This window comes from Amaranthus tricolor, chromosome 11, assembly GCF_026212465.1.
Source record: "Amaranthus tricolor cultivar Red isolate AtriRed21 chromosome 11, ASM2621246v1, whole genome shotgun sequence".
Lineage (NCBI taxonomy): Eukaryota > Viridiplantae > Streptophyta > Magnoliopsida > Caryophyllales > Amaranthaceae > Amaranthus > Amaranthus tricolor.
Genome location: NC_080057.1, coordinates 26,260,840 through 26,332,928, shown reverse-complemented (window position 1 = coordinate 26,332,928; position 72,089 = coordinate 26,260,840). Strand labels below are relative to the sequence as shown.

Sequence of the window (72,089 nt, the reverse complement as noted above, 5' to 3'; positions counted from 1 at the left end):
TTGATTACTTCTATTTATTAGCGATTATCAATAGAATTATTGGGAAGAAGTTAGACGGGATCGGAGGTTTTTATTACATTACTTTTACTTGTAGATTACTAGTGTAATACACAACGATAATAATGTATTTCTAACATACTTGTAAAAATTAAAAAAATAATATTATTTGCACTATATAGTTTAATGTATTAGTCATCTCTATTTTTAAAATATTCAACATGTATAATAGTGGACTTATTTGAATCAGAAATTATATAATACTATTTGATATAGATGCAAAATAATAATAATAATAATAATAATAATAATAATAATAATTATTATTATTATTATTATTATTATTATTATTATTATTATTATTATTATTATAGTGGTAGTAGAGTATAGTGAGCGGGCGCAGTGGCTTGCTAGGACTTTACCTATGAGCAGAGTGTGGGAACTGTTGTATAGACTGGTAGTGTTACTTAGCTCAATTAGATCAGCTCATTTTGAGGCTAAGTCGGTCTACATGCCTAGAGTTATGGTTCGGTGTTTGAAATATGCTGTGCTGTGTACTTATTTTGCGCATGCCAGCTGGAATACACGGACACTTCTCTGAACTGGCGTGTCCCGTGTCGGACACGTGTCGGACACGGACACGCGACGGACACGCGAAAATCCGTGTCCGACACGCCAAATGAAGTGTCCAATATTTTAATATTTTTTCGGACACGCGGACACGGCAAGGACACGGCAGTGACACGGCAAAAACACGAAAGGGACACGGCAAGCAGTCAAGGACACGTTTTTTTAAAAAAAACTATTTTCCTTTCTTTTCTTCTCCGTTACTTCCCATGCTTCTGATAGATATGGTCTTGATATTGATGAATTATTACCACATTTATTATCATTATTTTCAATTTTATCATCATTTTTTCCTAATTTTTGCAACCCATGAATGATTGAAACCAACCTTGAATCTCTATCTTCTTCAGAAAAAACAAAACCCAAATCCATAAACCCTTTAAGTTTTTCAAATTCAAGGTCAGATAAACTCTTACTTAATCCCTTCTTTTTTCTTCTTAATCTGTTGGTAATTTCTGGGTTTATTTCCTTTAATGGAGAAGAAATCAATTTTAATTTTATTTTTTCTGGGTTTTTTTCCTTTTCTGATTTTGAATAATCTTCAAAATCTTCTGATATTTTCACAGAAAAAAATGGTTTGCAGTTTTGATGTTAGAAGAACAAAATTTAGAGAAGAATAAGAATCACTTAATTTTGTGGGGAATTTGAGGTAATTTTTTCCAGAAAGGGAATTTTAGTATGAATTGTTGGCAAAGCTGGGATTTCTAAATTTGATGTGGGTATTTCTGGAAATTTTTTGAATTTGAATGGTTTTGTCTGGAATAAATTAATAAAGATTGTAAAATTATCTTTAATTTGATATATTTATTATATTACCATTTTTAAGTTGGCGTTTTCCCGTACCCGTGTCGTGTCCGTGTCCGTGTCCGTGTCTGTTTTAGTGCAACCTAGCATGCCAGAACTGTCATTTGCAGGTTTGTGACCCAACCTGGGTGGGGGCACTGGCAGGTAGAGATTTGTTCTCTCTACGATTTTCTTGGATCAGCTGTTGTGTTTCTTATGTACGGGAATGATGTAAAGTGCTTTGTTACATCGATTGAACCTTGGGTTGTGTTCGCTGAGTATGATTGTGTTATGATCTCGGTGATGGTTCTTTGTGATCAAACTTGGTTAGATTTTATGTACTATGATTGTTTGTTCAGCGATCAAGTACTTGATGTTCGGGAAAAGCATAGTATGGTCAGATTTCATTCGCAATGCACGTACATGAAGATAGAGGTAAAGAAGGTAGGATGGTCTGACAGTCCTAGTAGATTCTTTACTATGCTGGATTCATTAGCATAGGCCCTTAGGGGCAGTGTGAGGGAGCTCGCTGGTGGAGGTGTGCACAACCTCAAGGTGGAGCTTGCCTCGTGGACTCGTGATGCATATGGAGCATTATGAGTGAACTTGTGATGCTAGTTGAGCGTTAAGAGTCGTTATACTTGGAAACGAGTATGTGATAGGTCTTAGTTGAAGACTTATCAGGATGGGTCTTGTTTTCAGACTTTTTGGAATGTATGGCTTATGCTTGAGCTTTGCATCGGGTTTTGCTTGAGAATGGTTTTGCTTCACTATGGTATGATGAGGTAGTGGTTGACTACGTGTTCTCGTCAAGGTGGAGGTTGTTGAAATATAGTGACTCGAACAAGTCATTATATGGGATGAAGATTCGGGAAATGGATAACGCAGGTCGCCAGGCAGAAGGCTGTGCGCGGACCGCGGAGTTTTATGCGGGGCGCGGAGCACTGCGATTTTCGCGGGAAGTTAGTTTTGGCACGTTTTTTGCTGGTTAATCTTAGTTTTTGACGGGTTTTTTTGTATTTTCTTAACCCTAATTTTTTTTTATTATGAGGTATACTATATAAAAGCCCCATGTTATTAGAATTAGAGCATAGGATGCAATGCAAAACACAAAGTGAGGAAAACTAAGAGAGAAAAAGCTTGGAGAGCCATTGTTGTGGTTTCTCGTGTTCTTCTTGTAATCTCCCGGTTTATAGTGAAAAGTTTATTCTCGGTGCCGGTAGATGTAGCTATCACGTTGATAGTGAACCAGGTTAATTTCTCGGTGTGATTTTCTTCATTGTTTGTTTGAATCTTTATTGTTTTCATTATTGTTTTCGATCTTTACTTCCGCTGTCGCACAACAAATTCTTCAATGGCGTAATAAAATCGGATTGGGAAACAATCCAAATGAACCCTGATTTTGATACATTACCTCATGAAATCACAATTGATCTGGAAGGCAATCAAAATAATCATCATCAAATCACAATCCCGATCAATAAATTCCTTTTCAGATCAATAAAAAATTTAATTACTGGATGTTGTTCCTAATTTGGTGTTTTGTAGAAAGAACTCTGATTATACGAAAATGGTGGACGAGGAACAGAGAGAAAGAGAGAATTCTTTGAGTTTGAAATCAATAAATATTTACTATCATTTGAATTATGGAGGTTTAAGGTAGTTTAGTAGTAGTTATGCTGCTTCTTCTTTATCTTCTTCTGGTAATGGAAGAAGTATTAGTAGTACTGATGATAATGTTCATAGACCAAAATGTGATATTTGCTTCAAGTTCAACAATGCTATCAATGGATCACGTCAAACGATGTCGTTTCATTTGTGTCCGAACGACGTCGTTGTTAGGGATTTTCGACCCACTGCGGGCCCCATTGCTCCTCCTTCAAAGCTAAGACGCCGTAATTAATTAATGGAGAACGGGTTCGAGTACGGGATTGAGTTCGGGTTTGGGTTTTGGATTGAGATCGGGTTCGAGTTTGGGATTGAGATTGGGTTTGGGTAATTATTAGTAAAGGTATTACTATCACAAGGTTGGAGAAGAAAGTTAATAAACACTTGATCAGTTTTGGTATATCATCTTTTTTCCGGTTCATTCCACGACGGCGACGAGGCCATTGAAGGAGGATTTTCAAAATTTCTTTGCGTTTTACGTGCCCATACAGTTGTTCGGTCGCTTGTTTTACACGACCATACCTTGACCCGGTCGATAGATGTTAAAAATCCATGCAAATTTTAAGTGGTCGTCATTTCTCGCTTGGTTGTCGGAATTGGGCATATAATATGTCGTTGGAAAGCTCTTGAAGTCTAGTTTCTAATGACGCAAACGTTGTATTAATACGATTTTTTATAAAAAGTTATACCCAATAAATTGAACATGTATCAAATTTCAGCACAAACAAACTTTAAACGATCGTTAGGAACGATTGAACGTTGTTAAATTATGTGTGACGATGATTAATATTTGTTTGTTTAATTTTTGCAGTTGTCCATTTCTTGAATTAGGGTTTCTAGATATTGATTTTTTCCCAATTGATCGTCCTAGACGCAATATTATACGTTTTAATTGACGTTGAACACCAAAAAAAAAAAAACAAACTATTTGATTACCGTGTAGGTCGAGAAAAAAGGACGATTTGAAGAGAATCGAACTAAAATCTTAAATAAACAGTGTTTACTCTAACTGAGAGTATGAGACCATACGTAATTCTAAAATCTTATTATTATTATTATTATTATTATTATTATTATTATTATTATTATTATTATTAAGATCAATATGATAATATGATATTTTAGAGGGACACAATTCATGAAAAATTTAGATATAGACATTTTTTTTAAAATGCAGTCATTTATTTATTTTTTATTATTTATTACATTTACATTTAATAGTCCCTAAGTAAAATGTTGACTAATGCTATATTTATTTTGTCATTATGAACTATCTACAACGTGACAAAAAGGCACCTAATAACATTGCTTATTTTAAACCAGTAGTTAACGATCAATTATACAACTTGATTTTATTAATTCATTTTGTTTTTATGATTGATGATGGGTCATACACCACCTTGATTTCACAATATTCGTTGTATTATTATAGGCTTTCAATTCCAATAACCATAAAATTTATTATTGTTCCTCCGTCATTATTCTTCTATTTACAAGCTACTATTTCTAATTTTTGCTTCACTTGGTCATACTTTCCAAATCATACTTGATAAATTTAATTTGGGGTACGCTAATTTTGTGTAAACTAAGTTCATATAAAATCTACTCCAACAGATAATATTATTATCAAATGATAATAATAGATATTATTTTACACCATTAATTTTTACTTTATCCTTCAAAATTACGGGCATTGTCTGCTCATAGTCATGGCCTAACAGAACAAGCCCGCTAAACGTCGCAGTTGGCTTTGGCCTAGCCACACTAGTTCACTCAATTTATAAAATGGTTAGCCTCGGTAGATCCACCATTTTATACCAATGCAACGGCCACTACTAATATGGGACCATCCTTAGTTTAAAGGCTAGCATGATATTGGTTCCTAGTTAGTACGTTCCTTGTTATTACAATGTTCATATTTTTTTCTTAGCAACCATAATTATTATTATAAATTCACACCTAATATAATTGACAAGTAATGCCTACATGTCTAAGAAATTGTAACCGTTATATAATAATGCATAGATAGGATGCAGACTTGCGGTGTTAGCTTCAGCCTCACTCGGTCCTAATCATTGCAGAAACTGCTCTTACTCTTTCTCGAGTCGATGGACTCCTTGACCGTGCTCTTCTTTATGGGTATAAGTTATCGCCTTCCTTCCCTCCCCAGACTCTAACCATATGATGATGATGATGATAACATATATTGCATAGATAATTTTCGTTGTTTTATTGGCAGAAATTTAGATATTTGGGGTCTAATTGACCACATTTTTCTAGTTAAACAAGAGGGTAAGGAGTCCGAATCCTAGCTTTTTTGTAAGCGGAATTTATTGGGTATGATAGTATGAATAATTAAAAGAGTTAAAATGCGTGGATGTGAATAAAATAAATAATATAGATCATTTATATAAAAAAATATAAAAATTTAAACTAAAAAAAATGTAATAATAACCTAAGGATAGTGGGGACTTGGAGTACTATTTAAAAGTCCCCCATTCATCATTACTCATTAATTATAAAAACAAGAGTTTTCCACGAAGTAACACACCTTACACATAGTCTTATGCGTCAGCGTACTCACCTTCCCATAACAACCCAATATTCCCTTCTCTCTATTTATACATTTTATTGATGTTAACTTCACCCAATTTTCTCCTACACAAAATTCCTTAGAAACAAAAATATATTTTCATCCCTTCTACTCCCTTTTACAAACTTACATATATACATTCATAAATTTCATAATTTCAGATTAAATTAAAAAAAATTATTATATAATATTTTCTTTTTATTAAGTCGTCATGTCAATTAAAGATTGTGGTCATCACAAAGACAAGAAGAAGATCCTTTACAAGAGAATTGGCTATGGTATTCTCGCTTTAGTAGTCGTTATTGGCTTGATAATTCTCATCATATGGGCCGTCTTAAGGCCCTCAAAGTCGATTTTCACTTTACAAGATGCAACCCTATACAGCTTTAACTTAACTAGTCCAGTTCAACTCACTTCCATCTTTCAAACTACAATTGTGGCTCGAAACCCGAATAATAAAATAGAGATATATTATGATAATCTCCATGTTTATGCTAATTATCATGATCAACCAATTAGTCTATCAACCTCAATTCCACCTACTTATCAAGATAGTAATGAGGTTACTATTTGGTCACCTTTTCTACAAGGTCAAAATATACCTATTGCTTCCTTTATTGGGACCCAAATTGATGGGGAGATCCAATCAGGGAGTGTTTATATTGTGATCAAAATTGATGGACGGGTGAGATGGAGAGTTGGAAGTATGATCATTAGATGGTATCATATACATGTTAACTGTCCGGCATATATTCCGTTAGGGAATCCTAGTATTGGGATTAAAGTGGGGAATAACGCCGTTAAGTATCAGCTTACTCAGCGTTGCAACATTAATTAAGGTATGATGAAGTATATATGAAAATAGTCCGTAAAATATATAAGCGTAAACTTTTATTTGAGCTGGTTTGTAAATTACTATTATGAAGTATTATATTTTTTCTTTTTGTTCATCTTTTCTTTATTGTTGTCTTATAATTATAAATTATATTGTAGAATTTTTTTTATGAATAAGAAAAGAAGGAAAAAGATTTTTGGGTTTATTGATTTGCAATTAGGAACTTTTTTTAAGATAGCATTATTAGAACTATTGATGTTACTTGGAATATAATATTGTTTTTTAATGTAATCGAATGCGTAATTTTAATCATTTTTATTTTAAGTTATACATAATAAGAAATTACGAAAATTTAATATTATGAAAATAAGTATTTAGAGCAGATGATTCAAATGAGATCTAAGCAACTTAATTATTTTTTTCGTACACATTAATTACAATATAAAAATTAAATTTAAAAAATGTACAGTTTTATTTAAGAATGGAGAAATTACTTACTTTTAGTGTTTCATTTTGTTATAGTGTGCTTCGATTTTATTAATGTTTGGAAGGTTGTGGGCTGTAATTCTTTAGTTTTGTTTCACTTTCGTCGCTCCTTTAATCGTACATTTGTGTTGTTATTCAAAACAAATGCTTATCTATTCTCTCTCTTTTGTGCTTCCACCTTTCTTAATAAAGACTTTAGTAAGTAACGTTTTAATATAGTCCAATTCAATCAAAAGTTCTAATATTTTATTTTCTCTATTTTTCTTTATTTGTTCATTTTAAGAGAGAAAAATTGTAATTAGATTTTTAAAGTATATATTGAAGATAAAATATATTTATATAAAATCTTATTAGATTTGTCTTGATATAAAGTTTTTTAATATACGATTTTTATAATTCTTTATGATACGTACTTATAGATATTAAGGATTAAAATTTGCTAAAAAATACGTGTAAAAGGTAAAGTGGACAAACAAAAAGAAACGGAAGGAGTATATATATTTTACTACTATCTTTCATATGAAAATCCTTTTAACTTGTAAATACATCACATATCTTCCTCATGCATAACGCTAAATATTCTACTCGAAATAATGAGATGAATGAGATTCAAAATCCTTATTTTTTATCACGTTAGCTTTTGATGCACTATCCAAAAATCTTCAACCAAAAGCTCAAGCTAATGGTTGAAATCCCATAATATGTCATATACTTTATCACATAATTCATTATTCATAAACTATATTAAAATGATACATAAATAATTATTTAAAAAAAGTTCGTGAAATCATAAGTACTTTAAATTAATGTAAAGTTGCTAATTATGTTCGCTAATAAGAATCACTTAAAAATAATATTTTAATTATCATTAATAGAAATAAAATTATATATATTTGACCTCCAAATATCCAAATGTGAAAGCCATCACATGAAGTCGAGAAATGAAATCGAAAAGGAATGAACCTTTTCGTGTAAATACACCTAACAAAAAGTCTTGAAATGAAAGAAATCTTATAAAATGACCAACAAATAATGGACCAAAAATTGTTAGAAGAAATGTACTTTTTACATTTTTTTTTTTTTTTTTTGCGTGGAATTTAAACCCCATTCAATCATTCATACACCTTTCCTAGTTTCCGTGACTTGTTGACTTAGGACTTGTTACGAGGTCATAAAGAAGCAAGGGCGTAGTTTTCATGTGCTTTGCCTTCCAATATCATTTACATTCATTCAATTTAATACAATATTCGTATTCAAAAAATTATTAAAGTTTTATATTGCATAAATATTGAAATAGTGAATTTTTTTTTAATTTGTGGATGATATTACAGTTGAGTTAAAATGCGTGGATAAAAATAAAAAGTATTTCTTTATTACTAAAAACTTGTAATTTATCACAATATAATGTTATTTTCGACCTAGGAAAGTTCCATAACGGGCCGACTCACAGTTAACAGCCCATAAAACATCTTTAGTTTCCAACACACTCCTTTGCATTTTTTCTTGAAGCTAATTTATCATCTTGGCCCATATTCTCCATGCCCAACTTCGTGTACTATTGGATCAGCAATTTTTGTACGACCGTTTCACAGTAAGACGGGTCCATATTAATACCCCAAATAATTTATAACAAAAAAATTTAATTCAAAATTGAATCTAAATTGTTTTTTTAATAAATTAGAATTAAGTCACCCATATTAAGTTGTCTCACAGTAAAACGGTCTTTATAAAGAATTTGTCAAATTTATAAGCACTAGTCGTTTAGACTTTCACAAATTCTTTATTGAGATGGTTTTACGGTGAGACCTTTTTATTGGATTTACTCATTCTCCTTCTGACCCAATATATTTAAAGCAAAGAGAAATTGTTTTGATTTAAACAAATGGTAGTATTAAATGAAGAGAAAAAATGAATTGAGAGGATAAAATTAAAAAAAATTTAAAATGCATGGATTAAATTAAAAGAAATTGTAACCATTATCCAAAAATAAAAAAAAATACAAAATAAATAAGACAGACCAAAATAACTGTTAATGTAAAATGAATGGGTTAAGTTAATCGTTTATTATTTTAAAATGATGAATTATAACACTGTTGTATCTTTAATTTTCCTAGTCACTTTTTATTCTATTGTATCTTTAATTTTTTTTTCCTTTAATTAGTTTAATTGGTCATTTGGACCCCAAATTTTAATTTGTCACAATATTATTGTCTTCTTCCTTCACTTAATTTCTTACTCCTGTGTTGATAAAATTATATTCATTTTTTAATTACTAAATTTATAACCCGATTCTTATTTGTCGCCACCATTTTCATTTTATCGCCACCCCTCGAATGAAATTACGACTTTGCCCCTGGAATTGAAAAAATTACGAAAATGCCACTAAGCTTAAAACCTCTATAAAAACACTTCAAATCCACTCAATAACACTTTCATCACTTCCATAAACTCAAATTCTTCACATAAAATTAAGCGGAGCTAAAACTTTGGAATCGAAGTCGTCAACAAAAATTCGAGGTAAGTTTTATTTTAAATCAATCGAAAAAAAAAATTTTAAATGGGTTCGGCACAGTCGCACAAAACGTGCGACTGTGCCGAACCCATTTTAAATTTTTTTTTTTGTTTTTGTTTTTTTTTTAATTTCGAAAGAGTTTCTTGTTAGTTAATGTTATTTAGTAAATGTTGTAATAGAATGTATTATGATAATGTTATTGTAAGAAGTAGTTTTTAATTTACATATTCGAAATAGAAAAAAAAATATATGAGTAACCAGTCGCACATTTTGTGCGACTGGGTTGTGCGACTGAGTTTTCAATTTTTTTATTTTTTTTTATTTTTTATTTGGAATGAATTTGTTTAGTGTAATTAATTTATTAAATTTGATTTGTTTAAATATTTATGAATATAATAATTGTTTAATTGTTTGTAAATGTGAATTATTTTTCGTGTTACTTGTTTTTAATTTATTTGATTCTAAGTGTTTATTAAATTAACTTTAGAATGTCGTCTTAATTTAAAATATGAAAATTGTAGTAAATGGCTGGAAATCAAGGTAAGGGAAAAGGGTTTTTTAGAGGGTTATTAAGCGGCAATAGATCAAGGCCTACTTTACTGAGAGGTGGTCCCCATGAGAGGGGGGTTACGGGATCTGCAAGGCGAGCAAGGCAAGAACAGGCGGCCATACATAGTCAGGCCCAACGTTCAAGTACCCTAGAGCAAGTGCGTAGTCACTTTGAGCGCCAGAGTAGCCTACATAGTCATACGGTCGGCTCAGGTGACGATGATACTGATTACGACGAGTCTCTTAGTCGGGAAGAGTCTCTTGGTCAGGATGAGTCTGCATGTCATTCTATTGATTGGACGATCGTAAGAGGCCATGCTGGTAAGTTCAGGATTAGAGGGCAGGGCTCGGGTGGCACTTCTGATCAGGCAGGAGTAAGCCAGGCTGAGGATGCGGCTCCACGGGGGAGGAGGCGCTCGCAGTGCGTCTACACGGACTGGTTAATCACATCACCCCAGCCCGGGGGCCCTGTTGATACCACTTTAATACCCAGCTACGGTGGGCACGTAGCAAAGGTTATATTTGAGGGATCGGAGCGCACCCCTCCGATTTTGGAATGTCGTGCTCGGAAGAAAACGTTGGATTCAATCATTAGACTTCAGGACATGTCTGATGAATTGTACAGGGTGTTACCTGGTACTCCCCTTGGTCGTCTGCCGTATATAATACACCAGCACATCGACAGTGCTCTCATTACGGCATTTGTGGAAAGGTGGCAGCCTGACACCAACACCTTCCACATGCCGTGGGGGGAGATGACCATAATGTTGCACGACGTGCAACGCATCTTAGGAATTGGCATTGACGGTTCTCTTCCCGTGCAACCGTCTGATAGTGACTGGCAGCTTGGCCTGGCCGGCCTTTTTGGTATGCCATTGTCGGAGCTGCGTGCGAAGGGGCACTTCACAAGTGGCAGCATTAATGTTGGTGCACTGTTGCAGCTATGCCACCGTTCTCAGTCTATGGATACTCAAGGTACCGCCTACTACATGGCTATAGTAGGTTCCACGTTGCTTGTGGATAAGACTAGAGTCGGGATGCGTCCTCACCCTGTTGTTACTGTTATCGCTGATCAGGCTGACATTGCTTGGGGTGCCGAGACGCTTGCTCACTTGTATCGCCAACTGGGTATGGCGACAAGGACTGGGTGCAAAACTATTGCTGGTTGCCTGACACTGTTGCAGACATGAATTTACGAGTACTTCCCAGCCTAGGTCCAGTCGCACGTTTTGTGCGACTGGTTTGTGCGACTTCATTCCTATTTTTTTTTTATTTTTTTTTTTGCAAAAATCGAACCGATTAATTACTTACCGAATCGTTATCATGCTCGTCTTGGTATGCCATTGATGTTCGATCTACAGTTCTAGCTTGTTTAACTTTACGTAGTGTTTTTAGAGAGTTTTTAGAGAGAAGGTATCGTGTTTGAATTCGAATATACTACCATAACGCCTCTGAAAATTCAATATATATATAGTTCCGATAATAATGTTATTAAGCGATAACAATGTTATTAAGTGCCATTTACATTTCTTAAACATTTTCTAAGTTAAGTGGCATTTTTGTAATTTTTTTAAATTCAGGGGTAATATGGTAATTTCATTAGAGGGGTGGCGATAAAATGAAAAAAGTGGCGACAAATAATAATTCCCATTTATAAACCCATGATACGATTTTCACCAATTCAAATGATTTTTATTAGATTCTCCCTTATAACAAATTTTCTATATTTCAATTTACTTGTAATATTTGCTTTTTTACGCAATTTAATGCATAAATTTAATTTTTAATATTTCTAATTATGTAAAATAAAAATTATAAAAATTTAATATTAATAACTTTTGCAATGAGACGACTAAAACAAAATCTCACTTGACTATATTTTAACTTATAGATTAAAAACAAATCACAAATTAAAAATAATGAGTAAATAATGCCAAGTTTAATAATATTACAACTAATATGAAACGAATGAAATATTTGGACGAGTTATTTTTTTTGAAATAATAGGAGTATTCGTTATGTGAGACTTGGTCTAAACATTGTTTAGATTGATAGAGCTAAGTCAAAAATTGAGAATAAGTCAACGATTCGATGAATTTAAACTTTAAGTTGATTAAGTAACCTCTTTAATTCTAATTCACGAAATCAATCATCAATTTTGAGCAACAAACTAGACATACTTCCAAGCATTTCCAAATCATTCAAATACCACAAATAATCCACATTTTAGCCCTTCTCAATTTGACATAAATGTTTTTCTGAAAATAACCCTAAGACCTATAGAACTATATTTCACCGTATCGAACTAAAATTTAAAATATAAAATATTTATTATTTTGATTAACATAATTTTATAGTAGTAATAAAACTCAATCCATTCACAATATTATATTATAGATTTGCAGTTAGTCATAACCTAAACATAAATTCAATTCGAACAATTTATTTAAACAACATTTGATGGAAGTGTAGAAGTGATTAATGCAAAAACCTATAAACTTAAATACTTTATTGTTGTAATTTGAAAAAAATAAATATTAAAATTATATTTTAAAAAAATATTAAACTTTAAAACTTTAATTCGTAAATTACTCTAATTATTATAACAAAACTATTAACATAAAGCAAAAGTTACATGAAAAAGAGGGAAAGACCAAATAATAATCCCACGAATTCCTTTTATTCATATAAACATCACCAAAATACAACTATCCATCTCTAAAAATCACTCTAAATACAAGTAATTAATTAAATAATACTCCTCTCAAAGATCAAATATTACCATCCAATATCCATGACTAAAATACAAGATACATCCAAGAACACAAAAATCCCCAAAACCCAATCAAAATCAAAGATCATAATGACATCTAGTCCTCTCAAAACCCTGATTACTAGAAGATTTTCCCACAATAGGAACTTCTAAATCACACTTAATCTTAGGTTTCCATGTACCAGTTTTGAACAATCCAAGCTTAAATCTAACCCTTAAATACATTTTAATTTGAATTTCAAAAACCCCATTATTATTCTGCTTATTAAAATCATCCTTATCCCCACTACCAAGATTAACAAGATGATTACCTTTAAATACAATAGGTCCGAAATCAGTGGTATTCTTCTTCCCCTGGTAGAACACCGGCCCATCAATGGTACTAAATCTTTGCCCAGCATAAATCGCGTTTGCTTCGATTTTATCGTAGTATACACCGATGTGTTTATTAGGGTTTCTGATTGAGAAATTAACAGCAAGATTGTAGTTGAGATTGTCGTTTTGGGTGAGATTGAAAGTGGTTAGGGATGCATTCGATGCGTAGAATTTAACTTCGTGAGGACGAACAATTAGCCAGAAGATTAGTACAGCTAAACCCAGAATGACTAAGATTGTGCAGAGGATTGTACAGATGCAGCTCATTATACAGTCGCATAAACAGTCGAAGAGACAACAACCGCAACCGGAACGGGAACGGCGGCCGGGTCGGTTGTAGGATCGGGGTTGGGGTGGGATTGATGGGCCGTAGTATGCCCCGTTTAATTCGGGTTGTTTTTGGTATGACATTGAAGTTGACTTGGTTTTGAAGTTTAGTAAGGGTTGGTTATGGTTGGATTTTGAATTTGAAGGGAAGAAAATGGAGGTGGAACTGGAAATGGTGTTAATGGCGGTTATTTATTATAGAATGGTTTGTTAATGGGTTTGGTTGGTTTTGAAATATAAAGAGGGAAGTGAAAGGAAAGAAAGAATAAGCGTATTTTTTTAAGACGGCAAAAAGAAGACTCGCTTTCTTTATGGTCGTACTCGTACGCGTATTTGGATTTGTAGGAGTTTTTGGCAAATCGTTATCTATGGATGACAGTTGGCAGTAAGTTTTTGGTTGTTGATTGTTGATTTTTATTGATTTAATTATTTTCTTCATTTTTAAGTTATTTGTCTGTGAAAATGTTTCATAAAATTAGCTATTAGTTGTATAATTATGTTGCTACTCCTATCATGTTTCATGTAGTTACTAGATTAGATGATAAATATAAGAGTTGGCTCATTATTTAGTTTGTTCGTTTGTTTTGTGTTTCTTGGCTTTGGCTTAGTGTAACTTCTCTTTTGTATGTGAGAAGTGGTCCTTTTATAGCATAGGTTGTAAAAGGTATTCATGAATTAAACAGTGAATTAAATGTCAAAATGGTGAATAAAACATTTGAGAGCATAAAAATGGTTTGAGGCAAATTATAAAGACAACAACAAACACTTTAGAAGGGTAGAAACGTGAGAATTAAATGGAAATTCACAAAAATTAAACGAAAAAAGCTACGGCAGTTAGATTAGGCATAAATTAAATACTATCATGTGAAAAAATCTTACAAAAGTGCTACAACTGGATTTTCATGAAAATTCGATGCTACCATGTGAAATTTCCTAAATTAAAACGACTTTTAATTAGTTAAATAAGTGATGGATGTAAATTGATAGTTTCACTTTTATTTATTTGTGGAAAAGACTTAATTACAACGATACAAAGTTATATACACAATATAGTTAGACTAATTAGTTCAATTAAATACCTACTCATAGTGAGATAGTGTTAAATGAGAATATTCAATGGTTGATATTGCTCATAACTAAAAGATTTTAAATGGGTACTCCTTTTGTCTCATGACTTTTGTTACATTATTCAGTTGGATTCCTTCCATGGGGTATTTTTTGGGCATGATACAAACTATGTTCTTCAATTTCATCTTTATATTTATTTTACTTTCTTGTAAATCATACAAAATACTCACTTTTCTTTTTTTTTTTCTCAGTTTTCACAAAAAAAAATACTTATGAAGAAAGCCAAGAAACAAATGGACTAATTCAATTTGCATATATCTTTAAATCCAATTAATTTATAATGTGAATATTTTAAAACAACCCTTGTGTTTTATATGGTTGATAACTCAAATAACGATAAAAATATAATCTGCCATCAACTAAAATTTTTTTAATTCTAATAATATTTTTTAAAGTGGATACACTCAATGTGATAATGATAACTATAAGAATGATGCTTAGCCTATTGAAATTCCTCAACGTTTTGAGTTCACATGGAATAACTCTACACGGCGAAATCATTAACTATAGTCTATAGACAAGGCCACAAGGTTGCTTGTAAGTTTAAAATTTGGTGATTTTGAAGTATATATTTTTTACATCTCAGTCATTTAGCTTTATTTATTAAATATTAAAAAATTAAATATATTAAATTAAAATATTGAGTATTTAAATTGAAAGGAAATGAATATAGAGATAAAAAAATGACGATATTATATTTAAAGATAAAAATGAGATAAATTAATTAGAAGGAATTAAAATATAAAATAAGGTAAATTGAATTGGGCAAGGAAATACTTTATAATATGGTTTCTTCATGGAAATTTCTATGACTTAGCTATGGCGAATTGTTGAAAATTCAAACCTTACCTTTCGTTTTCAACTTAGATAGCCTAAGCCCCAAAAAGTCATATTTTTTGAACCTTCAACTTTATTTCTAGTTGAGAAAATTAAATTCGGTCCTCAAACTCGTATAATAGTTTTGCATTTAAATTTAGAAAAAATTAATATTAATAATTCAACATTTTATTCATCCGCTATGAATAATTTCATATTTGAATTTTTTTTTAATAATTCAACCTATCTATTTAGTTTACTGATAGCATAACATTTTACTTTATAATAACTTAACATTTGTCTTTAGTTTGCTATCAGCATACCTTATTAGTATGATAATTATAATTGTAATAATATTTGTATTATTCAAGTCATTTGATTATAAATTTACTAATATTGAATTGTGCTAACTAGAATGTAGGACATAAAATTATAATTGAATTATTACATCATACATCTACTAGTGATTTTTCAACCCACCATATACAAAGTATTCTAAATACGTCAGTCACAGTTGAAAACGTATGTATGATAATTGATACTCTTTTTGTCTCATATGATTTGAAACATCTTTTAAAAATACACAAAGGGAATAAAAAGTACAACTCTGTCCTCTTGAATCAACAGCAAAGAAAAATAAAGTGTTTTTTTTAGGAAATGTGAATATTCGATATTAAATAGAGAGATTAAATTATGTGGATAAAATAAAAAATAAGCTAAATGTATGTGAAATAGAAGACTTTGGACCTCTGCAAGATGAAAAGAAAGAAGGGTATCCAAAGAAAAACATAGTACAAAAAACACAAGCAAGAACACAAAATATGTTTTGGTGTGTCTTAAGACACCTCATTCTCAAAGTAGATTAAGTGTTTTATTAAAGACTCATGATCAATACAATAATGTAATATCCCTCTAGAGTTTGAATTTACACACTCAAAGTCAAACTTTCATTTTAACATGAATATTAATCCTATTTTCTCTCTATACAAAAGCCGCCACTTGGATAAAATGTTTTATTTAGCATCTGAAATAGCTCAAGTATCAACATAGGAAAATTTTCCACAAAGACAGTACTTAGTCCAAACCCACATATCAAATGGGTCTGACTGTACGTAGGTGCTTGTTCATGCATCGCACCTGCTTATTTGAGAACTATGCAGCCTAGTCCTTAGCAGCTTGGTGTTTTCTGTTTGTGCCACCCATCGACACTCTTCTTCCTTTCTTCATTCAATGATCCAAACGATATATTCTCAAGCCTTAATACTCTATCGTTACCTTTTAATTTACATGTCATTGTGTGAGCTATAAATTGATCAGAATCCAAAATCACTCTATATATTTGATGATTTGGTACTTGGCAATTGACATAAAAATGCAGATTAAATTAAAAGAAAGTGGAAAACCATTGGTCAAAAATAAAAGTAATACAAAATAAGTGTGACGAACTAATATAGCATATGATGCTAGATAAATGAGACAAAGGGAGTAATGTCTATATCGATATCATAACCTTAAAGCTTTGCGCAAATTCTTGTGTAAGACAGTCTTACCGTGAGACATGCCACATTTTTGGATTACAATAATAGAAACTTTTAGCTTATGGGCTTTATGTTTTGAGATCGTTTCACAGTAGGACGATTTCATACAGGATTGGTTGTTAAGCATGAATTACGAAGTTATTTCATTTTTAAAATGGATCGGTTCATATTGGGCCAAAATAGAATTGGGCTGATATATCTGGTTAGCATACTCCACCAGGCAACCAGCCTTTATAATCAATCAAGAGGAAACGATAAGTGGAGCCACTAATATGATAATCGTGGGCAAGAAAAATAAGGGGAAAAAACGTTCATTTAAAAAGAAAATGAGGCAAAAGGGAACCATGCTATTCTCTTTGAATAGTACTCTTTTCTATTCACCTTAAGAGTCTCATCTGACTTTTCACGAATTTTAAGGAAAATCCCTAAGGGTAGGAAAGAGAGTGGTATTATTGATTTTTAATGTAATGGAGGAAAATTAGTATGGGTAATGGAGGGTATAATTGAAAATAGAATAAAACTACTAAGGGTATAAAAGTCAAAAACCCATACCAGATCAAATTCGATCCAATCAAAACTTAATTAGATCAAGACTCATTTTTCTTTAATTAGTGAACTTTTACATTCTGCGATAATATTTTGAAGTTATAACTTATTAGTATTTTTTTGAATTTTTAGTTATATGAGGCAATGATACAACATTTTAGGGATTGGGATCTTACTTCAATAGCATTAAGTATCATATTTTTAGGTGAGACCTGGATTTACATTGTAATTAAAAATAAAATATTTCACAATTAAAGTTTAAAAATGTCTTGTTGGTCCAATATAATAAGAAAATTAGTTTAAAATTTCATCCAAAATTACATAAGACAAATCTTAACCGATTCGACGGATCAATTTCATTGGTAAATATCACTTGCAAGTAAAAATGCAACTAGTAGGCTAGGTTTGATCAATCTTGCAAGTAACAAGGGCCCATTTCGTCAAAGTTATACTAAACATTTAGTTTATAATTTGACCCACCTAGTGAAAGCCCATTTATGAGAAAAAAAAAAAACAAATTGCTATATGTGTCAATATCAATGTATACAAATTATTGTATGAGATGTTTGCCTAAGAGATACATCTCAAACATCTCATACATGAGTTAAATAGTCAATTTCACATTATATATAATATGAGATTATAGACTTTCTATTTGAGATAGTCTCATCGAGAGATGATCTTTTGTAAGATTAGATCTTCAATATAGAAGATCTTTTTGTGCTCCTCATGTTCTTTTGCTATCATGGCTCATTTATTGTTTTGATGTGTGTTGTACTTTGTAGGTGTCTTTTTAGGCACGTTGTGTGCCACTCTCCTTAATCTTTATAAGAACCTATCTTTTTAGGGATTACTAGCCTCTAGATATTTTTTCTTGCCTTCTCCTTGAAGGGAACAAGGTATAATCTGTTCGCAACCCTCCTCTTTTTGGATCTTAACTTGTACAAGATATTGGGTATAACTCATGACTAACTATGATTATGACTATCTAAAAATACAAATTACCAAAAAAATCATAATATTGACTTTTTATTTTAATGTAGTTTTACATAGAAACAATTTATTGCAAAAGAAAGGAATAAAATAAACAAAAAAATCCCACGCTTTTGCAGATCATAATTGAGTAGAAATCACGCATTGAAACCAAAACAGACACGCCTAGATTACTTTTGTAGTGATGTTCATAATCCAAACATAATAAATTCAGCATTAATATTTTGCCACTGCCCTCAAATCATGTCACTTCCCCCACTCCAACGTCAAAATATTTAATTATTTATTATTTTCATAATAATAAATTTTCTCTCATTTCAATAATAATGACAACTATATAAAATTAAATGTGGTGCAAGAGAAATTAAATATAGGGGACTAATCAATGTATAAAAAAAAAATACTTCTCCCTTCTGGTCATTTAGCTCAATTTTTTTGATACGATAATTATGAAAGCAAATATAATAAAGTAAAATAATGAAATATATAGAAGTAAAAGAAAATATTATAATCAAATGTTAATAAGAACATATCTAATAACATAATTTAGAAAAATTTATTAAAACAAAATAAAATAAAAAAGGCAAGTATGCCATGAGTAGCAATGCAACACCAAAACATCTCAATCAAACTGTTTTTATTTTATTTTTATTAATTCTAACCCGTCCAAAATCAAAGTAATTAATGAATTGTTGATTAGTACTTTTATTTTTTTCACCTCATAATATAGTTGTTTTAACCACGTTCTAATAAATTTGTTCCCAATAATAAAATAATATTAGGAAAAATGTTGTTAATATATATATGAGAATATCAATTGTGAAATAGTACACGTAAGTCTCAAAAAATAGGCATATTCGTCATTATAATGTTCAATATAATTGTCCGCTCATAACAACCATTTAATCAACATTTGAGGTGTGATGAAAAACGAAAAATAATATATTTTTTAAAAAAATTATAATCAGAAAGATTATTAACTCAACAAAATACTGTAATGAAAAAAGAGAAAAAAAAAATACTAGTACAAAACTATCATAAAGACTACAAACAAAGCACCTGAAAATAGAAAACAAACATACATACACAAAAATTAAACTTGACATTTATTTTAAAGTTGATTCGTTATCATCATAATCCTTATTATACATTCATGAAATAAAATTTGGTGTTAATTTCAATAATTATTATGATCCTTTCACTTTTCTTAATCACACGTATAAATGTAGTTGATAACTACGATTCATATTCTAATTATTGCTCAAAGGAAATAATTGCACTATGAAAGCTATAGAACTATAAAATGTTTGTCTATAGATCATAATTTATACATTAAGAATTTATTCACTCATTAAAATTTAAATAACACTTATTTTATAAAGTAAAAAAAAAAGTTTTTGTGGTGTTAAATTTTTGTTGAGAGAAGGAGGGGGAAAGAATTATTTTTACTTGTAAATGACGAAAATCGAAGCCCTATAATAGAGGTGAAAAGAAAAATTTCCGACCATAGAGTTAATATCTTAGATAGTTCTTTACAAGTTACTTTGTGTTATTTGTATATTTGTTACAAAATGTTATACTAGGATGGCTAATATTACAAAATCAACAAATCAGAAAAATACATCCTATTTTACTTATTTTCGGTCGGTAAATAAATAAGAGCTAAATTTTGTCTTAGTAGTAAGTATTAGTAGTAATGTACATCAAGTTCTATTTTTCTACTTCCATAATTGGGTTCATAAATCTTAAATTTCATTAGAAAAGGAATATTAGTCATTTTATATAAGTTGGAGTATTAGTCTTTATTTTTACACCTACAAATGATTAACCAAGGTTTTTCTCCATGTTGATAATTTTGATTGATTGAAGTAAAGAGTTAAGTCAAAATCAAAATTACGATCTTAAATGAAAAAGTGATATACACTCTGACTGTATTAAGACTTGATTTGTGTCCATATTGATATTTTAATACAAGAGTTAGGTAAGAATTTCATTTAAAAACTACGATACTTATTTTAATTGAGATAAATTCGATTTTTGGTACGTATGAATTTATAAGAAGCTATTAGTAAGCTAAGCTTGTTCTGATAGTGAAACCTACTTCATTACCAGCAAGTTGATGACAATCTATCAAAAGTGTACAGTTTATAGACTATAATGACAGATTGGAGTAAATAATACGAACGTTGGAAACTCCCTGGACCCAAATGAATGCACTAAATCAAATTGATCGACAGTAGTAATCATCAACGTTAAAGTTGTATTATTGTATTTGTATATAAATATTAAATATATACATTTTAAAAAAATGTAATCAACTCTTTCATTTAAAGAAAACTCATTCGCATATAATTTAATAAATGTTTAGCTTTATAAATTTTTGAATAATTTATGAATTATAGCATTAAAGTTTAACAATGTTGTGAATTACGGCCTTAAATTTTTGCTTTTGCAAAATACAATTATTAAAGTATCAAAGTCTACAACGTTCAGGACAAATCACATAATTTCGACCATTTTAGTGGTCGGAATCTTTAGTTTAAATGGTCAGAATTCTTGTAATTTTGTCTGAATGCTGTAAACTTCTGTGCTTTGACATTTGTACTTTGTAAAAATAAATATTGTGACTGTAATTCGCAAAAATTCTAAATTTTAAGGCTGTAATTCGCAAATAATTTTTAACAAAAAAATTAAGCAAATCAGTTAAAGTGATGAAACTTAAAAATGGAGATATAAGGTACATATTGTTAAGAGTATATAACATATTCTGGGTCATCAACAATCAGCTTAAGCTTTTGGTTGAATTGATTCCTTGACATGGTATCAGAAATCAACGTGACAAGAGATAGGAATGTTATTTTAATGAGATCTCGTATAAAGGGACGTGTTAGATTATATACTATATTCTAGAACCTCAACCATAAGTTTAAGCTTTTAGTTGAGTTGATTACTTAATACATTCTATATATTTCAGTGGTTTTTTAATTATATATTCAGTGAATAAGGATACTCCCTCCGTTCCTTTTTGATCTTCCACATTACTATAACGGGTAGTTTCAAAAGTTCTTCCATTTTAGAATACTTTCTATTTTTAGAAAGTTTTTATCTCATTTTTACCCCTTAAAATCCCCCTTTTCTTTTAATGTACCCATTTTCTTTTATTTATAATTATTTTCTCTCTCATACTTCCAATACAATCATTACTTCACACTACTATTTAATTAAAATAATACCCACTACAACCTCATACTTCCAATACAATCATTACTTCCCACTATTATATAATTAAAATAATACCCACTACCACCAAAGATTCTCTTTTTCTTAATCTTTGTGAAATACCCAAATAGGAAGAACAAATAGGAACGGAGGGAGTACATATTGTCAATGAATAAGGATAGGAATGTTATTTTAATGACATTTTCAAAGATGCATATAAAGCTGAAACTTAAAAAAATGTGTACTATAAACCCTAATATTCTAACGATCAATTTTCACGATTTTTATCATTTTAATAGTTTTGGTTAGTCCTCTCCTAACTTATAACAACTTACCAATTGTATCACCATTCTATCAAATAATAATAATAATAACAATAATAATTACTAATGAGATAAATATCATCATAAAAAGCTAAAAAATATACACCCTCTTATTCTTTTAATTAGTCTCATTTGACTTTTTATCAATTTTTAGGTGGATCAAATGAGATCACTTAGAAAGAAGAGAGAAAGGGTAATAAGTAAATAGTTAATGTTTTTTGTTGGATTAATTGTAATAATGTAATTTGAGTAATGATAATAAGGTTAAAAATACATATTATAAATAAAAATGGGATTAATAGGGTGATTTAACCTTATTTAGAAATGAGACTAATAGGAATAATGGAAGGAAGTACTAAATAATAGCTATATTATTAATCAACTTTATTGTGAATATTATATTGATCAAACTTTATATCATAAAATTCTATAAAAATTAATTTTGATGGTAAAATAAATTATAAGATTAAATTTTATGTGAAATTGTTAAAATCTTATAAAAGTATAATAATAATAATAATAATAATAATAATAATAATAATAATAATAATAATAATAATAATAGAGAATTATAATTTTTTTTATTTTTACCACCTATTAAAAATTAATTCCTCCGCTCCGTACTCTCTTGGGGATTCTTGACCTTAAATTTAATCAAATATATAAAAAAATAATAAGAACCATATAAAAAAAATGAAAAATTTTCTAGATGGTGCACTTTCATTAATATCTTAAAGTTTAAAGCACTATTAATTAATTATTCAACTACATTTCTATTTTTCCTATACAATCACCAACTACCCATCTAACTATTTATCTAATAATTTCTTACAAAATTCAAATAAAAATTCTTGAACAAAAAAACTACAACACGAATCTCATCGACACCAGTCTAAACATAGTCGGTGATCACTACCCACTTAACCACTCTCCCTCGTCGGAGATGGCGACGGAGTAAAATAAGGAGGAGAATCACAAGGTGTTACGAATGGCGGTTCAACATCAAAATCTGAGTCATTCACCATAATAATAACCTCAACTGAGTCAGCACCATCGAGTTGAGACCTAAAATCATCACCAAAATGTTCATTTAAACAAACCCCATATTTTCTATCATCTGAAGAAACAAGATCATCTTCTTTTTCTTCTTCTTTAATGGTGAAAAGAACCCTTGAAGGAGGACTGTAAGATCCCTCTAATTTATAGAATTCTATGTGGGTAGATGGGAAATTTGTTGGGGTTGAAGGGATTGTGGTGTTTGTGGGTTTGATTTGGTTGATTTTGCGGCGGGATTGTTGGCGGCGACGCCATAAGAGGTAGAAGAGTTGGGATATGAGAGCTAAGAGGAGGAAGGAGAAGATTGAGGTGAGGATTATGCCAAGTTTGCTTAAGTTTTTCATGGTGGGTTTTGGGAGGTTTCGTTGGTGGGTTTTGGAGGTTTTTAGGAGTGTTTTTGGTGAGTGGGTGTTAGTGTAAAGAAGGGAGAGTTGGAGTTTGTGTGGGTCTTTGAGATATGGGAATTACTCTATGATTATGAAGAAAAGGAAATGTTACTTCAAATTAATACAATTATACGTCCTCTGAATAGTTTGTTATTAGCATTATTTATCATTTAAACTTATTTTATATATTACGATTAATATGTAAAAAAAATATAAGTCATGCGACAGATTATTTGAATCGTCTAATTTCATTTTTTCGTAATATTAATTTTTATAATTTTTAAACGTGTATAGTTTAATAAATAAATTATCAAAATAACGCATTGGATTGCGTAAAAAGGTCAAATGAGGCAAATATAGTGGAACGGAAGAAGTAGTTCATATTGTACTCTCTTCTAATCCCTCGGTTTCTTTAAATTTACAACTTAAATTTCAATTATGTGAGCTTTTTAAATTTTAGGGTGCAAATTCACAGGGATAGAAGGTATATAAATCATGCTCAATATGTTCCTTTGAGAATGCATCCAATATTTTTGGATGAATTTTAATGAAAAGAAAATTTGAATTGAAAAATAAGACAAAAAATAGGTGGATTATAAAAATAAGTGATTAATATAGAGAAAAATAATTAATTTGTGGATGAAATTTAAATGAAAAAGAATGAGACAATTACCAAAAAGAAAAGGTTGCAAAACTAAAACTTTAAGGTGCAAATTAAAAGGGACAGATAGTGTTTTAGCCTATGAGTTTTTTAGTTCCTCCTTTCCATTTGACTTGTGAGGCGTTAATTCGAAAATAAATTCTTTCTTATCGGTAATAATATTATATAATAAGGATAAAATTGTGTACATCTAATGCTTTAAACCATACTTAAGTGGGAGATAGTTAATGGCATTAAGTTAATAGAATAATGTTGTTTTTGAGTGATAATTTTGATGTTCGAATACTGTTTTAATATGATATTTTGAGTCAAATTAACTTATTAGAGATTATTATATATTTGGACCTATTATACATAATAATAGTGGGCCTATTAAAGATAAATGAATGGCAGAAAATTGGTTTTTACTGTTATTAAAAAGCTTTTTTCTACTCAAAATTTACATTTTAATTCCCTTTAAAACCAATCATTGACCCAAAATGACAAATAATAGTGATTTTCTAGCTAGGAAAGTATTTTTTCCCAAACCAAATAACAATGTTAGTTGATACTTCATTCGTGAATTAATTCTTCGATTATTTAAAATTTTAGGTTCTTCTTCATTTAGTTTTGATGATAAATTTTTCAATCATTTAATAAAAAAACTAAGGAGAATTTAATAATAAAATTTGATTTCGACAAAAAATAATTAAATTTCACCTCATTGTGATTTTCATATTTATTAATACTAAGGTCGAGTTTTTATTTATGAATAACTAAAAGTGAAGATAGTGCTAATTTTAATATACAGTAATATAGTATTAATTTGCTTATATTTAATAATAAAAAGATTACTTTTTAAATGATGGACTCAAGTATATTTTAAACCTACTCAGTACTCACACATTTTTTTTTCTTATAAATATATTTTATTTCATTGACTTAAAGGACTTTAATAAATTTTTGGTTGGATAACCACTTAGAAACCTAGTTAATATTTCTACCAACTCATATATTCTTTTTAGATTTTGTAATATATACCCCCCTAAATGTCATCTTTAGTTTTTTAACGTTATTCATCAATTACTTGTATTACTTGTATTATTTTTAACATAGTCAAGTGAGTTCTTGTTTGATTCGTTTTATTATACTTTTGTCGTTCTTTTTTGTTTGTCCAGAGAGAAATTTAAATTTGAATTTTAAAGTATATATTCAATACGAAATATATTCATGCGAGATTTTGTTAGATTCGTCTTAATGTAAAGAATTTTGATCTATAATTTTTATAATTTTTTATTAAGCATACTATGAAATATCGAGGCTTAAAATTTGCTTTAAAATACGTGAAAAGTAAAGTGTACAAAGAAAAAAGTAAAATGTACAATAAAAAATATTTAAGATTGAAAACGTACATTGACAAATACGCCTAAATCAAATGAAATATATAAAAAAATATATATATATAATTCAAAATTTTTTTTATATATTTAAATCATATAATACAAGCTCCAAGAACAAAATTAATAAAACATCAATAGACTGAAGGTGACGTTAAGCCAATGCCTGCTTTTGACTCCGAAAGTGTTCGTCGTTTGAGACGGACTTTCATTGTTAGGCATATATCAATGCTTTTTGGGTAGCGCTATCAAGGCAAGGCGTCTTTGATACTATTCCAATGCTATATAAAGACTTGATTTTTGTAAATTGTACTCCATCTAAAGACTTGATTTTTGTCAATGGTATGAACTATTATTGTGACAGATTATTTTAATGGTATATGATATGTGAAGTAGGTGATTAGGATATGTTAAATAGTTATTTATGGCTAGGATGATCATGGGGCGGGTCTAGCAAGACTCTGACCCGGACCGGTCCAAAATTTTCAGATCTGGACCCAGACCCTTCGAATCTGATGGGTCTAGGGTCTTTAATAGGTCTAAAAAATCTATTTGATTTGTCACATTTGAACTTTTTGTATGTCATTAGCGTGTTTTACAAATATTAAATACTAGTTATATGAATTTATATAAATAGAAAAGTCACAAAATAGTAAGAATGTAAGACAATATAATACTAATTTTGTACTAATTAGCATATATTTATATATTATAGATATAAATGGAAAATAAATGGGATATTAGGGTCGGGTAGAAGTCAGATTAATAGACAAAAGTCACAAAATAGTGTAAAACAATTTAATATTTACAAGGGTGTGGGTCTGGGTTTGGGGGTGGGTCTAGAGTCTGAGTCTAGAGGTAGGGTCTGGGTCCGGCTCCGGGTCCTGATCCTTAGACCCGGACCCGGACACCCCCAATTATTTTTTAGATCCAGATCCGACCTAGATCCGGTGGGTCTCAAAAAATAATACCCAGACCCTTAAAAAGGGGCGGATTTGGGGCGGGTCCAACAAGGTCCTAAACCCATGACCATCTCTATTTACGGTATGTCAAGTAGATATTTAGGATGCGTCAAGTAGGTATTTTAGGTACGTTAAGTAGGGATTTATGGTATATCAAGTATGTATTCAAGATATGTCAAATAATTATTTGTGGTATGCCAAATTTGTATTGAGAATATGTTAGGTATGTGTTTAAGATATGTCAAGTAGGAGTTTATAATATGTAAAGTAAGTGTTCTAATATTGTATAGATTGATTTTAATATTTATAATCACTAATTAATAAACGAAAACAGGCTAAGGATTAACGATTTAAGGTTATAGAGGGAAGATGCACAAACAAAGCAGTTCGCCTTGTATGAGACCGTTTCATAGTGGACGACCTCAAAATAAGAAGCCCATAAGCTAAAAGTATCTATTATTAAGCTATTTAACGCAAATATAAAATATGTCTCATAGTAAAACCTATTTTGAGCTGTTCGCAGTTAGTAACTGTGAACAACATGCTGCACAATAACAGGTCAAAATAGCTGTTCGCAGTTAGTAACTGCGAACAACTAACTGCGAACAACTATTTTGTCTTTTTTGACCTGTTCGCAGTTAATACAGCCCCAAACCTTAAATTTGGAAATTTCACGTTTACTTTTAAAATAAATTTGAAACTTAAATTATTTTGTTAATTTTTTTTTATTTTTTCACTTATTGATTTCAAAATTTCTATCTTTGTGGCTGTATGAAGCCCAATAAATAGAGTACAAAAACCCAAACTTGCATGTTTCTTGGATATCTAAAAATGCCCTGTCAAAAAAATAGGTTGGGTTATGATCCCAACTCCGGCCATTATAAGTTCAAGCCGACACATCATTTATGTTATGAAATGAGTTTAAAATAAAAAGCTAATAATTAAATATTTTTTTAGTTTATATTAGTTAGGTTATTATAAACACATATATGCAATGTGTCTCACAATATATTTGCGACTATTTTTACTTAAAAATTCTCCGTTACTCTGTATAGATATGTAACTTTATTAATTTGTGATTGTATTTTTGATAATTTTTCTATATTATCCTCGTGTAATATTAAGTTTTCTAAAGCCATCGTTGTACATTATTTTATATTTGAATTGAATATAAAAAACGAAAAATTGTTAGAAAGTACCTAATAAAAATAGAAAAAATTACCGTGAATAATATAACTTTTTGTTAATTTTCCTATAATAATACCAATTATTGATTAACCGTGAATAATACCAACTTAAAGGGGTGTTTTCCTTGAAAATCCCTAACATGTTAAAAATCAAACTATAGGTGATTATAAGACAAAAAAATTTGGTATATTAGTTGATAAAATAAAGTTGATATTATTCTAGGAAAATACCCCTCTAAGTTGCTATTATTCATGATTAATCAATAATTGGTATGATTGTAGGAAAATTAACAAAAGGTTGTATTATTCACCGTAATTTTTCCATAATAAAGAATTTTTTTTCAAAAAGTATCTAATAAAAAAAGTTTACCAAAAAATACCTAATAAAATTTTTTCTTTTTCAAAGAGTGCCAAGTAGCGTTTTTCTTCAGTTAACCATCAAATATAATGGTTGACTAGTCAAAATAAAAAATTCTTTTTCATAGGAATTCAATTTCTTTTTCAATTTAATTTCTATTTTAAGTAAAAAATAGAGGAAGAAGATAGTTAGAAAATTAAATTGGAAAAGAAATTAAAGATGAGAAGAAGAATTTTCGATTTGGACGATCAACTTAAAAAAAACATTAATTAATACTACTTGGAAATGAAAAATTTTACTAAGGTATTTTTTTACAAAAGTTCATATCTGTTATCAACTCTAGCTCTCATATTCCGCTTCTTCTTATCTTCTACTCTAAAACACCACGGTTGCCGCCCAACATTCCTAACCGCCGCCAAATTTAATTGTTATATTATTGTTATTACTCTCTCTGTTTTTATTTATATCTCTCATTCATTTTTTACACAAATTTTATTGTAAATTTAAAATTCAAATTATTGTAATTGTGAGTTTTTAAAAATTTTAAAAATTAATATTTAAAAAATATATATTAAGACGAATCTATTAAGATTCCACGTGAATATGTGTTTTAATATACATCAATGAGAAATCATAGTCAAAATATCACACTATAATAAGATAACTTAGTGCTTAATTCATGCTTTTGAGAGGAGAGGAAAATATAATCTCATAGTTTTGATATACTATTAGAAATCAACGTAATAAAAGATCATAAATTTGAATTTTGTCTACCTATTATTTCTAGTGGAATATTTAGCGTCAAATATGATGAAATTTGTGTTGCATCTATACTTCTAATCTAAATTACACTAATGTGAAAAATTGTAACAATATAACATATCTTGAAACTTCAACGGTATGATATTAAGCTTCAACCGTATGATATTAAACATATCAACAGAAGTGATGCTCATTTTTGGGAATGATATTTAAACAACTTAAAACATTACACAGATCATGAATTAATATAATAGTCGTATAGATTTGATTCTACAATAAGTATATAGAGGACCAAAATAAAAATAACTTAAAAACTTAATTTTTTGTTTGCAACTTATGGCCCACAAGAGCATATTTACATGCATAATGCATTAATCATGAAGCTTCCATAATCTTTTCCTAATATAAAAGCAACAAATACTCTAGTTATGTGTTAAGTTTGTTCCAATCTATTAATTGAAAGTTGGGTGGATGATTATCTTTATGATGGATTCTAGCTAATCAAACCCCTTCACTTTATTAAGATAATTAAAAAGGAAATAAAGGAGAAAGCTTGATTATCTTCTCCTAAATCACTTTAAGGTTATATTTTTGTCCTTCTTTTATATAATAAGAGAATAATGTATTAATTAAATATGAATGAATATAACTAAAGGTGGATGAAAGAAATACATAAATAAGATGAATAAGGACAATAAGTTTATGTATGAAAATGTAGGAAAATCAAATATAGAAATCCTGAAAATAAAAATTATAGCAAAAGGACAGAAAATAACTATTAACTTATAAATCCTATTAAATCGAAATAATTAACAGATTAAAAAAACTTATAAAACAAAGTTAATTCTCAGGTTAATCTAACATTAATTAGACAACTTGAAAAAAAAGGAAGTTTATGTGTTCATGTTGAACAATATATTATAAATAATATGTTAATAATCAAGCTCTCTTAATTGAGGTTTTAATCAAGACAATTAATTTTAAAGGGTGTTTGGTATGCTAACTTTTTAATATATATTGTTTAAAAATCTTCTTATTGTTGAAATTAACTTTAATTGTTAATATAATTGATTGTCTTTCATGCCAACTTTTGATTATTGATGAAGAATTCACTCATTTTGATGATTAAGTTAAAGAAGTTAAAAGACAAAAGACAAAAGACAAAAAGGAAAGATGAACCAATGTACAAGAATAGGAAAACATTTATTTAAACAACTTTACAATTATTCCCTAATTTTATTTAAACTCCAATTTCTTAACTTAGAATAAAATGATTCTTTGTTACTTGTTACGGTGTACCGCCACACATATATTAGTTTGAACCCCATGCATGAACATCAACAATTCATGAAAGGGCGTAGCAAAAAAATTAACCATGTTTATTTCACATTTTTTTAAATTAAATTAAAGCAAAAGTAATAGGAAAATTTAATTTTAAAAATCCTATCTTTCATTCAATTTTTTTTAAAATCCCACCTTTTGATTATTTTTTGAAAATCCGACCTTTATACTGCGTTTTCTTTTTAAAATATGACCTTTTGGTTCTTAATTTGTTATTTTACAAGTAATTTAATAAGGTCAGTACTTTAAAAGAAAATGCAATATAAATGTCGGATTCTTAAAAAATAATCAAAAGGTGGGATTTTAAAAAGACAACAATCAAAAGGTGAGATTTTTAAAATTAAATTTTCCAAGTGATATATAAACTTGTGTTTCTTATTTCGATGGAGTCAAAAAATTTTAGTTCTTTAATTTTAAATTACAAAAATAAACTAAAATAAAATAACTTATTAAATTGCGTATAACTCTCATAATACTGAAGTTATTAAGATTGAGTACACTCAATCCTCAATCCCCACTGTGGAAACCAATTATTGATCTTCACCACTAAAAAAGATAAAAGAAAATGTTAAGGAACATTGTATATCAACATCTCCTTGAATAATCATCATGATGCTTAGTTGCTTACCATAATCATATAATCATATAACCTTAATTTATTATACATTATCTCCTTTACTCCTTATAGTCATACTTTTCTATATTTAGGTATAATGTTATTATGTAATTAATCTTTCGCTTCTTTTATTTACATAATATTTTTAGACAAGTAATATATTTATTTTTTTGAGTTTGCAATTAAAAATGATTTTTCTATTCATAATATGTCACTTTTAAAGACAAATTCAAAGGAATCAGAGAATATATTACTTGTTATTCTAGGCTATCTTTAGTTATTTTTTTGTATAAATCTCGATATACATTGATTATTAATTGTAATTACTTTAAACACGAAGCAATGCAAAAAAAAGTTAGTGTCAAAAAGGAGTAGTGAGTAGACAAAAAAAATTAAAGCATAATATATATAGAGAGAAAGCAAGAAATAAGTGGATTGATTCACACACTCGGCACAAAGTAATCGAATTAGTCTTAAAAAAACATAATTGAAAAAAAGAGATAAAAAAAAGGTGTCCTAAAGGCATAAAGAAAAGGCAACACTAATTTTTAGGTAACTTTGACCATATTCGATCCAACTCATGGTTTCGTCCATAAGAAAACGTGTATACATTGTTAAAATTGCGATTTTAATTTACGATTTTACGATTCAAAAATAAGTGAGCGATTTGAATCGTAGGTATAATTTTAAATTTGTAGAATCTTATGTAGTTGTAATAAAATTTGTAGAGGTGAAATCATAACATGATTCTACAATCCTACGATTTAACGATCCGATTCTACTAATTTTGTATTCAATTATTATTAATTTTTCTTATGTACCATCTTTCAATAATTTCTTTCACATATATAAATAAATTTCAAATGTTACATCATGAAAACTTTTAGAAAATAAATTACTTAATCGGTATAAAGATTTATACTAATTATTGAAAATTTTCTTTACATTCTTAAAAAAAAGTCAAAGAAACTTTAATTCATAAATTTAGACTTTTGAAATGGATAATAATGATAAGATACCAGATATTTTTATATATTTAAGTTTATTTGTAGAATCGTACGACTCTAGGATTTGATACTACCGATTTGATTCTATCTATGTAAACGATTCTGAGTAGAATTCCGATTTTAACAACTTTGCGTGTATAGCAACAACTGTAATTCTAATTTTTTTAATTTACCATTCAAGAAAGCATGAAAGTGAATTAATTAAAAGAGAGAATGAAAGACATACAACAGTAAAAGAGTGCGATCATGTGGGGCAAATCTATGATATTAGTATAAAATTATATATAATGAATCAACTTAATTCTTAGTTTTTTATATTATATGTTACATAATTAAAAGAAAGAATGAAAGACATACAACAGTAAAAGAGTACTAAATTTTTAATCAAATGACTTAATTCTTGACCTATTTATAAGCAGGCTGGGGCCAAGATTGCTTATGGGGTGTTTGACAAATAATAACCGAGATCTTGCTGGAGTAATTAATTTGACAAGATGGTTGTAACACCCCGGCCCCTCGGACCGCTGGTGGTACTCATGGAGACTGTAGACTGACCCCACAAACCAACACAAGTCTTTCCAGCGCACTTTGGCCTCACTCGTGCGCACCTGGGAACACCTCCCAGGAGGTCACCCATCCTAAGATTGCTCCCCACTAAGCACGCTTAACTGTGGAGTTCTTAACAAATGGGCTCCCTAGAAAAGAAGATGCACCTTCTTAATATGAGTAGTCTATCAATCCTTTTTCAAGCTAAATATGGGGTATTACACTCACCCCCACTTAAGAATACAACGTCCTCGTTGGACCGTAACTTCAGGATCTTTTCCCCCGCTAGGTGCACTGAACACTATCAGCCACGGTCGCAGGGTTGCTCTGATACCATTTGTAACACCCCGGCCCCTCGGACCGTTGGTGGTACTCATGGAGACTGTAGACTGGCCCCACAAACCAACACAAGTCTTTCCAGCGCACTTTGGCCTCACTCGTGCGCACCTAGGAACACTTCCCAGGAGGTAACCCATCCTAAGATTGCTCCCCACTAAGTACGCTTAACTGTGGAGTTCTTAGCAAATGGGCTCCCTAGAAAAGAAGATGCACCTTCTTGATATGAGTAGTTTATCAATCCTTTTTCAAGCTAAATATGGGGTATTACACTCACCCCCACTTAAGAATACAACGTCCTCGTTGGACCGTAACTTCAGAATCTTTTCCCCCGCTAGGTGCACTGAACACTATCAGCCACGGTCGCAGGGTTTCTCTGATACCATTTGTAACACCCTGGCCCCTCGGTTCGCTGGTGGTACTCATGGAGACTGTAGACTGGCCCCACAAACCAACACAAGTCTTTCCAGCGCACTTTGGCCTCACTCATGCGCACCTGGGAACACTTCACAGGAGGTCACCTATCCTAAGATTGCTCCCCACTAAGCACGCTTAACTGTGGAGTTCTTAGCAAATGGGCTCCCTAAAAAAGAAGATGCACCTTCTTGATATGAGTAGTCTATCAATCCTTTTTCAAGCTAAATCTAGGGTATTACAATGGTAACATTGACTTATTTGACCAACTAATTTTATGATTTCATCAATTAATTTGACTAGCTAATATTGAGCGCACTAATGTGACTATCTTTTTTGTAAATTAGTTGATTTATAACAATAAATTGTTATTTTAACCAACTAATTAAACTGATTAACCAAATACTATATAGCATATTTTAAACACTTAACCATCTATTTATATCTAAATAAGCTCAAATATTTTAATAAATATTTTAAAACACTCAAGTAGATAAGTGTAAATTTACTTTTTTTTTCAACATTTCTTTACATGAAAGTTACTATCATCAGCTGTAAATTTTGATGTTAAAAGACCTAATATTAAAGGAAAATACACCCCAAAAACATTTAACAAGCTAAGATTAGCTAGTTTTTGATAAAAAAAATTTCTACCATTCATTTGCATGCCTAAAAATGATCATAAAAACTCATGCTTGTTTTCGAAGATAATACATTTATCTACTGATGCAAGAAGTCCATTTTCATCTATGGAATGAATTGTAACAATCCCATTAATTTCATCATCATCATCATTTATTGATAAATTAAGATCCAAAGATATACTTGGACTAGTACTTATAAGTACATCACCACTAATATCTTCCTTGTTCATCGTCTCTTGTTTATCTTCTTGAGGTGTTATATTTTCAACTATGTGCTTAGTTGAAGGAGAACATGCCCTTGATCTTGACCTAAAATTTTTCACAACTTAAAATGATACTGGCATCACCAAAACCAACTTCTACTCCACTTGAATGCTAGAGATTTTACCTCTTTCAATGGCTTTCTTAATTCCCATTTGAGAACAATAGTCCACTTGTTCAATGTCCTCAACAAAGAAAACCCTATGACAATCTTTTGATACTTCCTTAGCAAATCTTTCTATATAGCTACAACTTTTTTCATCTCTTAGTCTTTTGTTTCTAGAATCTTCTAAGGAATTATCCGTTACTCCTCTTGTCGAAGAGAAGCTACTAAGGCCTAAGGAAATGAACTTGTCTTGTGAGCCAAATATAAGTCTTTCTAGTTCTCTACCGATCTTCTCTTTTGATTCAATATCAACTCCTTGGAAGAAAAGCCATTGTTTCTTGTTTATTTCCTTGTTCATTCCTTTTTCTTGTGGACATATACCTTCCTTACATTGCAATATTGTGCTTGCTATATGAAAGATTATGTCCTTTTGGTGAGGAACTTCTTTCTCTAGTGCATCACAAAGAGCTTTTAGCTTGAGATTCTTAGTGGCGCAATCTTGAATCTATTGCATTGTGATTCTAATGGATCCATATATCACTTGTGGAGGTTGATGGGGTATGTCTTCTTTGATGATCATTGTTGCCTAGATCTTGGAATGATGACACTGACATTGTGAATCTTGTTTGTTCATCATGGGGTTTGATGGATGTTTCATGGGTAACCCAAAAGTTTTTGGATTCAAAACTTTGGTGGGTTGGTTGTAGCATTGAGTGATTAGGGTCATATGAGAAGTTTGAGGTTGAAAAAGAAGGTGATATGGAAGAAAAGCTTAAGGTTCTTTCTAATGATGGTGATGATGATGTGCTAATTGAATCCCATCTTTTGCAAAGGTCTTTGATTGGTAAAGACTCCTAGTAAAAAGATAAGTATTAGCCACTTTTTATAGGATATTTAATACATTTTTTAAATCTCTTATTATTGACATGATATTAAAAATTATCCATATCATAGATTTGATTTATATTTATTTATCATTATAAGTAAATTTTTTAGTTGTGATTATTAGAGATACGTGTTCATGTGTTGCATCTAAACTTCTAACGTAGATGATGGTTCAAGGGTTCCAAATTTTACTTGGAATATATATTGATAATGATGCTTAAAGTTGTCTCTTAATTAGAAATAAGTTCAATTAAGATAACATACTAACCTTATCATTGTTGCTAATATTGCTTGCTCTCTTGTTATTTTCATCTTTGTATTGTTGGAGCCATGAAGGAAGACTTGAATTATTGGAATCACTATTGCAACCGCTACTATGGTGGCTTTGAACCTCCATATTAACGGCGCCGCTTGTCCGGTAGTCATCGCCTCCACCACTAACACTACCGCTTTAATTTCTAGCATCAACCAACTATTCATATCCATCTTTTTGCTTGTCAATGCACTTTATAAATGAATAAACAAACAAGAAAAAAAATATTATCATCAACTACCCTTAAATTTACCCAATAAAAAAAAATCCTTTTTTTTTCTTGCTATTAATTCTTACAAGCTACTCCTACATGAAAGTACCCATTTTCAATTTTACACTTCTCTAAAGGTATGGTTGAGATGTTTGAACATTCAACTAGCTACTTTTCTCTTTGTCCTTTTAACTCTGCTATAACTCATCATCATCATCCTACCCAATATCTCCTACTCATAGAAAACTAAGGACATGGTCTGGGGAGGAAAAGACGGCGGCAACTCATATCCATAAAGGAGAGCGAGGTCAAAGGAGTCTCCCGACTCAAGGAAGATAAAGAGACATAGATACACATGAAAGATAACTTAAAAGGCCTATAAATAAATAAAGGGGAACCACTACAAAAAGAAAACAAAGAACTAATAGAACGGAAACGAAAAAAGCAAGAGGTTAAGGACACTAAAAGGTAAACTAAGAGGACATCAGTAATCTAAGACATGGATATGGCGTCTCCAACTATTCCTATCCCTAGTCAGGTCCACAGAGAGGTTTAACTTTGCTATAAATGATAAATTAAATTGAGTGCTTTTGTACATGATATAGCAAATTCTTAGAGACAGAAGAAGTATTAATTTGATATTGCTAATTTGAGTTCAAATCTTCATTTCAAATCATGAATAGTGATTTCCATAGAAAAAGAAGACTTTGTCGGTCTTATGAATTTTTTATCGTTAGTGATATGTTGTAATTTATAAAGTAAAATGAAATTATCAGTAGTAAACTCAAAATAAGAGAAGATAGTAAATCTACCTATCCGGCACAAGACTTAAGCCTAAACTACCGGCCGAAATAATGATGGCATGAAGACCCCAAAGTGTCTCAAGTAAGGATGCTTGCCCACTTTTACATCTCATGTATGTTTGAAATGTTGCAATTCCAAGAAGCCAAACTTTTCCGCAAAACTCACCATTATATAACCCAATGCTAATTTCCTAATATCCATAATCATATGCTCAATAGGGCAATTATAAGAATTTCTCCTAGCTTGATGTTGATCAACTAAGATATTAATATTATTATCATTTTTATGATTAATTACCCTAAACTCATTAACCCATTTAAGATCATCCAAATATAAAATTATCCCTTTATTTTCCCCTATACAACAAGTCTTAACAAGACCCTTAAGTTCATCAACTTTTTGGTCTACTTCATCCCTTGAAAAATGCCCAAAAGAAGAAAAAGAAAGATGTATAAATTTTACTTCTTTTAAAACATCATCAACTTCCCCTTTCTCTATTCTATCCATAACTCCTCTAACTATACTTTCTTAGATTGTAACAAACTCTCCAACTACAACACTATTTCTTTTTCTTTTGTTTACTAAACTTTCAATTACACTTATAACATCCTCATTTCTTTTTTCTCCTTGATCATCACACAATCTTGGTTTTTCCACTTTTAGTAACCCTATAGTCTGAGACCTAGATACAAAATTGTTATCGGTTATAGTCATGCTCATCAGTCCAGTGTTCTGTACAAAATTGTTATTATTTCTATTAATAGTAATAGTATTGCCATATTTTGGCTTGATGTTGTTGTTATTGTTGTTGTTACCATTTGTTGTTTCCATGGAAATAGCTTGTTCAACCTTCTCTTTCACCAAGGTGCTTGAAAACCCGGCTTCTTTCATAACCCTACTAACACTAAGATCATCTAGTATAGATATGATAAGTTGCCCTAACTCAATCTTCACAGCTAAAAGAGGTTATTATTGTTGGTTTTCGATCGAGCCTCACCTTTGATGGGCCTGAGCCCGTTTAAAGCCCGCAACTAAGGCGTTCGCGATAGTTCGTTGTTGATCTTGGGTAGTAACGGGCCAATCATCGGGCCTGAAGTGGAAGTGGGAAGGCGGTTTAAGGCTACGTTAAAGCAAAGCTCTAAAGCCCGGCATTGAAGAGGGTGAGGGTGAGACTGAAGACAAGCAGCCCAAAATAGGCCTGATGAAATTGATAACATAGTATGGGCCACATGAAGCAGGGTGACTTGCGCGTGGCCCCGCTTTTTGGCTAGGGCCACGGCTTGTTTCACCACCACGGTCGCCTCTTGAGTTAGGGCTTGTTGGATTGTACAACCGTTTTCAAGGTCGAAGAGCACGGCAAGATCTATTATTGATCTCTCTTTTTACCTTACATATAAATTGTCTTGTTAAAGCATTATAATCAAACTATGATTATGATACTATAATAATGCATATGTCGCAATATTTAGAATTGTCTCATACATAAACATTTTAGAGGTCGTAGACGAAAAACAAAACACAAACCTTTAAAAACAAACATATGTCCAATTATATATATGAATATAATTATTGTTTATCTATACGTTTATAAAAATATTACTAAATTTTAAATTTAATTATTGATTAATCACCCACAACAATAAATATTCAATCAAAAGTTTTAAAAACGAGCAACAAAATGCAATTTGATTTAGAGCCATATTCCCTAAGTTTTTGACAATGGACGGTTTAATCTTTCATAAAAATAAAAAATTATATAAAAATGTCAATAGTATTATTTTCTAACAGCCGAATTATTAGTTTTACGATAATAAAAATATTTAATTTTCTAACCATCACATTTCTACTTTATTCAATATTTGTACTCATAACTTAACTCTATAAAATGGAATTATTAAAAAAAATGAAAGAAGGTAGATTTATTTTTTCAGATTTTCAAAGTAAATTTTCAATCATATTATCCTAAAAAATTATCAAAAGTATATGTTATATATATATATATATATATATATATATATATATATATATATATATATATATATATATATATATATATATATATATATATATATATGTTTAGCCTTTGTATCAGCTTTTGGCTTATTACAAACTCATTCATAACATTTAGGTTAAATAGCTTTCTTATCAGCTAATACTTTCAGTTATTTAAAGTAGTCAACAATTATTTCCTAAATTATATCATCTTGTATAAGATTCTCTTTCTATGAGACGGGCTCATATAATTATTTTATTTCTTTAATTGATAACTTTAAAATTGTAAATATCACTTTAAGATTATAAGTAATTATTTTAATGTTATAGGTAATCATTTAAAAACAATAAATATACAAAAAAATTGGTCAACCTAATAGATATAAATCTCATCGGTAGACGAACTCTTTTGAGAATTCGTGTTGCTAAACAGGCCCAATGTCATCCTCTATAGTAATGTGAAAGGATAGGGCCATTGGTCAATAGGGCCATAAGGGAATACAAACTCACTCAATAGATCCTTCTACATTTAATTAAATTTGACCCAGGTCGTAAGCTCGCTTCGGCTCAAGTTCTGATCCAAATGAACTGGCTCTAACAAACTCGTACGTCATAGAGGTCTTCTAACCAAGCTGCAGGGATTTAAATGTCCAAACCCATAATCTTAAGTAGCTAACTAATAAAAAAAAGTTTATAAGCGGTGGCCTCATTATGAGGCCGGCACTAATAAATTGGTCCAAACTCAATTTTTAAAAAATAATAGTATTTTTACAAATTCTTAAGTAGCTAATGTCCAAATCCATTTAGTCTGTCATATTTGAAAATTAAAATAATATTTTCTACTATTCATATTAGGTGTTTTATTTAACTTTTTATTATTTTTTAGATAGTTAAATGTGGCCACATATAAAAAAAATAGCATAGTGCTTTTAAATTTTAACAGGGGTAAAGAGGGATCAGTAAATGTAAAAGTGTAAAAATGTTAAATTTATTAAAGGTAAATGGATAAAGTTACATATCCAAATTAGAAATGAGACATTTAAAATGACTTAATCCAATAAAAAAATGGAGCACTTGGGTTCATAGGGAGTAGTATTTTCACAAATTCTTAAACGATACGGTTTTATGGTGAAACTATCTCTATTGAGTTGATCAATATAATAAATAATAAAAATTTATTTTACAGTGAGACAATCTCATAGAAGACTAAGAATATACATGCATCAAATCTAAAGATTACAATGATTCCCCCCATTCACGTAGCTTATTTTCATCATTTATGGACCTAATTTTATTAGCAGTATTTCATTTGGGCCATATATTTCTCCCTAAGATTATTGCGAACAATAATATTCATTACAGCTATTATCAACTCAAACAACAAAAAAAATACAATCAAATCATTGTATTAGGGACCAAACGTTTCCAACCCTTTTAACGGTTCCGTTGACTCTTATCGAATTCGAGTAGGCTTGAGAATAATGCCTATATGTAATAAATAAGAAAAAAAAAAAAAAAAGGTAAAAGGAAAAGTTCACAACCATTAACACATGACATGATTTTGAGGCTCTTCGCTTTACCGTCCCTTTTAATAAGGATTATTTGTAGATTGTGAGATTTACAATATTTTGCACTAACAATACAAATTTAATTTTTTATTTATGTGTGTATTTCTTATTTTTAAGCCTATCTTTATCTTTAAATAAAAAAAGAAAAGAAAAATTAGATTTTGTCTAAATTGCAGTTGCAAAGGAAAAAATTGAATTCAGTTCTTTCTACTTATTTTCATTCCCTTAGTCTAAATCAAATATATATATATATATATATATATATATATATATATATATATATATATATATATATATATATATATATATATATATATAGGAAGGGGTTTGAAAATAAGAAGGATAGGAAGGAATTTTATCCGTTAGATCTTAGATCAATGGTGCATGCTGCATGCGGTTCAGAACAAAAATAAATTGTGATGTTTTCTTAATTAATATGTGATACTTTCTGTATAAACATGTGTCACTTGAAATTGTGATGTTTTCTAAATTAATATGTGATGCTTTCTTCATAAACATGTGTTACTAGATCTTCTGCTGAGACAACTTTTTTTAAACCGTTAGATCTTAATCAATCAACGGTAGCTACTCCTTCATATTCTTCCTATTTTCACACCCTTTCCCCTCTCTCTCTCTCTATATATATATATATATGTGTGTGTGTGTGAATCCAACCTTAAATTTTAAATTTTTGCATTCTAAACTAACCAACTTTGAAATTATGTGATGAAAGTCAGCTACTCTTGTGAGAGAATGTATCTCGGTAAGACGACCTCTAAATCGAAATTCTCGATCATAATACATATTAGATAGACTATTTAACCTAAATATAAAACACGTCTTTCGATATATGAGATCGTCTCATACACCAATTTTGTGCATATTAAAACGTTTTATACTAACTAAAAAGTTCATCTCTAATAACCCAAGAAGCTTTATCCATATTCTATATTGATTTATTGAATGTTCGATTATTGATTATTAATTATTGATTGTTAGCTTTGATTAGCCGGTAGCCTGATAGCATTTATTTTTTAATAGATGCATACCATTTGTAAGAAGATGCTTGATAAATGTTTAGTTATTTAACTTGATGTGACCTCTAATAATAGAAAAATTGGCAAATTAAAAAGGCAAAAATCAATGAATAAAAATACAATGAGTAGCTTTGAATATGTATGAACTTTGAAAGTAAATACATTTTTTGATCGTTTATTGAAAAAATCAAAAGTTAAAAAGTAAATTAATAAAAATTGCAAAAACTCATTTACCATATACATCCTCTAATCAACATAAGAAAATTTGATCATAGAGTTAGAAAATAAGAAACATTGACAAATCATATATCTTGAAATATGTGAATAATATAAAAAATAAGATAGAAGTATGAATGAAAATTAAAGAAAAAATATAAATTATAAAAAAATTAAAATAAATTTAATAGGACATATAAAGTGGAACAAATAAGTGAATAAGTTGTAATTTATTTGATGTACTACTAATTAAAAAGTATATAATATTGCCTTAAATAATTAATTGTAGTTGAACACTAAAATCTTCTAACTTACTAACTCTCATGCAATCATGTTCCACCGAAAAGAGATTTGATTTTTAGGTCTAGGGCCCTCCAACGCAAACCAAACCAAACGTACACAAACAAACAAATCTCACTCATCATCCTCGAACAAAAATAATTAGATCAAAAACGTTTTAATTCTATTATACAAAAATCATATATCTACCTATAGAGATAAAGTCAAAATTCAATTTGAAAAGATTTAAAAAGATTTATATTTAAAGAGAAGTCGAGTGAAATATATAATTTTTAGATATTTAATTATTCATTCTTTTATACTTCCTCCGAATCAATTTAGATGTTTCATTTGCTTGAGCATGGTTATTAAGGATGGTGTAGGTCCATTAAAAAGGGTAAGTAGTAAAGGGTAAGTAGTGAAGGGTAAATAATGAAGGGTAATTGGGTAAGTAAGGTATATGAAGGTATATTCGTAATTACTTGTGTGAACTAAGGATATTTAGGTAAAAAAAGATTGACAAAAATAGAAACGGGACAACTAAAAAGACTTTGCCAAATAAGAAAATGAGAAAACTAAATTGATTCGGAGGGAGTATTATTTTTGAAATTAAAAATAATTTATAAGTAGAGCTAAAAGAAGTTATTTTCATGGAGTTATATAGCCTTCATTTTAAAATGAATCTGTCCATGAGTGTTTTCTCTAAAGTCATGTTTTACTTTTTAAAAACTTATTTACACTATAATTATTTTAAATAAAAAAATCAATTGCATTTATAATATAGTCAATATTTATCGCATAATTATAGCGGAAAAGTGATTCTTCGTTCCACGAAGAAAACACTTCTTCCATGTTATTTTGTTATATTTAACATAGTTGCAATTATGTGGAAGAAGTATTTACTTTCGTGAAAAAATCACTTCTAATTACAGTGGTAGACTTTTATAGTGACGAAGTTAAATTCCCTTATAATAATACAAGTACAAATCCTCACAAACTAATCAAAATCCAACCATGGCAATTATTTTCCTCTCTTTAATCCTTTGCCTCTCTTCCCTAATAATAATCTCTCCATCATCTTCAACCACAATAACTCTAACTCTCTCACCACTTTCTAAACCACACTCTTCATCAAATCCATGGCAAATTAGATCAAACATTGTAAAAACCTCCATTCAAAGAGCATATCATCTCAAAAAACCCAAGAAAAATCACACTTCCTCTACAATTTTACATGGAAGTACAAGTACTTCTCTATATGCTCGTAGCTATGGAGGTTATACCGTCTCGCTCGTCTTTGGAACGCCAGCTCAGACGATCCCCCTCGTGTTTGACACCGGAAGTAGTCTTCTTTGGGTTCCTTGTACTTCATCGTATGGTTGCGTGAATTGTACGTTTTCTAACGTAGACCCTTTTAATATCACTACCTTCAAGCCTAAGTTATCTTCTTCTACACGTGTGATTGGGTGTAAGAACCCGAAATGTGGGTGGGTTTTGGGGTCAGATAATGTTGAGTCTAGGTGTGGGTCGGATTGTGGGTCGAAATGTAGACGGGCTTGCCCGAGCTATATGATTCAATATGGGTTAGGATCCACTTCTGGATTGGCTATATCTGAGTCACTTGACTTGCCTGGTGCTGTTGTTAAGGACTTCCTATTAGGGTGTTCTCTTTTGTCGATTCGACAACCTGAGGGGATTGCGGGGTTTGGGCGGGCCCCTACGTCACTCCCGAGCCAACTCAGGCTTAGAAAGTTTTCGTATTGTTTATTGCCTCATAAATTCGATGAGAGTCCTAGAAGTAGTAAACTAATTCTTTCGGGCAGTGGAGACAAGATCTCTACCGCCTACATAGGGTCAAGAAGTAAAGTGGAATACACTCCGCTTTATAAGAACCCGACTACACCACCTTATAATGAGTATTATTATGTTAGTCTAAGAAAAATTACAGTAGGTAAAAAGCATATAAAATTACCCTATAAATTTCTTACCCCAAACCTAAATGGAGATGGGGGCACAATTGTAGACTCGGGGACTTCGTTGACTTTTATGGAAAGGCCATTGTTCGAACCAGTTGTAAAAGAGTTAGTAGCACAAATCATTCATTATAAACGGGCCAACGACATTGAGGCCCAATCGGGTTTTGGCCTTTGTTTTGATATTAAAAATGTAACTAACGTTTCATTCCCTAAATTGGTTTTTCATTTTAAGGGTGGGGGAAAGATGTTAATGCCATTAGCTAATTATTTTTCATTTATGAGTGATTTGGGTGCTTGGTGCTTAACTATTGTCACTGACACAAGCCCGGCAGCACCAAGTAGTGGGCCCATAGGGCCGGCTATCATATTGGGTAATTTTCAGCAACAAAATTTCTACATGGAGTATGATTTGGAGAATCAAAGGTTGGGTTTTAAGAAGCACAAATGTGGATAACAAAAATCGCTGCTTTTTGGGTGTATTTGATCGTTTTTTACTTTTTCATTTTTCATTAATCTATCTTTTACTTTAATTTAACTCTGTAATTAGTTGTGTGAGGAAATACCGTTTAATAATAATAGCGGTTATGATACCTCTTGGAATATAATTTGTTGAAACGCTTAAACTATTATCCCGAACACGATTAGCGATCCCGAAAAAAACAAGTGATGTCAATTTAAGTAAAATGTGCCTATTGAGTTTTGATCCCTGTTCACATATGTCGAAAACAATACACTAACCAACTCATTTAGGGTACATTTACATGTAATATTTAATTTTATTTCGGATTCAAATGATGTCAATTAACCTCAGTGACATCACGCTGGATCCACCACTACCGAACATGCACTAATCTACAAACTGGAAGCATGCTAGAATATTTTATAAAACTTATAAATTAGTTGTAAACTCGTTAGCTTTAACTCCAGAAGAAACCAAAGGAAACTAGGACTGAAGCACACAGTCTTGAAAAAAAGAAGAGACAATGCTATCCACGGTAACTGAAGTGATGGGGTGTTTGTATTGTCAAATATCCACCAAAATCATGATATATCCCATAAACCGGCGTACAGTGCTGTTTTACCTTGACAGTTTGATTAATTTATAAATAATTACAACACGGCCGATGCAATATTGCATCTAGTAGCCACCTAAATTTACACAACCTCTTGCGAGATTGCAAGTAACCGATAAAGTCAATGTGTAATATTGTTTTAGAAAAACGTTAATAATAAGACTTGAATTTGGGACAATGTTATTACGCACTAATATTTTAACCAACTTAACTAGTACACTTATATATATATATATATATATATATATATATATATATATATATTGTTAATTGCTATTAGTTGAGCGCATTAAATAAGGCTGTATCTGTCCCTAGTAGAAAGTTACCAGATTGAGAAGTGGGGGGTGCCAAAATTCTAATTGTTTCTTTTTAAAGAAAAGAAGAGACAAGGGTAAATAGGAATAGGGGACATAGCGCACATGTATAGTTTAATAACATGATATATTTTAGGATCATTACTGTTATTTAATAATACCAACAATCAAGAGAGCCGTTAGTTGCATTCGAGTCATGAAATGTTTTCTGTACTACTAAGATTGAACAGGAAATCAGAACCCAATAGACAACACAGACAATGTTGAGCACATAAAGAAACCTTCTCACTTTTGAACTAGCACACCCAACTCTTTGAATCAATTTCATGAAATCTTATCTTGAGAATTAGGAACAAAAACAAAAGAAATTTACTGTTCAAACATAGTGTAATAGCACCTTCTATTCTACTAGTATACCAAACAAAAGTTTAAAGGTAAACGTCAAATTCAACTACGGGCCAATGACACTCAAAAACACGAGCCAAAGACCGAAAGGATCTTTAATCATAACACGCCTTTAGGTATGACTTGCTACTCGCTAGCATAACTCACCGCTCAACCACAACTCTAGCTCCCGGAAGTGTTCAAAACATGGATCTTTCCGATGTTATGTACAACAAAATCAAAATCCAATCCGCCTAAAATATCAAGTGATATAGGGATGATGGAATGTATTTGTATGAAGATTGAATATGAAATCAGAATCCAATATGCTTAAAAATACCTTCTTAGTCTAGAACTAGCACACCCAACTCTCTAAATCAACTTCATAAATTTTTTATCTTCAGTTAGGAACAAATGTGAAAGGTACTTGCAGTACAAACTCTTATGGCACATTTCATTCCAGTATTCCAACCAAGAGACTACATAGGTTAACATGAGTTTTCAACTACTGCGAATAACACACAAAAATCTGCACCAAAGGCAGCAAGGTATGACGTGTTGGCATTCATATTACCCTGATTTGTGCGGGATATTGGATTGCTAACTCTTGACTCTAACTCTGACTCCAGCCTTCAGGTATGAATGACTCGCTAGCATAACTCACTACTCAGCCACAGTTTCGCTCCCTAAATAGTATAAAATTCTCAAACCAGTCATAGACATACATTTATCATCTCAATGTTAGGTACATGATAACTGAAACTATGTTTGGATACCAATTTAGGAGGGGAAGGAAAGGGAAAGGAAGGCGGGGAAAGGGAGAAAAGATTTAGAGTGTGTTTCCTCTCAAATCTTTCCAGTATGGGAATTATTTATTTTGTACAAAATATGAAGGAATTTTTCCCTCCTATTTCCTTCCCTTCCGGCCCTCATCTTTTATTATCCAAATGAAGAAAATACAATCTCTTCGTTTTCCTCCCCTCCCGTTATTTTCCATCAATTTCCATCTATCCAAACATAGTATAAGTGTCTCAAAAATGCCTTGATGTCCTCCTAATCCTATAAACAAATACGGCCTTACACACAATAAAGCTATAATGTTTAAGTTAGTGTGGATCAGTATTACATAATTCGTTGGCTAAATCACTTTTTCAAATTCGCAATTCGCTCGAAATGACCAAAAAAAACCTAAAACACAACCATAATTCACTTTTTCCGATTTGTGACGACACTTATTAGACTGCCATTCCAAGCCCATCCCAATAAACATCATACAACATCAAGGCAATAGATTGATCAACAAACCAAAAAAAGATCTCAAACATCATGTATTATTGATTGATATTATTGATTGATAATCTATTAACATTCATATATATTCACTTGATCATATTCATATATGTTATAAATTATAATAGCTAAAACAATGAAAATTCTCTACAATGTATTGGCAATTACAATTCACAAATCTTAGAAACCCACAAAGGGGAATTGCTCTTAGGCATAGAAGAATTACAACAAACATCCAATCTCTTTCTAAATTCATATTCCTTCATCTTCAACATTAAAGGAAGAGGAAAACAAACCCCACTTTCTACACAAATTTGATGCCTAGGTTTTATCCTCTTTTCTAAACTAAAAGAAAAATATTGAGGAAATTCCTTCAATTCCTTCAAATCTCTCCCCATTTCCACCACAAAGTAAGTATATTTAGGCTCAAAATTATCCTTCACACTATAACAAAACAAAGGAGGAAACCTCCTAAACATAGAAATAGAATCATGGTATGCAAAACCCACTTTCTCAAAGTAATCAATTTTAGGCATGAATTTGTCCTCAACTGAAGCTGAAAGAAGATTAGTATGCTTATTTACCTCATGAATTCCAATGCTTTGAAGGAAATATAAGGTGGGTCTAAGCCGAGTGTCGACGTCGGAAACAAGGATATGTGGGCGATTGCAGATGACTTTAGGGAGATTTGGGGCGGGTACTTTAACTTCCCTTAAAAGGAAAGCAAAAACTGAGGCAGCTTGATGGAAATGTAGAGAAAGGATTGAAGGGCACATTGAGAGAATACGGCGGAGTTGAGGAGGTGTAAAGCCAAGGGAAATGAGGTAATCAAAGAAGCATTTGAGGTCTGAAAGAGGAGGAGATGCAACAATGGAGGAATGGGGGAATGTAGAGAGAGAATCCAATCCAAGAGAGTCTAAAAAGAGGGTTTTTTCTTGGAATTCAGGGTGAGGTGAAGAAGGGATGAGTTTTTTGGGGTGGGTTTTGGGTAAAGGTTGGATCTTGGAAGGTTTTAGAGGGTGAATAATGGTGGTTTTGGAGGAAAAGGTTGGGAATTTGAAGGTTTTGAGGGGTGGAAATTTGTGGGGTTTTGGTGGGAAATTGAATTTTGAGGGAGGATTAAGTGGTTTTGTGGTGGTGGTGGAGGTGGAGGTGGAGGTTGTGGTGAGATTAAGGGTGTCTTGCATTGTTTGGAGGGGAAAATAAATTACATGGCTAGGAAAGGGAGAGAGTAAAGGAGTGTAGAAATGGAAATGCTTGTTTTTTCTTCTAGATGGAGATTGAGAGAGAGTGGAGGATAAGAGGTTTGGAAGATTACAAGGGATATCTTTGTAATCTAGAGCTATGGGGTTTGCTAGAACCATGTATACTCCTACATTACTTGCTTTTTCTTATTATTGTCCTTATTACTGGCTACTTTTTACCATTCATAGAAGTAAATATCAACCATTTAACATCAATGATTTTAAATTTTTGTCATATAAAGATACTATAATGAAAGTTTAATATTTTATTATCGATGGGCAATCAAATTTACTCGTTCTATCATTATAATAATGATTTCTTAATATTTGACTTTTAAATTATGCCTTCAAATTTATGTTAGAGTCACTTGATGATATTTATGTGTTAAAATATTTAAAGAAGGCAAATGAGTAAATTTCGATGGCTTTATTTTTATCTATCGCATTAACATTCGCTTCATACCCGCTCGATCGATATCTACATGTTTTGTAGACATACCTTATACACGTCATGCTAGTGGTTCGTAGTTATGGTCCATCAAATCCTTCATTCATAACCAATTTTAAGGTGGAAACGTTTTGTTATGGCTCCCATCACGATTTGGTACGACAATTATTAGAAGAAATACACATACTAAAACATACCTCATTACTATATATAGTCACACAAATTAATCGCCACAAAACTTTACCAGATAAGTGACATACTTCGACACATCACATATTTTATGTCTAATACAAAATGTTGTTTGGGCAAAGGACATAACCATAATTACCCACTCAATTCACATTTCACTCGCTCAAATCTCAACACTCTACTTATCCATTCCCATCCCACTCACTTAGCTCATCCTCGCCATAAATTCTCAACTCCAAAACGCGAAGAACAGAGACGATCAACAATGGCTTCCATTGCATCTTCATCTGCAATTCTCTCTCCAAACCCTAGAGCTTTCTCCTCCAAATCTTCTGCTCCAATGGCAGTTGCATCTCTTAAACCCTTTCCTCAAACCCTAAATGTTTCCTCCAATTTTACCAAATCTTTCCAATCTCCTCGTTCTCTCTCTTCTTGCCGCTCTCCCTCTTCCAAACGCAGCTTTACCGTTTGCGCTTCTGTATGTATCTTCTCTGTCCTTCATTTTTCAATTGGAATTACGCTGATATGATTTTTTTTTTGTTCTTTCGTAAATTCTTAATATTTTAAACTTGAATTTCAACTGGCTGATAGAAATGTGAATTGGACACAACTATACAAGTAAAAGGCTAAAATTGTATGCTGTGGTTCGTGATTTCTGTATATTTGCGATTTTATCTTGCTTATATATCGATTTATTGGTGATTTAAATGGAAGCTTTTGTGTGTACTTTTTCCAATATTTGATCTTATTGGTAAACTTTGATCATTAATTGGTACTCCACACTTCACTTCCTCCATCTCAACATGTGTTTCCTTTACTTTTTGCACAAATTCGAAGACAATTTAAGTTGATGGATGTAATTAGAAGTAGGGGAATATTGTGATGGTCGACAAATGTGAACCATAGATAGCTTTCTTAACACTTGTGGTGAACCGAAACGACATAGAGGAAGTATTTATATTATTGAGAATGGAAATCAAAAAATGCTGATTTTTTTTACCATCTTCATAAAATTATTTAAATTTATGGATGACTATAGTCCAATGTGAAGTATTTTGCGTTGGAAGCAGTTACTAGTGTTAAATCCTTTTTCTAAATCTTTAATAACTGATGGTCTGTTGCTGGTTGGTGTTGGTAATTATGATTACACAATTAGTTATGGCTGTACCATTGTCATAATGTGAACTAATCATTTTGAGCTAAATGTGGTATCTTTTCTAAATAAATTTGTTGTTTTATCTTTGCAGAGTGATGTTCCTTTAGTTGGAAATGTTGCACCAGACTTTGAAGCGGAGGCTGTTTTTGACCAAGAGTTTATTAATGTAATCTCTTAATCTTCTCTTCTGTTGTTTTTTCTAGCTTAAATGATAAGAGTGTCGCTCGATTCTCTTTTATCATAAAAAAATATTGCTTAACTTAAGAAACTTGCAATCAGTATTGATAAGAATTGGATTGCTTTGTTTTAGACATGATTGCTCCTGTTGCATTTAGGAATTAACCTACTTTAATTCATGTGGCGCCACCAGTCCTTAGTATTTGCTCCAGATGACCGTGAAAGCTCCACATTGTTGGTCAAATGGGGCAAACTTAAAGGAATAGAGGGAATAATGAATAGATGTATCAAGCTAATGATGAGCATTTTTCTTGCCTTGACCATGTAGCCCTTTTTCTTTATGGGATGTTCAGGGTTGATGCGGAACAGGGGAAGTGTAGAGCTAATTGCTTTTTTGTCTTGTGCAGGTCAAACTTTCTGATTACAGGGGAAAGAAATATGTAATATTGTTTTTCTATCCTTTGGACTTCACATTTGTTTGCCCTACTGGTTAGTATACTGAGTTTTTAATTGGAACGTTCAGATTTATTATTACATAATCATTTACTAAATTCTGTGTCTTCCTTGGTGTAGAAATCACTGCTTTCAGTGACCGTTATGCAGAGTTTGAGAAGTTGAACACTGAAATCCTTGGTGTTTCCACTGACAGTGTTGTAAGTATTTTTTTTATCTTTCATTTCTCAAATTGCTTCCATCTTAGTTTGTGTCTTGTATTACGTTGCTTCCATTTGTATTTATGTTGTTTGCTTAGCTGGATGTTAGACTCTAGTAGGAGCGAGGTGAGCTCTTGTCATTTTTCCTCACTGTTTCCTATTCTTATCTTTAGTTGTTACTTCTAGCTTAACATTTTCATATCTATTACCTAATGACATGATGTAAATCTGACAATCTATGGCTTGTTTTACGAGTGATGTCCTGAAAAAAGGTTGAATGGAGACCTTGGGTTGAACATTGCTAATCTTGTAGAAACTTACATTTGAGATCAGCATGACCGTGGTAGAGTAGCAAAAACATAACCATTCATACTCCAATAGAAGTGTTTGCAAATTTGCTTAGCTTCTGTTGAGTGTGTTAGTGAAGTACTTGGTTTCTTCACCCTATGATTTTGGCTAATAATGCTGGAACATAACAGACTCGTGATGATGTTTGTGCCTTATTGAAGTCGGCTAGTATGATGTTGCAAAATCACTATATTTTTGTCGAATTGTATAGTGAAGCATTTTACAATATTTCTGAACAAGAGCAATTATGATGGATTTTGTGCTTAACTAGGAAGTTGGGTACTATTAAAAGGTTTTGTTAGATGCAGTACTTGTAACAGAACAATAGATGTTAGTTAAAAAGAATATTTGAATTGGCGAAAGATGTTCTTAGTTGATACAACTTGATAGGAATCTACGCAAAAACCCAAATTTGAGGTACACTCCTCATCGAAGTGAGGCTCAATACCTGATACTAAAGATTGTGGTCATTAATCATAGCCATTGCTCAATGTCTTTCCAAGGCCTTTTGAAGCTGTACTTTTGAATATATATTTATCTTGTTGAGCTACATGTGCTACTGATGTAAGCAAGTTCTATCCTAGGATTTGCAGTTGATTCATCTTCTGCGCTCCTCTCCATGTGATATGCTAAATTTTACTGATAAAGATCTGGAGTCGATAGTATGGTTTGAATCTCACAACTTACTTTGTGTTGCTAGTACTAGAAAGGTGTTGATAGTTAAGGGAGGGTAATGTTCTTGCTTTTATGATGCACGGGTTTGGTTAAGAAATTGCTTTTAAGTTGCACTCTCTGAGCTTATTCCACTTTTGCACTTCATCCTTTTTGTGCTTCATCATTTTGTGCCGCATATGTTAATTAGGAGGAAAAGAGAAAATTTACAAAAGAAAGAAGACCTTTCCTATGGTATATATTATGTCTTTGTTTAAGCTAGTTGAAGTACTTTTTGTGATTTGTTGGATGATCTCATCGTTGCATGGTTTAGTTAGTTTATCAACTTGAGGTGAAGGTTAAGTGCCTCGAAGCCTGAAGGAGTGTACCCCTAGGGCTTTCTTTTATTTGGCTGAGCATGTTAACCAAATACATCACATGGGATCAGTAATTTGTGTTAACCCTTTTCCTAGCTATGCAATTATGTTACATTTAATATCAAACTTCGAACTCCTTTCATTTGGCAAAAGGCAACATTATGTACAATCTTTGCAAGTTTAGAATGGCTGTATACCAACTTAAACGAAACCTGTGTGATTATGTTGCTCTGTAATGACTTATAATGAGGTTGATATTGTTGTTTTTTATCTTGCGGATAGCAAGAGTATTGGAGCTAAAAGTTTCAAAATTTTTATTCCACTTGTTTTGTATACAAACCTTGATTCGGTTTTTATATGAATGTCACTTTAATGGTTCAAATTTTTGTTTTGCTTTTGCTTTATGTTTGCATGTATAGTAGATGTTCGTTAGAGTACTAACTTGATTCAAGTGCAATATTTTCTGGTGCTTAATGTAAATTTCTGCTGTACTTCTGTCGTACAATGTTCTGTTTTAAGGTTCTTGTATCAAAACAGTGCCTTGATTAATGCTATATGTCTTGCACATAAAAAGCTGCTAAAAATAAATTTTTCAAAAAACTTTATCGTCAGGGTTTATGTGGATTGTGGATACATTTCCTTTTCACTTTTCAGAGTCTTTTATTTGATGGACGCGTTTTGATATCACATTCCTGGTGTTGTAGTTTGTTTTAAGCAATCATTAATGTACTTTATTGTGCAGTTCTCGCACCTTGCTTGGGTCCAAACCGATAGGAAGTCTGGCGGTTTGGGTGATCTCAGCTACCCCTTGGTTTCTGATGTAACTAAGTCTATTTCAAAGGCTTACAATGTTCTGATCCCAGACCAGGTATGCATGTTTCACTTGTTGAATCTCGTCTGAGCATAAACCTGCTTCTTAACATTCACTTAATTTCATGTTTCACTTTCTCATTGGATCATAACCACCATTTTGACATTCATTCTGGGTGCATTTTTTGTATGAATTTTCATCAATATACAGTATATGTGAACTAGTATAAGCAGCCCCATGGACTGTTGAAGTTCTTTTTTTGGAAAAACAAACTGATTCCTTAAATGCATGCGAGACAATGCAAATGGTGTTGATGTTGTAATATACTTGTGTTTGCCCTCAATTCTCAATCATTAATGATTCTGGACAACATTTAAGTTTCGCCCTTCATTTTCCGGTTCATTTTTACCAGGGAATTGCATTGAGAGGATTATTCATTATTGACAAGGAGGGAGTCATTCAACATTCAACCATAAACAACCTTGCTATCGGTCGTAGCGTTGATGAGACTTTGAGAACACTTCAGGTATGAAGAAATTCTTGCGTTTTCATTCACGTGTTTGTACTGAAAATTTAAGCAGTGGGTGATTCGTTTTTCTCTTGGCTTTGCTTTGCAGGCATTGCAGTACGTGCAGGAGAACCCCGATGAAGTGTGCCCTGCTGGGTGGAAGCCAGGGGAGAAATCCATGAAACCCGACCCCAAACTTAGCAAGGAGTACTTTTCTGCTATTTAAGGGAGGATTTGGGTAGTATCCCATAGAAGTTCCTGATTTATATTCCTGTATCGTGATCTGTTTTTTGAATTTTGAGCTGATTCTGAGGAATAAATGCAAAGAGCTTATCTCTATTTATTGCTTAAGGCAGATGCAATTTCGATGGTGTATACTAATCTGATTGAGCTACTCGGATTATGTTCTATGGCAAAGCTAGTTCTATAATATCAAACCAAGAACTTCATCATGTATCATGTAAATGGTGTTTCGGGTCAGGTTTGTTTTGAACACCTCTAGTAGCATAATTGAGTTGTTCATAGGCATGTTGGATGGAAAATGGTTTGGGCCTAACAAGAATAGATTCCAGGCTTTAAATTGCGTAGTTTGCCTGTTTTTATGGTCCTAATAAAAATAGATTCTACAGGACTATAGTAGATATTTATATTGATAAAAAGGCTTACATAGATAAGTTGGCCCATCAGGCATTGGTATTTGGTGATTTTTATTTGAGATGACCCAAAATCTCCAAATTTAAATTTTAAAAAAATTATTTAAAATTTATTATTAGGACGGAAGAGTTTGCTTGTGAATATTTTTTGTATTGCCTCTCGCTCGCTTATCTTAATTGATGAGTTTAGCCTATCTAAAACTTGTTTAGAGACACAAATTGTTGTGAGAGACTCACTTTTAAAGAGAAGGTCTCAATTAGGCCGGTCTATTAGATTTTTTAAAAATACAAGATAATAGGGGGTTAGACTTGATGGAAAACTTGTCCATAAACAACTTTATTCTACTGAGCATTGAAAACAATAGAATGACTTATAACGCAAGAGAAAATGTACTACTATAGGAGAAAGAATGAAGTTGAAATGGAGAAATTTTAAGTTATTTGGATAGTAAATGGAAAAGGGGAGGAAATGAAATTAATATAATTAAAAGGATGAAATTTACGATATATTAAATTCTCTCGCAAATAATTAGAAACGAAACTTGCTTCTCTTGTGTCTCTTTTCCTCCCTTCACTTGCCTTCATCTTTTATTGTATTCTGGTTTCTTTCTTAAGTATTTTCAAACACGTCATAAATGAAAGATGTATAGTAAAATGTGAGAGTAAAGGTCAAATTTGATATCATTAACCCCCACTATAAAAAGTCAATCTGAGTTCACTCTAAAACAATTTGATTTGACCAAATCTTAAAACTAAGTCAAATTAAAATCATATTCAGTTGAACCGATTCATAACCCATTCAAAGCGGCCCTTTGTAGCCACCTCTAACCATAGCATATACTCACAATTAGCAAACTAATGTGCTATATTCCACTAGTTCTTGCCAAACACTTATTCCTATCAACCAAATACCCCACAAGGTAAGAAATTGAATCATAGTGATAAGGAAAAGTATAGAATTCTATCATGAACACCTATCACAATCCTGCTAAAAGTAACATTGTTTTCATTTATAGATAGTCATGTGAAGGAACAAAATAGCTTGATAAGACAAGCATACTTGAAGTATCCCTTAAAAATGGTCATCCACGCTGCCCCTTCCCCAATCGTCCCAATTTTAGAAGACATCATACATTATTTCCCTTAATATTGTCTCCTAGTCTTGTCATGTGACTTATGAGACTACACCAAGTTTGGAATATCAACCTTCTTTTTCTTCCAAATCTATCATTCATTATCAAAATTGTCAATTGGAAACTAGCATGTTCACACACCCTCTTCTTCTAATAGTAATTTAAGAACGATCCGAAGGTCTTATTGGCTGCAATGTCAAATTAAAAGGATTGATCAGTTGTCTTTTATTCCTCTCTACACCATGATTATAGATTTTATGAGTGAGATAGACTTAATACGATGATCATGACGAACTAGTCTGATTTAGATTGTATCAGCTCAAGTATGAAAATAAATACGAATATAGAAACATTAAATGAAAATCTAACAACAGTAACTTATTAAAAGATAAATTTATAAATTGTGAATTTTCTTAAAGTTTCTACGCAATCATTTTAAAGCCTCACTTGGTTCATTGAAATCCTTTATCATAATTACTATATAGTATATAGTTGTAAATTGGTAATTAGTAACTGATAAGTGTAATTATTTGCACTTATTTGTGTTAATTTCATGCTCCTTATGTGATGTTTTGGTGGATTTTAGGTAGTGTTGTTAGAGATATTTGATAATTTTTATCTCATGTGCTTGATAATGTATTTTATGTAATTTTTGAGGCAAAATCGGAGTTTTGTTAGGTCCCGGGGGTGATAAGAGGGTGAAGACCTGGAGAAATAGCCTAAGATCCCTAAAAAAAGTGAAGAGATCAAGCTAAACAAGCCTCAAGGGGAAGAAACGAGTCGTAACTAAGCCATGCCAAAAAAGCCACGTCTCGTCGCTCAGCATTACCGTTCAGAACAAAAGCGACGAGTTGTCCCACAAAATGCCACAACTCGTCGCACATCTGTTGATCTCAGCATCATAGTCCAGTGCCAAAGCAACGACTCGTCACTTCTGATGCCACGGCTCGTCACATAGTTTTTGATCTGAGCATTGCAATCCAGAAGCTGAGCGACGACTCGTCCTCAATATTGTCACAACTCATCGCCAACTCACTGAAGTCACATACTCCATGCAGTAGCAAAGCGACGACTCATCGCTCCTGATGTCACGACTCGTCGCCAGTACTTCAGATGCTCTGTTCGTGCGTTCAACGGTTATTTTTTTTAAGCCACTTAAATAGTGGTAGTTATTTTATTTATTTATTTATTTTTAGTCATACAACAGTTTTAGTTTTCAGTTTTTAATCTTGTGAATTTTTTTTGTTCCTTAAGCTTTTTGTTGCTGAACTTCGTTGTTACATTAAATGCTCTTGCAATTTACATTTTCGTTCTTCTCAATTTGTAAGTTTTCTTTGTTTATCACTTTATTATTTATCTTTGTGCATTGAAATCACTCATCATTTTATGTCACTATTTCTACTAAGTGATCATTCATCATGATTTGCGTTTTTATTACCATGTCTAGTTAGTAGTTTTCATCTCTAGGGTTGGGGTATAAACCCTAATTCGAAGCATGGGATAATATTTTATCTATTAATTGTGTGAAAATTGAGTCTATGATTAAACTTATGCTTAATGAATCTCAGTTAAATATCTTTATTAACCTTTTCAATAAAACGGAAGTTTGAGATTAGGATTAATTTAAGATTGAGATATATTTAAGTTAAATTCCTATTAGTTTAGCCAATAAAACGAAAGTTTGAGGATTAACACTAGTAAGGCCTTAAACCGATATTGATCAATAGAGCGGAAGCTTGAGGTTAAGTAGATCACGTTTAATCATGCTAATAACTCAAATTCATACAATTATGAGAGTAATTGACTCCCGTGTTAGAATTAGGTGATTTCCGATGCCTTGGATTTGTCATATTAGCGTTATTTTCGTATTAATCATTATTTCAACTTTAATTATTAGTTTATTTGCATTGTAGTATTAGTTTTTCAACCCAATTACTTGTTGATCTGTGTCTTGTAGTCATAAAGCAAACAAATTGATTAACTTGCCTCCTTATGTTCGACCTGTAGCTACATGTACACCGTGCGCTTGCGGTAATTAAAATTTCCACTTATCAGTAACTCTAATAGAATTGTATGAATAGATTGCATCGCATCGATCGTAATATAACGATTTAAAAATATCAAAACAATATTTTTTGCGTTGTAAAAAAATTATATTTAAACCATTTCAAAGGATATTTCATGCTTTTAACTAATATTTAACGTTAAGGTAACACCGTCGTTCTCATCGCAATCGTTGTCGCATTACCTAATTGTTACAACTAGGGATGCAAACAGGGCGGGTCTAATAGGAGACCCGCCCCATCGGAAAGGGGATGGGTCCCGGTTTGATGGGTCATGGAGCGGGTACGGGTATAAAATTCATACCCACCGCGGGGATGGGGATGGGGATGGGTTTTAGGTGATACCCGCCCCATCCCCGCCCCACCCCGCCCCGCCTCAAGATACTCGCCTAAAATATGTACAAATTTTGGGAAAAAAGACAAAGAGAGTGTGGTCTTTTGGAGCCTAATTGGAGATATGATAAGGATTATGAAAATCGTAAGATGCATAATCTAAACAAACAATAAAGAATTAGAAATGGGTGGATCCTGGAAGATAGATAGCTGATCAATTTTTTTCATGAAGTATGCTTCATACAATATCAAATTTTAAATTTTGTTTTTGTTTTTTTTCATGTTTACTTTTTGTTTTACTTATTTGTTAACTAGTGTTTTATTTTTTTGTTTAACGATAATTTAATTTAATTTAGTTTTAGCATGTTTTAATATTGTTTTGATTAGTGTATCTTTTTATTTTGTTGGTTATTTTATATTTAATTGTTATCTTAGTGTTGTCTAAAAAAATGTATTTTGACATGAAAAAGAAATACAAACTGCATCAAAAAAACACATTTCATTAGTAAAATTTGTATCATAATTTTTTATATCATTGCGAATTTTACTTGTTAGATAAATATGGCGGGGAAAATGGGGCGGGAAAAATGGGTATTACACGGGGATGGATATCCAGATGGGTGGTGGGGCGAAGATGGTTTTAGATACAAACCCATCGGGGCGGGGACGAGGAAAAAAATTATACCCGCCGCGAGGATGTGAATGGGAATAGGGATTGCATTAACAAATGGGAATAGAAATGGTAATTCTAATACCTGCCCCCGCCCCATTTACATCCCCAGTTACAACGATTACAATTGTTGCCGCATTTTGCACTAATAAGTTGAAGAATGGCTAAGAACAAAACCCTTTTGGCACAAAAGCAAATTAAATATGTACAGCTTGCCATTCTACTCATTTTGTTACATTCTCACATTCTCATTCAAAAGTAGTCACATCAAAAAGGAAAAATATAAGTAAAATAAATAAAACAGAAAATTAAATCTGTTAAATATACGAGTTGGGCTAAATTTTTTCTTCTTTCATTGAGCTTGATGTTAAAAACCATTCATTTTTTTTCCAAGTCATGTATACAACCAAAATGGGGTGGTCAATAAAATTTGTCAATAAGTACCCAAAAAAACCAAGGCCCCCTCCCAACATCCTTCCTATACTACTAAACATTATCACATATACCAGCATCACATATTACTGTACTTTTGTGTATGCCAAAAACTTTTCATTATCATTTTCACCATCAGTACTAGCACCACGAGTCTGGTTATGTCGTAACGCCTGATTCTTGGACATAATTAGGCCTCTCCACTTCTTCCCAGATCAACTTCGACGACAATTCATCGATCTCCGGGACATACTCCTGTTCATCCGAAACATCGATCGAGTAATTAGCAAGATTAATAACTTTCGTAATTTAATCATTTTATTAATTAATAGTGCATCCTCTCTCTGAAGGGGTACAAGTATGGATTGTTCGTTACCTTACCTTCACGAACCCTGTTTTCAAGCAGGATATTGGGTTAATAATGATGTTGATTAATTAATAGTGCTAATTATGTACACAACTCTAGACCTAGTCATGAATAATGCATCAATCCCTATATCTTCCATACATTCTTCCTGCATATTTTATGTACATGATGCATACTTTCATGTAGCCCTGCTACCAGACAGCTTCGAGTTTATAAGTATCTAAATATGTTTTTTAATAAGCCATGTTTTTTGTCTTATAAAACTGTCTTAAGACCGCCTGGAATTTGTCTTATAAAACTGTTTTTTAATAGGCCCTTAGTTACAAAATATACTATTATAGGCCTCTAATTATCAAATATTAAAGCGTTGTTTGACCCCTTATAGGACCGACCCTCACTCTTAACTCTTAACCTTACTATAATATTCAATTCTTAACATTTTAGAGACGCGGTAAAATAGTAGGTAAAGAACTCGTTAATTTCAATGATAAGACCACATATATTATAAGCTATGTTACTTTGACTCTTCATTTTACTTCACGTACCCGTGTCCGATCCTTGATGCTCGGACATTGATATGGCACTTAGACACTCCATTTTCGGCGTAAAATTGAATAAACGTGTTTGACACTTGGACACGTACCAGTATCCGACATCAGTATCCGAGTCCCAATAACAAATTCTAAGTTAGAGTTTCATATCATATGTGAACGGATTTTTCCTCCTAGTTCATCGCAGTTCTTGTTGTCTTTCAAGACCCTACCTCACTTACGGCTATTGCCTATTAGTACTTTTCCGCCAGTTTGAATTTGCTGCATTGCGATTTTCAGCGAGAAAACATTTAGCTACAATGCAGCAAATTCAAAAGAAATTCAAAGAAACAGAGGAATAAGTGACGTTGTTGGGTATTGATTAATTTACCTCAAGCTTTCTAAACAATTCTTTGGCTGTTGGAGCTGACACAATGATCCCACGAGCAGTTGGAGAGACAAAGCCTTCATCAACGGCCTTATCGATAAAAGACAATAAGCAATTGTAGTACCCATCCACATTCAAAAGACCCACCTGCAAATTTTTTATTAAAAGTTTAACACAACTTCAATGAGAAGATACTAATAACCATGCCTTTGAATAAAAGCGAATCTAGGTCCGGGTTTTGCCTAGACTATATGGCTCGAGACTCATAGTGAAAAAACAAAGTCGCATCATCGTATCGGTTCAAATTTACCATACGGGTATTATTCAAATTAAAATAAAATATTATGTTCAAAAAATCTGACTCAAAAGGTATATTAAGATACCCTGATGTTGAGGAGAAAGTTATACAATTATTAGAATACACCATGAATCTTCTTGCATGTTTCCATGTGATATCAAACAAGGAATCACATGCGTTTTCAACCATCTTTCCTCATCAAATCTCACTAAGCTACAAATTATCTTGATCAAATCTACTATTTTTTTAATTATGTTTTAGAAAATCATAAAAATTATATATTAATATTCAATAGATATGAATGAAAGAATATGAAAATAGACATTAATGATCATTAAATTGATTTTCTTAGTTGTAGCGATGAATCAAAATATAACATATAACGAGTCAACTATCAGCTTAAGTTTTTGATTTTTTTGGCATAGTGCAAAAACAATGCTGCATCACTGTATCGCGACTGTATTGTAAAAGTTTTTGAGTGTAATGTGAGCAGACCGCATTGATCGTGAAATTATCCATATTTACTGCGATATCCATTTGGCAACTTTTACCACGGCCTTGACCGATACCATATTTTCACACTATGGTCACAGGTTTGAATTTCACTTATTATTCCTTCTTTGAACATATGGTGGGGTTTAAATTATTCGCTCAAAGCTTAGCGGCTTTTTGATATGTATATTATCTTTCACGTTAATTTGTTTTGGTTTATATAACCGACTTCATATTAAAGCGCATAGTCGGCAAGGGAAAGGAAGATGTTGACTACCATAGTCTAGCACAAAAATTTCTGACGACAGTCTACAACAATGATTCAAAAACAATAAGAGAAAAAAAGCAAAGTCAAAAGAAGAGAAAGGAATCATTCTTTTAACAGAAAGCCAACAATCCAACCTTCTTAATCCATTACACACTTGTTGGTTGTTTCAAACTCTTGGGACAATTTTCACATAAAAAGTTTGATTGGTAGTTGGTCTTTCCATAATCCATGCATATAATTATAATTATACCATCTTTAATTAAATTATTAAACTTTGGCCTACCTCTTTTGGGTGTTTTTCTTATTGGTTTTACTTGCCAAAAGATTGGATAAATCAACACTCCATGTTTTTGTATAGTAAGATTATCATCATTGTCGTCATCATCATTATAACCAGTATATTTCACTCATTAAAACTATGATCATGGTCTAAGTAGGGATGGAAAACGACACACCATACCCTTATCTAAGGAGATAAGGAGGTTGCGGCCTGTGAGACCCTCGGCTCGAGAAAGAACATGTAAGGAAATACGATATATTATTCTTACAGGCTTTCGGTGGATTCCGAGTTGAGCATATGTGATCACTTCTAGTAGCTCTTCAAGAGTCCCATATCCACCTAAGATTGTAAGGAAACGAATATGAGAATAATTATGCATGCGATTTTTCCTTATTGATCGATGTTAGTATGAATTACATACCAGGTAACGCAATGAATACATCAGCTTGTTTCGCCATTTCAGCCTTCCTTTGGTGCATGTTCGATACAGTTTTCACTTCCCCAACAGTTACACCGGTTATCTGCTCCATCAAAATGTTTGTTAGGGAATCGCTTATAGCCTTATATGTAACGATAGTCAATACTCAATGACTTATATCCAATATGTTCCAAGAGGGAGTAATTTTCACCCTTCCAAATCGCATGTCATTTACAAAGTCATACATTAATTTTGGTAATACCGAAGTTAATACAACATTTGATCGACTCTCTTTACAGTGAAAATCATCTACGATTTCACATGACAAGAAACACAAATGATTTAATGAGTCGATTCATATCATTATCTAGGCGACTATGACAAACTTACGTCTGCAAGCTAATCAGTGAGAATCGGATTTTACCTCTTTAGAAACGAGGCTCTTTGGAATGACCCTGCAAGTGAAAACAACCACCAAAAGCAAAAGGCATGTTAACTAAATTGAAGCTTGTCAAACTTCTAAATAAAATCATAATGATGTAATTAGCTTTAATAGAAATTTCAACAAAGCCATTCAAACATTCAAATAGCCTATATGTCAAAGCAATTGATTGCACCTTATAAAGGTAGTAGAGAAGTACATCAACTTAGACCACAAAGTGGGAACAATAAGCAAAAAAGCACTTTTGTTTTTATACTTCTATGTTTCATTTATAGATAAAGTTTTAGAAGTCTTTCTTTTAGGGGTTCAAATATTTTTTTGGTTTCAGATTAGTCAAATGGTTTGTTAAATCATGTGCAATGCCTATTTGTATAAACTTAAAAATGTTGTTTTCTATCAAAGGTGAAATAAAAACAGCTTCTGTGTCATCCCAATGGGTAAGATTACGTAAATTTTTACACTGCAAAGTGCAAATCTCACCTAAGTGGAAATCACATTTAAATTCTAGTTTTTGGAAATTGATACATATCAACATGGTGATGTATCTCGTAATATGGTTTAACAAGAGAGCGAAGGGTACACACATCTCATAAAGTAGCTAGAATTAACAACACGCTTCAACCTAAATCCTAATCAATGTTACTCGAACTCTTCATTTCGCTTCACGTCCCCGTGTCCAATCCTCGATCCTTAGACATTAGTATGGCACTTAGACACTTCATTTTAGGCATAAAATTGAATATTTAGACGTATCCGACATTTGAACACGTACCAGTATCCAACATCAGTACCAATAAAAATGGAACTTTTTGGTTAGTAATTACCAATATGAGACCTGAACAAGGATTTACTTCCGATAAAAAAAAGTGGTATTGTGAAAAACACTCGAAAATGGAATAAAAAATTCACTATCGAAGATTCCAAGATGGTTTAAATTTAATCATCATCTCTAAGCTAGTGTTAATAATTAATTAAGATGATTAAGATAAAAGTACATATAAGTAGGTTGGCAAAATGAATGGTGTAGAGGCATGTAGGAATAGTAGTTTGTCCTTTCAAGAAATGTAGAGAGTAGAATGAGAAACAGTGGTAATGACATACTCCAAGAAATCTAGGGCCCAAAAAAGATGGTAGGAGTCTACATAGAATAGAATGACATGTAGTTTTGCAGAGTGAAAAGTTAATCCTTCTACCAAACCTTTTCATGTCTACAAAATGTATGGCAATAAGGATGTTCCTCTAAAATTGCCTGACAAAACAGCCCACTTAGAAAAACCTTTTCATTTGCAAATTAATCTATTCTTTTACTATTATTTTTTTATTTTCATGATAGGCCGGAGAATCCCTAGTGGCCAAGAGGGTGAGAGAATTAATCCTTTTTTAGGAAATCAGAATGAAATTGTGTCATAATAGTGAAAGAAAAGTCTTCAACTACTAGATTAATTTATAATTCTCAAATTTTATGATTTGTAAATTATAGTCAAACGAGAGTCTGTTTAAGCGAGAGATAGTATATAGTATATACTATACGAATTACCTAATGGAACATGACAAAGAGAGTACAACTTCACCACCTAGGAGCTACATAAATTTGTTTTTCATGGTCTAGGGTTAAGAGAAATTTTAGGGACATTCCCATTTCATAGAAGCCTAAATAAAAAGGGGTCATTATTATGATGGACAAGCCAAAGTAATGATGTTGCTACACTTAGGAAACTTAATTAGCATCATAACTTTAACATAATTAGTTGTCATATCCATTTAAACATAGTAAAAACATTAAATATAGGTCATATAGGAGCATAGTCCTACACTCCTAAGGGTATAAGGATAGTCATAGATATAATTAAGTATAGAACATACCCTAGAACATGGCGCCCACCATCATGAACTGCCTGAGAAACAATACCCATTAAACCCACGCTGCCACCTCCATAAACCAAATCAATCCTTCTATCCACCTTCCAACACATATCCAGAGGAAAAAATTATTATTAATGTTATTAATTCATAAATAAAAATAGAGCAAAACTTCATGGACACGTGTCAAAAACCCACATCATCAATGATCAAACACCAAAAAACTAGAACAAGAAACAATGACAATATTTTTATTAAAATATTGATGATTGTGAACCATATGCTTATGCTTGTATTCTAACAAGTCTAGTGAGTGAAGTTTCATTAAATTATTCATATATTATTCAATGTTAAATAGAAGTATATAAATATTATCTGTATGATATTTGATAATAATATTTCTCATCACAATAAATCATTATTAGTAGCGATTTCAAGGGGCCCTCGGCCTATATGTATCAACTCAATCAAAAGATAAATTGATGGTCAATACTTTCTCTGCTCCATTATAATTGATACTACTCCATTATATTTGTGATACCGATGATGGTGTCATTTTCCAACATAATATATTGTAATTCGATGCCATGGAAGAAGTATTTGATTTCAAACCATACATCAAAATAATGGAGTTTTTCATTATTTATTATTCATCTTTTTAAAATATTAAATTTATTTCTTCCATTGTTGGTGGAAATGGAATTAATTGAAGCCCCATATGTTTCCACCCCACGCTTTTATGGGTCATGATATCCAACAAGCACGTTTGTTTCCCTTGAGAGCACCATAGGAGAAATTTTATAAAAATTTAATCTTTTTTTATTTCAATTAGAATTTTATTTTTTTTGTTTTCTCACTTAATTAACTCTGTATTAATGAATATAATTATAATAATAATATCAAAAACCCAAGAAAATGAAGAGGGAAAGAAATGGTGGAAAGAAGCATCATGCAAGAAGGATGCTATACTGACAGACAGATTACAGCTAGCAATGAATTTCTCTCTCATACCCAAATTAATTTTTACCAAATTTTTACAATAAATCAATGAAAAATTACTAATTTGTTTCATTATAATGAAAAAGATCACATTTTGAAATAACCCAACAAAAAATAGAGGGTTTTGAAGTAGGTAACCCAGGAAAGTTTTGATTTTTAACTCATTTTCATCATCTATTTATGGAAATTTCATTATATTTTTAGATAATAAGTGAATAAACACTCTTAAAACATAAAACCCATAAAAAAATCAATTATTAAAATGTCATTTTATTGCTTTTTAACAAATTTTAAAGCAAATGTAGTAAAATACAGAGCACAAATGAAAAACCCATAAAAACTATTCATTTTCAACTACATTGCAAAAAAAAATCTGGGTAAAAGGAGCAATCTTTTATTATGATATAGCTCAAATTTAGTATGTATTTTTAATAATTATTAAATATTTCTAATAATTATGATAATGCATGAAAAAAATAAAATTTGGTGATAAAATTTACCAATTCATTGGCCAATTCAAGAGCAGCTTCTTGGTAGCTAGATTTCTTGCCAGAACTGCTTCCACAAAATACACAAACTTTTTTGAATTTTGACGGCTTTATCTCTTCCATTATTATTATTTTTATTATTATTATTTTCTTGTATAAAAATGAATATTAATTTCAGAGAAATTGGGAGAAAAAGGTTGGAGAATTAAGAAATTCGGATGAGAACAAAAGTGAGGATATGTTGGCATATGAAAATGTTGTATAAATATAAACCCACCGGCCCATCTGGGTAACGCCTCTATCAAGTAACCATTTTTTTTTGTTCATAATACAAATATTATAATATCTTATGTTATGGGGTAATTCTTTTGGAAAAATTGTTGCGACTAATTTTATCTATTTTTTATCACCAGTTAATAATTTTACCTTTTGAAAATTTTTTAGTAATTGAATCTTCGGTTTTAGTTTATTGTCAATGGACCCTTTAAAAAGTGACCTGCTATATCAGGTTACTTCTCATCTTTTTCTTTTTTTATAATAATTCTACCTATTTTCCATCACCTGCCAATAATTCCATTTTTTGAATTTTTTTAATAATTCAATCTTTGTTTTCATTTTGTTGCCAATAAACCTTTCAAGAAGCTAAATACTCAATTTCTCTTTGCCACTAGTTTATAATTATCCAACATATCTCATACATACATATTAAGTATCTTTTAATTTCTTTAACGTATTTTCTCTTCAATTGTTATCAAATAATCCATAATTTTTAAAATACTCAAATTTTCTTTGCCACTGATTTAAAAGAGTAGTATACATTGAAGGGTAGTGAAAAACATACAACTATTATTGATTTTTTATAATTATATTGATTATAAAATTTTAACGTGTAAATTTCAACTTGATAAAGATAATACATAACGGGTCGACAGGTACCCGACTCAATGTATTTTGTGGCCTGTGACCCAACCCTGTTAAGGTGGGTCGGGTACCTGACCCCAATTATATTAATTTTTTAAAAATTGACCCGCCATTTAAGATGTGGGTAAACGGTCGAGTCAAGCGGGTCGAATATTTTAAACACCCCTAATTGATGGGATATGTATGTAAAAACAATTACTATTTATGCAATCATCAACTTCATAAGTCGTGGAAATAATAGCAATTTCATTTAGTTTCTTGAAATGTCTATTGGCAACAAACAAAAAGGAAAGGTTGGATTATTACAAAAAAATTTAAAGGTGGAATTATTGACAGATAATGAAAAATAGATTGGATTATTATAAAGAAGGAAGAAGATGAGGGTAATCTGATATAGCAAGTCATTTTTTGAAGGGTCTATTGGCAACAAACTGAAAGCAAAGATTGAATTATTAAAAAATTTCAAAAGATAGGATTATTAACAGGTAATGAAAATTGGTTGGATTAATCACAATAAATTTTCCAATTCTTTTTTTGACTTAATAATGTTGATTTTGAATATTAATTTGTGGGTTTAGGTCTTTAGATGATTAGTTTTATTTTGATTGGGGCCTTTTTTTAGTAGGGTTAGAAAAAAAAAAAGCTATATAAGAATCGAACACAAAAACTTATAGAATAAGTGTTACTTGCTCTAACTGAGTTAAAATTGAATTTTCGATTGAGATATAAATTCACTGGGCATATATGTCTAATATTATTGAGAATTGATATTAATTTACACTTTTATCTCTTGAGTTTGCTCTTCACAAAAACCAAGATAAAAGGCAGAATATCGATACTCTTATTTCTCACTCATTTTGCATCACTTAATTAAAAATGCTCTCACATTGCAATAAATAATGATGCAAAATAATGGGACAACGGAATATAGTGTGTATGTTGATGGGTTCATTCCTTTAACGGAGCAAGTACAAATTTTAATATTTAAATAAATTATAGGTTTTAGTGAATATCAAAGAAGTTAGGGCTAAAAAGGATGATAAGGTAAACTGTATGAGATATACGAAAATAGTAAGTATGAAGCAAAATCAGAAAAATGGAAGAAATATATATATATATATATATATATATATATATATATATATATATATATATATATATATATATATATATATATATATATATATATGTATGTATGTATGTATGTATGTATGTATGTATATATATATATATATATATATATATATATATATATATATATATGTATATATGTATATATATATATATATATATATATATATATATATATATATGTATATATATATATATATATATGTATATATGTATATATATATATATATATATATATATATATATATATATATATATATATATATATATATATGTATATATATATATATATGTATATATATATATATATATGTATATATATATATATATATGTATATATATATATATATATGTATATATATATATATATATATATATATATATATATATATATATATATGTATATATATATATATATATGTATATATATATATATATATATATATATATATATATATATATATATATATATATATATATATATATATATATATATGTATATATATATATGTATATATATATATATATATATGTATATATATATATATGTATATATATATATATATATATATATGTATATATATATATATATGTATATATATATATATATATATATATATATATGTATGTATATATATATATAGGGTCGCGTTCAGGTGAAAACCAAGGTTCTGTGCGAACCGTGAGAACCAAAAAATGTGTTACCTTTTTACAGAAAATGTGCTACTTTCACGTAAAAACTGTGTTACTTTTTTTTTAAAAAAAAATCTGGCAGTTTTTAACAAAAAACTGTAACTGTCTGGAAAAATAATACAAATCCAAAGTAACACGTTTTTCTGAAAAAAGTAACACCTTTTTATATAAAAAGTAACAAATTTTTATGGTTTTCACGGTTTTCATATATGGATGGTTTTCACCTGAACTTCTCCCTATATATATATATATATATGTATATATATATGTATATCAACATTCTTTGAAATTTAGGCACCAAATAAATATTCAATTTGTACAAGCTTTTGAGACTCCGCAAACCTAGACTAACAATTGTAAAACTTAATTGGCTTCTCTCAATTGTCTTTTCAAGAACAATAACAAAATAAGAACAAAGTAGGAATTTTCCAACCATTGAAACTCCACTTGATGGTCAAGCTACAAGTCACAAGTAGAACTATGAAATTGTGGAAGCCTCTAAAGTACAACTTAGGGATGATAATTCATAATTGGATGTGCCTAGTAGGTTTGACAAGGCACAACAACACTAAGTTAGGATCCAATTACTAACACACATGGCCCAATGACCAATACTACTACAAAGTGTAAGCAACTTGTGCATTCTTATACAACCTCAACTTTGGTGGGAAACAAGTCATCCCATACATCTTTCAAATCAATTTTCACCTTTGCTTGTTGTTCCTATATTGTCTAATGTCTACTCTTAACACTTTTCTCATTAATTCTTGGCTTACCACATCTTTGGAATAGAATGTTTTGCTTTGTTGGCTTTCTATAATGAGATCAAATACATATAATAAGACTTTAATTCCGTCGTTTTATTCAAATTGTTATATTTATAAATTATTTATATTGATTTGTTCTATTGAGTTTGCATCATATGACTCAAAAAACTCTTACGTATTGTAATAAAATAATCTCAATAAGAAAGATAATATCTAAAAGTAGCAAACACCGTACTTTTTAAAATCATAATAGATACTTCATGCATTTATGAAACAATTAATTAGATACGCGTCTATTCTTTTTAACTTATATTTAATTGATTTTATTTTTATTCGATTAAGATTAATTGACCACAACATTAGCAATATTATTGTTATAATTCAATATACTCCTAATACATTAGTTTTAATTAACTATAATCTTGTCCTTAACTATAATATTAGTACAAGACCTTATTGTCACGTTATGGGTATCTCTCATGGATTATAATAATGTGTAGAAAAATTGCAATTACTCTCTATATTTCTGCGTTTTGCTATATTTTTTTTGCAATATTTTTATTTTTAGACACGATATAAACTTTTTTAATAATTCTTATTCACATATTTAATTTATCTTTTCACTTTATCTATACGTTTCTCTCACTTTTTTTATAAAATATCATTTTTTTTTCGTTTTTCTTAATATTACAACATGTACTTGTACCAAATGTTGTGGGACAGAGGGAATATTAATAGGAGAGCTTATAACATTTAAGGTGAGAGAGATTGTTAGATTATATTAAAATTAGGCAAGATTTATGAATCACAAAAATAAGATTTATTAAGATCTTGGTTTTGATTTTGCAGTTAGTGCATAGTTGCATCATGATATATTTGTATAGTTTTTGGTCGTTGAAATTTATGAACAACAATCTAATCCTTTTTGTACCAATTATTTAAAATTTATGTACAGTTGTCATATTGCTAACAACAAATAATCTATCCAAGAATAAAAGAAAAACTAGATAAAAAAAAAATTAGGGATTAATTAATTTAGTTATTAGCTACCCACTTTGAGTAGCTAGTTTGTAGAAGATTTGATATTATTAGTAGTAAATACATGGCAAATCCAATATATTCGAGAATCTAGGCTATAATTTTGGATAAAGGACAATGTATTCATCAAACAAGTTTAAGAAGACTTTTGGAATTGGATTGGATGGTTCTTGGTAAAGACTAGAAAGGAAGTATAATATTATTGGGTGTTTGATAACTTACTATTTTAGTCGATTTTGATTTTTTGATTGACTTTTAATTCAAGTTAAAAGACTAATAATTACAGGGATGTTTGGTAAGTGAATTTTAGATTGACGTTTGATTTTTAATTTATTGGTTGGTCAAAAAGCCTAAAAAATTATTTTTAAAATGGCTTTTCAATTATCTCAAAACTGAGTCTTAAAGCCAAAAAGAAATTTTTTGTATTGTTAGATTTTTGATTTTTCAATGATTTTTTGCTTGTTGGCCATTTTTTCCTCTAATAAACGGTCAATAAATGATGCCTAATTTTATGAAACATCTCCCTAATATAATTGACTTATCCAGCTAGGTTAAAAGTCAACAAAAATAACAACATTTTCAGTTGGCAAATTAATCAACAACCAACAGCTATTAGCCATTGGGCAAACACCCCAATAGTAGTTTATTTTTTCATTTGCTTTTGGCTTTTGGTCTATATTTTCTCTAATAAACATCCAACAATTATCAAATAATTTTAACCAAATATCTCCTTAACAGTTGACTTTAACAACTGACTTATATTAGTCAACAATTCTAGCTAAGATGCAACATTATTTGCCAAAAAAAGCCCTACTTAAAAAAATCCAAAGTATTTGTAAGAATGATTGTGTTTTATAAAATTATTTATCCGGAATAAACTTGCTTAAATACTTTTTTCAATATAATTATCATTTTACAATTGACAAAGTATGTAACTAAATTTCGAAGGACTAGAGAATTGAACTAGACGAAACATTGTATTAGGCCAACTTAAAATGGGCCTGACCATGTGAATTTTTATTGGGCGGCTATGAGAAGGAAATTTGGGCCTTTACTTTTGCACACAAGTAGCCCATCGTTCCACATAATCTATGCGCGTGTTCTTGCTCATTTGTTTTTACGGCAAGTTTTTGTATGAGACGGTCTCACCGTGAGACATTTTTATACTTGGGTTAAACAGCTCTGTAATAGAAACTTTTTTAGCTTATGGGCTTTTTGTTTTGAGTTCGTCTCACCGTGAGACAGTCTCATACAAGACGTATTTTTTTTTTATTAGTAGGTTAGTTTTAAGTGTGCGCAATTTTTTCAGACATAATCTTTATTAAGATCGTCTCATTGTGAGACGATTTAATATGAGCTAACACAAATTTTATCAGCTAGTCTTTTGAGAGGTTGTCTCTTTGAGAGACATATCTCAAGCCCAATCCCTACGTACCTTATTCTTAATGCCTACTTACATTATCCTTAATGCTTACTTACCGTATCCTTATTTTCAATATCTTAAATTTCTACTTACATCTTTTTTAATATCTAAATGATTTTAAAAATATATAATAGGTCAGCCTAATTAGAAAAGGTCTCTCAAAAAGATGATTTCTCATAAGAATTTGTGATATTTTATTCCTTTTTAGACTCTGATATTTTAGGCATGATGATGATAAAGTGAATAAATTTGTAGTTGAATGCTGATGAATGAATTGAATAAGTTTGTGTTAGATTAGCATTATAAGCTTGGAATATCAGTTGTTGATTAATTGTAAAGTAATTGATATAAGAAGTGCTTGGTAAATGACTGATAGCTAAAAAATATAGCCGATTTAATTGAGTGATTTGATTATCTAATTTTTTCAACTACTTTGACCAGTTGATTTTTATACATGCTTAGCAAACCCTTGCTGTAGATGATTCATTGACATTAAAGAATTGATAATCCAACCATCTATTTATGTCAAAATAAGCTAAAATTATATATATGTCATTTTACCAAACACCTCCATAAAATACACATAAGCGCTACCACCAAAATAAGCAATTGACTAGTAGTCCTTACTAGCAGTCATTTGTCAATATCCAATCATTGTTAAAGTTAGTTGTATAATTCAACTAAATCAATCAATAATCAATAGTCATTAATCGTTGCCACACATCCTAAAGTTAGGTTCAAACTCATACGATGACGAAGTGATGTATGGATGAAAAAAAGAATAATATAGATCATATTTTTAATAAAAATAGAACAAATTTAGTAAAATATACTATAAAAATGAGACAAATTTTGTGTTAGAAAGCAATTGGATTTGTCAAACAAGTAGAATCTAGTTTAAAATTGTGTTAAAATCATTATATGTAACCATAAATCACAATTATACATGTTTGTAATCATATATTTTCAACATAGATAAATTACATGTCAA

At 30.9% G+C, this 72,089-nt stretch overlaps 8 protein-coding genes and 1 pseudogene across 8 annotated transcripts in view; 3 read left to right on the top strand and 6 right to left on the bottom strand.

Annotated features, from left to right (window-relative positions):
• The first annotated feature begins 5,589 nt into the window (after positions 1 to 5,589).
• Positions 5,590 to 6,794, top strand: LOC130827795 (NDR1/HIN1-like protein 1). The gene has a single exon (XM_057693647.1). It carries the CDS (start codon positions 5,880 to 5,882, stop codon positions 6,504 to 6,506), a length of 627 nt encoding a protein of 208 aa, XP_057549630.1. The 5' UTR covers positions 5,590 to 5,879; the 3' UTR covers positions 6,507 to 6,794.
• A 5,917-nt stretch (positions 6,795 to 12,711) lies between these two features.
• LOC130827794 (NDR1/HIN1-like protein 3) lies at positions 12,712 to 13,823 on the bottom strand. The gene has a single exon (XM_057693646.1). The coding sequence runs from the start codon at positions 13,607 to 13,609 to the stop codon at positions 12,902 to 12,904; it is 708 nt and encodes a 235-aa protein (XP_057549629.1). The 5' UTR covers positions 13,610 to 13,823; the 3' UTR covers positions 12,712 to 12,901.
• An 8,878-nt stretch (positions 13,824 to 22,701) lies between these two features.
• Positions 22,702 to 23,776, bottom strand: LOC130827793 (uncharacterized). Its single transcript, XM_057693645.1, has one exon. It carries the CDS (start codon positions 23,486 to 23,488, stop codon positions 23,009 to 23,011), a length of 480 nt encoding a protein of 159 aa, XP_057549628.1. The 5' UTR covers positions 23,489 to 23,776; the 3' UTR covers positions 22,702 to 23,008.
• Positions 23,777 to 33,775: 9,999 nt separating this feature from the next.
• Positions 33,776 to 38,926, bottom strand: LOC130826718 (protein SMAX1-LIKE 3-like; annotated as a pseudogene).
• Positions 38,927 to 42,357: 3,431 nt separating this feature from the next.
• On the top strand, positions 42,358 to 44,011 carry LOC130827792 (probable aspartyl protease At4g16563). The gene has a single exon (XM_057693644.1). The coding sequence runs from the start codon at positions 42,427 to 42,429 to the stop codon at positions 43,840 to 43,842; it is 1,416 nt and encodes a 471-aa protein (XP_057549627.1). The 5' UTR covers positions 42,358 to 42,426; the 3' UTR covers positions 43,843 to 44,011.
• Positions 44,012 to 46,613: 2,602 nt separating this feature from the next.
• On the bottom strand, positions 46,614 to 47,813 carry LOC130826716 (transcription termination factor MTEF1, chloroplastic). The gene has a single exon (XM_057692282.1). It carries the CDS (start codon positions 47,811 to 47,813, stop codon positions 46,614 to 46,616), a length of 1,200 nt encoding a protein of 399 aa, XP_057548265.1.
• Positions 47,814 to 48,232: 419 nt separating this feature from the next.
• LOC130827790 (2-Cys peroxiredoxin BAS1, chloroplastic-like) lies at positions 48,233 to 53,463 on the top strand. Its single transcript, XM_057693642.1, has 7 exons — positions 48,233 to 48,808; positions 49,578 to 49,652; positions 50,071 to 50,152; positions 50,237 to 50,316; positions 52,435 to 52,560; positions 52,916 to 53,029; positions 53,121 to 53,463. Exons 1-7 carry the CDS (start codon positions 48,422 to 48,424, stop codon positions 53,235 to 53,237), a joined length of 981 nt encoding a protein of 326 aa, XP_057549625.1. The 5' UTR covers positions 48,233 to 48,421; the 3' UTR covers positions 53,238 to 53,463.
• Positions 53,464 to 58,151: 4,688 nt separating this feature from the next.
• Positions 58,152 to 65,360, bottom strand: LOC130827791 (cytokinin riboside 5'-monophosphate phosphoribohydrolase LOG7-like). The gene is made up of 7 exons (XM_057693643.1): positions 65,138 to 65,360; positions 63,642 to 63,739; positions 61,761 to 61,791; positions 61,340 to 61,439; positions 61,187 to 61,257; positions 59,584 to 59,727; positions 58,152 to 58,550 (listed from the first exon to the last, which is right to left on the bottom strand). The coding sequence occupies exons 1-7, from the start codon at positions 65,246 to 65,248 to the stop codon at positions 58,455 to 58,457; spliced, it is 651 nt and encodes a 216-aa protein (XP_057549626.1). The 5' UTR covers positions 65,249 to 65,360; the 3' UTR covers positions 58,152 to 58,454.
• A 6,641-nt stretch (positions 65,361 to 72,001) lies between these two features.
• Positions 72,002 to 72,089, bottom strand: part of LOC130827789 (putative HVA22-like protein g) — a 7,407-nt gene continuing 7,319 nt past the window's right edge. Inside the window, exon 6 of the mRNA XM_057693641.1 lies at positions 72,002 to 72,089. This exon is cut by the window's right edge and continues 616 nt beyond it. The gene's annotated coding sequence lies outside the window, so the exon portion shown is untranslated.

Bases quoted from the DNA above. Each gene is read 5' to 3' on its own strand.
- LOC130827795 (XM_057693647.1), top strand. From the start codon at position 5,880: ATGTCAATTAAAGATTGTGGTCATCACAAAGACAAGAAGAAGATCCTT.
- LOC130827794 (XM_057693646.1), bottom strand. From the start codon at position 13,609: ATGTCATACCAAAAACAACCCGAATTAAACGGGGCATACTACGGCCCA.
- LOC130827793 (XM_057693645.1), bottom strand. From the start codon at position 23,488: ATGAAAAACTTAAGCAAACTTGGCATAATCCTCACCTCAATCTTCTCC.
- LOC130827792 (XM_057693644.1), top strand. From the start codon at position 42,427: ATGGCAATTATTTTCCTCTCTTTAATCCTTTGCCTCTCTTCCCTAATA.
- LOC130826716 (XM_057692282.1), bottom strand. From the start codon at position 47,813: ATGGTTCTAGCAAACCCCATAGCTCTAGATTACAAAGATATCCCTTGT.
- LOC130827790 (XM_057693642.1), top strand. From the start codon at position 48,422: ATGTCTAATACAAAATGTTGTTTGGGCAAAGGACATAACCATAATTAC. The intron at 48,809-49,577 runs GTATGTATCTTC...TTATCTTTGCAG, and splicing joins GCTTTACCGTTTGCGCTTCT to AGTGATGTTCCTTTAGTTGG. The intron at 49,653-50,070 runs GTAATCTCTTAA...TGTCTTGTGCAG, and splicing joins TTGACCAAGAGTTTATTAAT to GTCAAACTTTCTGATTACAG.
- LOC130827791 (XM_057693643.1), bottom strand. From the start codon at position 65,248: ATGGAAGAGATAAAGCCGTCAAAATTCAAAAAAGTTTGTGTATTTTGT. The intron at 63,740-65,137 runs GTAAATTTTATC...ATGTGTTGGAAG, and splicing joins TTGAATTGGCCAATGAATTG to GTGGATAGAAGGATTGATTT. The intron at 61,258-61,339 runs GTATGTAATTCA...TTACAATCTTAG, and splicing joins TGTATTCATTGCGTTACCTG to GTGGATATGGGACTCTTGAA.